Here is a 53430-nt window from a genome sequence, read left to right on the forward strand (position 1 = left end):
AATCATATCAGTTCCAGAGAGGGAACAGGAATCTATGCACCAAATCAAAATGTGACATCATAGTAACTGAAACCATCCACCCATGGAGGCACTCAGTTAGAATGACTGATAAAAGTCTGAGAAGCTAAATTTACCTGTAAAGAGGTAATTTGTTTACACACAGGGGTAGATCATTTGTTGAACAATAAACTTATTGAGTTAATAATTGAAGAAGCCCTATTAAGCAATTCTTTATTAATAAACCTTGATGCTATGATTTATTTGTTCAAGTGTAGATTCTGAAACATCAGCATAATTACATCAAACTGACCATTGTAAAGATAATGGTGGCTGTCCTCAGGGGCCATACAAGTGCAGCTATCAGAGTCCCTTTATTCAAGCTCGGCAGGAACAAAGTAAACACTGAGAGAAACAACTTTTACATGCTTATAATACACCATAAACACGTCTTTGATGCACTCATTGATCTGCACATGATTTCAATTTTTTTTTAGTTAATGTGTTTTCTTGTATCATTCTCATATCTCTTCCCTTGCCTCATTTTCTACGTGGTTTACATCTGCACTCATGGCAGAAGCTCAATTTCCACACCAGGACCCACCCATCCATCCATCCATCATCTGCCGCTTATCCGGGGGTCGGGTCGCGGGGGCAGCAGCTTGAGCAGAGAAACCCAGACGTCCCTGTCCCCGGCCACTTCCTCCAGCTCTTCCGGGGGGACCCCGAGGCGTTCCCAGGCCAGCCGAGAGACATAGTCTCTCCAACGTGTCCTGGGTCTTAGGACCACACACCGGGACCATTAAAATTAAAATCTAATCCACTTGTCTGACTATGCATTTACCCATCTGTCGATAGTTTGTCAAGCCAACATTTTATTTACATCACCCATCTCCTTCAAAAGCAGTTTCATTTACCTTTTCCACTTTCCCTCTTATGCGTCTTCTTCATATGCCGATGTGGCCTTTGGCCTTCTTCATCAGTGTGTGCTGCACCAACAATCCTGCATGTTGGCATTATTTATCTGTAAACTGAAGAATCCTATTCAAAGTATTAAATGTTGTGTGGTCGTACAGTTTGCAAGTTTTTCAGCACAAACTTTGAAGATATAGTCAACAGTACAATGCTAGCAGAAAGTTTTCAGATCTTCCAGAGTCTGGTTTTCCACAATCTGTGTCAGAATCATCTTTAAATGAATACAGACTTTGATTCTCATTATTAACCATTTAAACTCAATATGAGACAATGACAAAGCAAAAAAAACAAACAAACAAGTGTTTTGTACATTACATTTTTTTTTAAAAAGATAAATCATCATAGTTCCATTCTACTTTATACTTGGTCTAAAGCACATTACTGAATTATTTCATTAAGATCCTACAAGCTTGGAATACCTCTTTTAAAATATTTTTCACAATTTCCTCTAACAGAAACCTTCAGGCTCGACCAGGGTGAGGGGGCTCACCAGGGCACCAGCAACTTGAGAGAGGCTCTTATAGATTCAGGTCCATGCTCTGGCTGGATCACAGCTGGATTTTCAGTTCACATCAAGCCAACCCTACATTTTCTTAGGGGTATAAATCAGGTTATTGTCTTGTTGAATGAAACCCTGAGAACTCTGGAAAAGCTTTGCAGAAAAAAATTGCCTTATATCTTTCAGCAGCCATCTTTCCATCTATTTTGAATAGCCCGACTTCTTTATTGAGACATGGCTTCAGTCTGGCTGCTTTACTATAAAGACCTGATCAGTCGAATACCGCAATGACAGTTCTTGTTCGGTCCATGGATTCGTCCATCGACACGAAAGAACTCTCATTGTCATTCATAGTTACCACTTAGACAAAAAAATGCCCAAGGCCCTTTGTCCTACAGTTTGGCTGCTTTGTGGATCACCAAGAGGCATTATTATTATCATTATTATCATTATCATTTTCTAAATGCAAACATTATGCTGTGTTTTTTGGAAATGTCATACAGAGCTTGTCTCTAGATTCATGATTATCAGTTGGTCTTCAGTTTCATTACTGGCCGTGTTGCTGTGAAAGTGTTGCTTGTTTTGTATAAATGAAGATGACAAAAAGAAAGAGACGTGTGGGACATGTAAAGTTAGCAGTTTGTTTTCCGTCACCACAGCCACTCCCACTTTCGTGAACTCATTCACTGTGCTTTGCATCTGATACTACATCCCTTGGCAGCTCAGAGGTGTTTTAGCGGCGGATCAACTTCGACCATCCATGCTGCCTCTATGCTGTGTACCACATGAAACGGATACCCAAAGGAGGTGCACTGGTCCTGACTCGTCTTGCCAGATACGGTGCTGATTCGTCATGAACTTCCAAGATAGACAGACGTTCACCAATGCTCCAAATGTGTCTGAAAGCAAAGCGTCAACTTGGGGACTTGATGAATAAGGTCCTTTTGAGAATGAAGATGATTACCATGCTCTCTGAGACTTTCTATGTTGCAAATGTTTACTTGTGTCCAAACCAAGATCTGTGCCTTTTGTCATAATTTTGTCTTGTAGGTCTATGAATAACTCTCTCAACCTCAAGGTGGGGTTTTATCTCCATCATGCCCACCGTCTCACACTAATTTGTGAAACTGTGGTGAAACTTAATCAAATTACCCATGATATTGTACAAAAAACAAGTTATTTTGAAAATGAATTATGTGTTACACAGTTATTTATTTTCACCTGCACTTTGACTTTGTTTAAGCATCAGCTTGGTTAGACTTAGATTAAAAACATCTTGGTGATGCTAAGGCAGTGGAAACACACATACAAAGTAACTACAACAGAAATACATTGCTTTCACAGTGGCACTGGAAGATTTAGAATGAGATCAACTTTGATAGACTGCGATAACTTATATTGACTGGTGTGTGCTTTTCTTAATTTTGTTCAAACAATTCCATCAGGTACAAGTGGACTCCTGTCAAATTTTGCTGCACGTAGAATGTGTTTGTCTATTATCTACCAATCTGCTTAAAAAATGATGACTTCTGTGACATTTAAGTCCTAAAATCACCAAAGGTGAACATGCCTCTGCAGGATTTGTGCAGAACTTCTTGTGTGCATGTATGAAACTCCAATGTAACCTCCTCGGTGTATAATTGAATCTGTATGACTAATGAGATTAGGAGAATCCAATTTTGAAATCAGATGCCCCTCACTCTTAGTTAAGGAGAAGCTGAGTTAATGCAATGGAGCTACTGCTTCATTGAGGAGGGTCGAATGGGTGATAATGGGTGTAACCATTTTGTCTGGGAACCGGGGGTGTTTAAAGCAAGTGATGTCGTCCCACTCATGGACTCAGCTGCATACAAGTCACAGTCTTCAGCCACCTCAACCTAAACCCTGTTGCTGCTCTCAGTGTTTTTAATTCCACACTTTCCACAAACCTGCTCTTTTTAAAAAAACATCCCTTTGTCACACATGCGCTTTCCTGTCTACCATAGAGACCACCCTCTGCTCAATCCTGCGCCCCCACTCCTCCTCCTCCACCACAAGGGACTGAGGAGGTTTTCAGCACTTGCCACGGCAGCTCGCAATGGACAGCAGCACAAAGACTCAGTGATCCCGTGTATCGCCCAGACACTTGACAGAAACCCCAACTGACAGCCAATCTCAGCGTTCAGTAGGTTCACACAGAAAGAGGGTGGAAGAGTAAGTCAAGAAAAGGAAAGAGGAGGTGCTTTGTGGACTATTCCTAACATAAATAAGCTTTCAAACCTGTAAGCCAAAACAGGCTTTTTAAAAACATATTCAGTTGCTCGAAAACAGAATCAGCACAATGGAAGAAGACATGGATGAGGGGCAGACCCAGAAAGGTAAGAAAGTATTTCTCCGCATGTTTGGCTTCATTTATTTAATCTTTAAGTCAATTTGAGGTCTTTTGTCATTGTTAACTGTGTATCTGCACAAATGTTAGCTATTTCACCTCTGAATAGGAGAGCAGCTGTTTTTGGTAATTCCTTTGTCCATTGAGTTTAGCACGCCACTGAAAAGAGCACGTCTGTTTGTGCTGTTTGGGTTGTCAGAGGGGTGTGAACTGCTTCAGCGATGGCTGGACTGCCTTTGTTTGCCTGATAAGGTTTTCATGCTTGTCATGAAGGCTGAGAGAGAAACATGAAGAGAGAACTAAACCAAGCTTCTACACTCGTTATCCATCAGCTCCCAGATCCTGTTATTTGTATCCAAACACCCAGATGATGTATGTCAAGGCAATGCTTTGTGACATTCACTGTGGATTTGATGCAGGAGCAGGTTTTCTTTTGGTGGTTTAAAATGGGACAGCGTTTGCTTTGTGCAAGATGGAATAGCTATTTAGATACTTCACATCCCCCCTACCACTCTATTTTTTCTTGCATGAATGATTCAGTATATGGTCAGGCATCTCTAAAAGAAGGGATAGCGAGCTCTTTTTTTTTCAATGGACAGCAGCATGGGAAAAAAAAGGGCATTATAATTGATCTACAAATATCATGAACAAAGGAGGGCAGGATACTGCTGTCATGTCAAAAAGAAAACCTTTGTTTCTCCCTCTCTTGTCCCCGTCTCCCCTCAGATTTACTTCATGTGACAGGCATGGTTTCATGTGTTTGTGTTTGTGTTTCCCTCTTCTCCCTCCTTCCTGCATCTGAGCGCCACTCAGACTTACGCTGAAGCAGTTGCCATGGAACTGGCCAAGTGTAGACATCATCTACTCTCTGTTCTCACTCCTGCCAATGACATTTCAGTAAGACAAGAATAGTTTGCTGTGTCTGAGTGTGGGAAGGGAAGAGATGAAAACTGCTGCAGAGAAAGACCAGTAAGTTAAGAAAAAAGAGTGACCGCTTCATGGGAACATAGGAAGCATAACTGGGAAGAACATAGAGACAGAATAATGCACTACTTCATGCAATGCTGCAGAATGAACAGATACGATATGACACAGATGATATAAAATCTGTTAGAATTGGCAGCAAACACAAATGTAAACCTAAATGGAGGATGCAGCAGTGAGTCTCATGCATGCATATCTACATGCCCTGACCATTCTTATATTGCATAACCCAGAATTTGCTCAGTTCGCCCATTTCAGATCTACTAAACACTGCTTTTTCTGCCTCCAGGGTCACATGCCTTGGTGAATCACTGCTCCCATGTCAAAACAAAGACTTGATTTATGCTTCATTAGTCACTTTAAAAGCACATTGTCCTTCCTTAGTTGTTAATTTTTCTTTCAACATCAGATTGACATACTGCAGTAACGTAGATGCTAATGTGTGAAATATTTGTTTTGTCTGTGGTCCAAACCAAGAGGCAAGTGAAAAAGTCTGTGCTTTGATTAATTTCAGCTAAAAGCAAAAAGCAATATCACTTTAGATTTAATTTCTATTTTCTATGAAATTCTATCATCGCTTGCAAAAGTGAATGACCCGTGCAAGCATCTGTTAAAAAAAGATCAAGTCAGAACCTGAGATTGCATTCAAACAGGCACAGCAGCTAAAGACACATTTCTTCATCAGTGTTCTAAGGGCTTTAAAGTGGATGTCCCAAAAGCTTGTTTTACAAGTGTGTGAGAAAGCAACCATTTTTAAATGTGTATGATCTTCATATTCAATAACATCTGTATTTTTTCACACTCATGACATTCTTAAAGGACGATTTCTATATCCTTCACCTAAAACACATGCTGTAGACCTCGCCCAAGCTAAAAACAAACTGTAATTTAGTAGGTACTTCCACCTCTGAGTGGTTGCAGGTGTCACTGAGTGCACTCACAGCATGCTGATACCCCTCTCTCTTCCTCTTCTGAGGCTGCAGATCTCAGATTATGAGTCAGATACACCAGGTGGGCACTGCTCACCTCCGCTGCTAGCCAAATGTAGGACCACACTCTACATACAATAGTAGCCAAACATAACAGTGGGTCAAACCATCACCCTATGGTTGAACAAAGGTTTCCGCTGAAGTGAAAACAAGGTAGAAATATATTTTTTTAATTTTTTGGAAAAGAAAGTTTGCAAATGAGCAAATGATGGGTAACACTATTAATGAATCAACCAAAAAAACATTGTGGATATAATTCACACTCAGTGTGCTAATTGCTACTCAATGGAAAAACTGAGAAAGGCACACCTGTTAGCACTTCCTGAGCCAAGAATCTGCTCTGCAAGGCGCAGCCTGTCCTTCTGTTTGATAGGTTTGATCAGGCTTCTAACTTGGCAAGCAGTTACATGTTGAGCATCTCATTGATATTTTTATCAGTCTGCAAATAGAGTTTCTGTCAAACAGAATGAGCGCAACAAACACAACATACAACTGTAAGATATTCTTTAATGTTGTTGTATTTTCTCATGGTTCACCGAGTTTCATTCACTTTGAATTCATAGTTCCCATGTTAAATGTCAACCTTGCATTGAGATTAAGCGATGCTGAACTCAGTCGAAGCTGCTTTTAATATTAGACGCTGTGGTCAGACAAGTGTTTTACGAGCATTAGGTATAGCAATGATTGTTTTTGAGGATGCTAGTAAATTATGAAGCATTGTAATGAAGTTTTTTATTAATATCAAAGGCTGGTCATTTTATCTTAAAGAGCTGCAAACCTCCAGAGTTGCATTAGTTTAAACCTCAGAGTTTGTGTCCAGTGTTGGCCTGAAGGCTGCTGTGTATCTACTCTACAATGATATCTTGAAGTCAGACACCGGCAGTACTCAGCAGCCTCTGATCATGCTTTAATTTTTGTCTCTTGCACACAACCCACCCACCCCCTTTCTCTTATTGTCCAGAAACCCAACCTCTTCCAACCCAGAAGAAGTCAGGGGAGTTCCACCAATTGTTCCTTTGATTTTTTTTGGAGGTGTCAATGGAAATGTTCAGAGGGGTTTCGTGTTATTCTTGAATGCATGACTTCACAAGTGCCTGACAAGTGTTCAAGACACAATCATGCACCTGGAGAGCATTCGTGATGAGACCCAAAGCTTATTCTGAGCATATCTACAGGTTTTAAGATGCAAAATGTAAAGATGACAGCAATTTTCCATTATTCTATCTATAATGATGCCCTCATACAGTGTATGTCGAGTGTGTTTTGTGACCCATTGTTTGGGAGCTGTGACTTAAATCCCCACATTCTTTTGTGCAAGTCGTTTAAGCTCATTTCACCCTTGAACAGAGAATTACTGGCACTGTTAAAATGCAAAAAAAAAAAACAAACACAACATTCCTTGTGTTTTCTGTCAGGTTTTTGACATTTGCCCCTCAATTCCTGGAGCGAACTGGGGCAAAAGACACATTCCCTGCTCTGCAGTCACTCAGTCCTGCTCAGATGCTTCCACCTCTCCATGAAACAGAAAGAAAGCAAGGAAATCAGCGTCCGAGCCTTTGGACCTGGTCTGCAACGTCCTCTTTGCCCTGGGGGGTTATGTGTGTAATGTGTCTCATTCACTATTGTCCCACTGAGTTTGTTGACATACAGTAAGTGGGTCACGGCTCCGAAGTACCCAGTCTATTCTCAGATTTCGCACAGTGGTTGACATGGCAACCAAACTGGTTGATTAAACATGCGCAGAGGAGATGGGTGAGCTGAGGGGAAAAAAAAGGGAAAAAAAAGCTACAGGGGAAGGAGGGTGCATTAAAAGGAACAAGGAAAGCATCGAGATGAGTATACGCCCATTACCCTCAAACTGACACAGACTCCCCATCCCCCAACTCAGACCTCTCCTTCTCTCTTGCTCTGAACAGACCCACTGCCACCCCACCCCCATGTAAAACTCCTCTTCTAACAAGCAGTAATGACTGCTCGTTGTATGCGGAAAAACTACATCTGATTGGGTGCTTTGTGGTGTGAGCAAAGTCAACATACATCAAACATTACCTGGATCATTACTCATGTCACCTCCTTTAATTAATATTCTAATGAATTTCTTCCTCTGTTAAACAGCAAATGTTCAAAAATCAATTTATAAAGAAAAATTTGGGATGCACCAAAAATCCTTATTCAATAGCAAACTGTCATAGTTTTTATAGACGCAAATCTGTTCTTCCATAGAAATTAGAATTAGAAGATAATGCCATTTCCATGGGACCGCCATTTGCTTTAACAGAAGGGAAAGTTTGGCTCTTGCCTTGATATCAGTGTATTCTTACTTAAGAAGGAAATATTTTTTAGAATTGAGACATAAAACAGGCAGATTGAAAAAGGTGACATCCTTTTTGGGCCTTCCAGGAAGCTGGGTATTTACAGCTTGTGTTATTTGTGGCATAAACATGATAATTTCAAGTGCCGTGTCGCGAATACTCAATTAAGCAGCTTGGACTCATGAAAACTGCAAATGAATAACACGCCAAGTCATGTTCTGCGTTTCGCTTGTCTTCTCATGTAGCCTTGATGAACAACACTTTACTGACCTTTAAACCTGACACTAATCATTTTGTTCGTCTCTTAATGCCATAAAATGACACGCTAAATGCTTAAAAAATGTAGATGTGACACTCAAAATGTGCTTGAAGTGGTGTGCGACACATACAGCATGCCACAATGTGACATTGGATTAGGAGCTCAGTTCAGGCTTCAAAAATGATTGGAAGGCAACAAAGTTTTCCCCTTTTACGTGCATTTTAAACCTAGAGGCGTATTAACTGGCACTGACATCGCAGATACAAATTCAACTGAATGAACACGATGCTACAAGTTAAAATCTAATTGATGGCTTTGCTGTTGAAACTTGAAACAAACAAATCAAATTAATATTCATATTCATATTTAATTATGGAAATCAATTAAATTATGTAAGAAAAAAGAGGTTAAATTCCTGCACCCGACTACACTTATGAGAGCTGTTAAAAATGTTTTAATTATATTATAATTAATGAGCGAAATTGATTAATTATATATATATATATATATATATATATATATATATATATAATTAATCAATTTCAATGCAAATATGCATCAAGCAATTCAAAAACTGTAGTAAAGTCAAAATGCTTTAATAACACCATAGTTCTGTTACCCTTAACTTAGACGAGCAATGCTGAATTTACTGACGCCATGAAAAAGCAGCAGGTCCCTAATTAATTAACCCCAACTGTCCTCCGGAGCCATATTTCCTCAGATGGACATCATTTAGCACTAAGTATTATTTAAACCTAACCTAAACCCTCATGTGCACGTTGATGGCGTCAGTGAGAACGTGAGTGTTCCTTTTGCCTGTCGGATATGACTCTGACAGATGGACGAGAAGTAGGAGGTGGGAGGGGTCCTGGGAGGGGGTCATCCTTTCTCTTTGTATTAGAGAGATGCCTTCTGTTGACTGGACTGCAGCGTTTCGGATCACGTAGGCTCCCCCCCCCAGTCTTTGTTTGAATTTGAATGTAATTAATCCTTGTGTTGCCAAATTTTCAGTTTTAGCTCATGAAATGTCTTTAATTAACATTTGAAGTAAATTCTCTATTATTTCAGAACATGAACATGTAATTATATCTTATCATTTAAATATAATTCAGTTAATTTATATAGCGCCTAATTGCAACAAATGTCATCTCAAGGCATTTCACAAATACATACATATATATATATAATTTAGAAGATTTTTAAGATCATGCTTTGGTGACAGCGTATTTATAAAAACCTACAGTTTTAGTGAAAAATTAGCCCATTCTTAGGGGGAACTAAGCAGCTTACAACAACCAACTAAAATAGGCTCAAGTAAGAGCACACCAAAGCTCTTTCTCACTGCTGCTCCACTGTAAATCACCTCAGTTGGAAGATATTCATAACCTGATTGTCTGTGAGTACTTCAAAAGACAAGTTGTCCACCTACACCTGGCAGGAACAATTCAAATAGCCACGACCCCTCATCAAGCAAGGGATCTTTTTTATATATATATCTTACAAGTAATGTTAAGCTATGCAAAATCATGAATAATGAATGCCAGAGGCTTGTGTGCTGTTGTACTGTGCCACTTCTAAATAATGGATCAAGCACCCAGGAGCTTACAAAGCCAGCAAGAATAACTGCTGGCCTTTTTATTCATTTTTTTAACCAGCTCAAAATTGCAGTCGGTCAAGCACAATATAAATTTACAAAGACTATATGGGTTGTTAACTCATATCGTATATACTCCAACTGAACATAGCTAAGTTGTTAATGTATTTGTTTCACAATAACCTAAAGGAAAACATTCGACAAAGAACAGCTGAATAACGAGAGCATATCTCTCTAAACATGACTCATGTCAGCACTCACCAGGACTTCAGTTATTGAAGCCATTTCAACGGGCAATTATTCTTTCCTCTGCTCTTTTCATTGAACCAGAGGAGTTTCTCTTCCTCAAAATTAAGAGCAGACCATCAATAAAACATTATCTGTGTTACATCCGCTTACCAGTGCTCTCCTTGAGCCCTGCAACTTCATTCTGCTATAGAAACAACACTTCCTCTCAGTCAAGTCATATGGAAGACGTTATTTTATCTTTGCCTAAAACAACTGCACTAATGCAAACTAGCAACTAATAACTGACTTGTCTTTATATCAGGAAAAAGTAAGATTTAAAAAAATTTAGGATCTAGATTTGGACTCGGTTTAAATATAAAGATAAAGCTAATGGAGAATATTACCATAAATTGTGTTTCTGCTCCATCAGTGCTGCATGCAAATCGATAAAATCTTCTAAATATTTACTTGTCTTTGTTGGACCTCAGATGACCGACAGGTGATTGTGACGCACAGCACGGAGGGTAAATGTGACTGGCCCCTATCTCTCGTGCTCATCTTGATAGTAAAGACCACTGAATCAATAAACCCTGTCACTGCCTGCGTCCTGATACGATAAGGCAACTTGAGATAATGACGGAAGAGGTGGTGACAGAATCACTTTTTACTTCGGAGGATATTCAAGCAAAAACAGAGGAGGCTACATTATGAAGGTGTTTTGATGTAGAAAGTCTTCATATTAATGAGACAATGTATTACCATCTCGGATGACCCTATTAAGCAACAGATTTATGATTTAGAGGGCATATCAGACATCACAATACTCTGAATAACTTTGAAAAATGAACTTGTGGCAAATACTTAATCTTGTGCCTTGACGGTAAGATAAAGAAAAGGACATCCACACTGTAAAGCAGCCAGTAATGTGTGCCTGCTTGTATCTGATTGACCAAAGCAGCAAAAAAAAGAAATTGTAGCAGGTGAGAATGCATTTCATCTAAAATGGATGCTCAACAAAGACTTAAATATACACCTAATTCATGATTGCACTACCTTGCAATCTGTAGAAATCCATCTATGTGTAAAAGCACCAAATTCAGGAAAGGAAGCTGTCAAAAACTATTAAAGGAATAAAGTCGAGCTGAACATAGGAATCATAAATAATAATATGGTTCATTAAATGTGTTTAATAGGGACCTACTAGACATGAAAACCTACTGCAGGCTTTCAGAATCACATAAACTGAAGCGTGGCAGCCAGATGGCACACCTGATGTGAGGTGATGTGTCTCTGCCCAGGAGGTTCAGTGAGGGTGTTGGAGAAATTCAAAGACAGTAAAGGACTGCTGCAGACAGATGACATCACAGTCCTGAGACCCTAGTGTGGAAAATAATGATGTACTATATACTTCAGAGCAAGTCTATTGACGGAAACACAGAAAATATCCTCTCTAAACTATCAACTGTCACAAATTTTGGACGAAATTCAAACTATGACAAGCTGGCAGAGTCCAAACTCAGTGGCTAAAACCTAGTGACACGAGTGTGTCAAAAGGCAGCTTTTATCTAACTCGTGTCCATTTCAACTGAGATATTGATTCTCTACAAAGCCGTCATGGGTCATTCAAGTGTGAAAAGCGACATAAGTTACTGGGGAAAAAAAGCAAATTCTCAGTTAACTTAGTTAACGTTTCTCCAGAGAAAATTGTTAAAAATTAAGCACTGGATTACATCATCAAGGATGTAGATGATGAAGCCTGTGCGAGGGTTGGAGCTGCACCAAGTGTCTGAGTGCTCGGCACAGCCCAGCAGGCGGACCAGCTACTTGGTATTCAACTCAGGTCTGGATGAGAGTAAAAAGGAGAGAGTTGAGGAGGACAAAGATAGTGCTGTGACTCCTGCTTTGCAACACAAGATGATAACTGTAAAATAATCATGCTAAAAACATCAAAATCTTTTTTTTCTCTTTAAATCAGTGCTACAACTGACAAGGAAAACTGATTCATATCAGAACAAAGACAGCAGTGCGAATGCAGATGAATTTAATCACGGATGATCACCGTGTAACTGATCGAGAGGAATTCATCCTCTTTCTATGAACATGTAATCATATTTTTACATTTCACCTGCATGTATTGATTTGGGTGTAGATGAGGAGTTACCACATGATTCCTAATGGTCTGGGTTTGTGAAGAATGTGTCTGAGTGGTTAATATGCTGCAGTGCACTGCAAGACAGGACCATGTCTGCTCTTGCACAGGAAATTAACTTGGTTTCTCTTGTTGTTACTCTGAGAAATGAGAAAAGATTGACTTGGCCCAAAACGCACAATCTTGAAGGTAGAGATTCATAAATCTAAGCAATTCATGCACACTCACACATGACTATTTACAGACTCAGCTACTCTTGGAGCAGTCTGTACGACAGGAGATTGAAGTTGGAACCGAGCAGTCATTAGTCACCTTAAGGTCCCCCCGGAGCAGGAGGCTGGGCAAAAGAAACAACAGGGTTAAAGGTCAGGCTCTCTACGTAAAGCATAGGGCGAAATGTTCATGCTGAATAAAATGTCAGAATAATCTGCGGGGCTGAACAACTGACAGTACAAATATGGTGCTTGAGTCTTTAAAATAAAGAGAAAGTTAATGCCAGCTGACGGCAGCAGTGGACGTAGTCCTTAAACATGTCATCTTTAAGTTTTTAAAACCTGAGAAATGGGGTTGGAGGAAATCAGGTGTATTTTAGTCAAATTGTTGTGTTTTACTCCGTCATGCATGCATAGTTTCCTCCCGACCATGCTTTGAATGATGTAAACTCTCAAAAAGTAAACAATAGCAGAGTGTATGGCATGCTGATACGTTTGCCCATTGGCAATGTTTTCTGAATGATTTAAAATTCTGCAAAGTCTCATCTCACACTGTGAAAATGCTGCTTGTTTCCATCTTTGTTGATTAACTCGTTGACCTATGTGTGTTTAGGATGCCTCGAATGCTGCATCAAATGCCTGGGTGGGATCCCATACCCTTCCCTCATAGCCACCATCTTGCTGTATGCGGGCGTGGCCTTGTTCTGCGGTTGCGGACATGAAGCACTGTCTGGCACTGTCACCATCCTCCAGAACTACTTTGAGGTGGTGAGGAGCCCTGTGGATGCACTAGATGTCTTCACAATGTGAGTTTGAAAGGTTCAGACTGCTTCAAGGGCCGATTTGTTGTTGAAGAAGACACCATTAGATAATTACATGTTTTTCTTCTGGTCTGGGTACCTTTGCATGCCAACTTGACTTAAAGTCTTGAAAACATTCGAAGAACAAGTTAAACTTCTGGCTGTGGATGTTTTTCAGTGGTTTTCTATTCATTCTGCAGGATTGATATTATCAAGTACGTGATCTATGGCATTGCTTCAGCTTTCTTCGTCTATGGCATCCTGCTGATGGTGGAGGGATTCTTCACCAGTGGAGCCATTAAAGACCTGTATGGAGACTTCAAGATCACCACCTGTGGACGCTGTGTCAGCGCTTGGGTAGGACCATCACTTTGCTCACAATTCACTGTGAAATGTGGCTTAAATTTGGGTCAGGTTATTTTTACTAGTTAGTTAAGGGTATTCTAACATGCACTTTTCAAGAATGATGGTATAATTGCACATGGCAGGTCAATGTCAAGAGTTTTCATGGTTGGGTTGAGCAGTCAAAGGTTTTGGCTGACTCCAATAATATCTGTTCTTAATAAAGATCAAATTAAAAGATTTTAACAATCTTATAAGCATATTTATAATTTTTAATTTATAATTTATAAGCATATCAAAATATATGATTGAACCATTTCTAAATTACCACTGGCATCCTTTTGCGTTTAAAAATATCACACAATAACGTGTCAGTAGTTGGTGCAGCAAATATCTTGCACAATAATGAATATTATTTCTGTGAAATCTGTTAACCAATTAAGACCTAATCCAACAAAGGAGTACATCTGTACCCGTTTCTAGAGGGTGCCTCAAGACTTAATGGATCAGTCTGTATGTGTTTAAGTAGATTATGTTAACAATAAAATCTTAATGTCACAACATAAATGCTCTATGAAACAAAGAAAAACCTGTATCATTGCACTGCTTAAAAGCAAGGTGATCTTATATGAATATAACTTCTTAGGTAATCTAAAGCTGCACGTGGTGACAATGGAAATGAGCTTTGGCTTCAATGATCTTGTCAAAACCAAAAGGCATCTAGTTGTCAGAAATGGCCGAGTAGGCGGAGGGGCTTTGGAACACCTCATAACCCAGGGGATTACAGCAGTCAGTTTGCATTTTTCAAGATGAATGTGTCTTCCCACAATGCTCTGAAACAAAACAGCTTACATATTCTACTGCAGTAGTAAAGCTCCAATGGGACAAAAAAAGTAAATGTCATGTTTGTAAAACTATAACACGAAAATTAGTGGCCAGTTTTACATTGATTGTTTAAACAACACACGATCAGCTGTCCACTGCTTCTCTTTCAGTTCATCATGCTGACTTACATCTTCATGCTGGCTTGGCTCGGAGTGACTGCTTTCACCTCCATCCCAGTCTTTATATATTTCAACATCTGGAATATTTGCCAGAATGCCACTGTGCTGGAGGGGGCCACACTCTGCCTGGACCCACGCCAGTATGGTAAGAATGGCTATTGTGCATTGCTACTTCCCACTGCTCTAGATATGCTCAGATATGACAACTGAAGTTCTCTAACATTTTGACTACAATGTGAACTGTCAATCCTTTCACAACTCACCAGGGAAAAATATGAAATCCCTTACTATAGCAACTTATTTGTTTCTAAAATTAAGATAAAGATTTTTACAGATCATCTACCAAATGATGTTTGACAGTAAGTAGTACTCTCTATTTAAAATCCAACACATCAAAATGAATGTCGCTTTCAATCTCTTTAATGAATCAGAGTAATATCACATTAGCTTTGAATGAAGTCCAATCATATCAGTTTATATGCCTGACCCATTAGCGCCACTTCTTTCAGACCATTAGACGCTGGAAGTCACTGTTGCTGCCTCTGTGTGAATTTCTTCTGCCTCCACAACATTAAAGCCCTATTTGTTGCCTGTGTGCAGAGTAAAAGTGTATATAATGGTATGTTGATATGCTGTCTTTGCCATGTACTCTTGACACTTATTTCAGGTATTGTGCCAATTGCTGAGGCCAAAACTGTGTGTGCCGGATCAGAGAAATTCTACAAGATGTGTGAATCGGATGAGGTTTGTTAAAAATCCCATTTTAGGATCAAACTATGTCAGTAATCCCCATGTATTCGATCTACTATTTTTGCATTACACATTCATTCCGGTGTAAGTGGTATAAACAGTAAACGTCTTTTTTTGCCATCTTAGAGTTTAGTAAGAGCATGTTTTTGTTACTTAAGGTACCACATACAGTATGCCTGAGAAAATTAAGCATCGGAAATCTGAATTTATAAATTCAATAAAGGCAAAAATCCCTCACTTTGCTTTTTTTTCGCTTTTTAAAGGAACTGCAACATATTTTTCAAATGATTATTCTAAATGTTTGACAAAGAGCACAGGACTTTTACTCCACATATTCAACAAAAGTGAAAGTATTGTTGCATTTCAGCACAGAACTCATCTTAAACTCCATCTCCAGGTAGGATTTTGAATAGGATAGATGTCCAATAAATCCTGTAGATTAATATGTACTATGATTTGTTTTTGCACAGCTGGACATGACGTTCCATCTGTTCATCTGTGCTCTCGCTGGTGCAGGAGCTGCTGTAATTGCTATGGTAAACAACCAATAAGACACTGAAAACATAACTCAACACATTACATATGGAACACTTTAGACACAGAAATGATGTCTCTACTGGCTCAAGCGGTATCTCATTTTCTTTTAACAGAACAGAATTTGCTTTGGTAAATGGCAGGTAACTGCAGAGAAATACAGAATCAGAGAAACTAGTGGCATTTTGTTGTGTCTGCTTGTGTTTGGCAGTGAGAGGATAGCTGTGGATAAGAGAGAAAGCATTTTAGCGCAGTGAAAAAGACAGGGTTTGTCTCCCTCCTTTCAGAGGCGGCGGGCATGTCATGCCGTCGTCATGGAAACAGTGGAGAAGAAAGACACGGAGATTGTTGCAAACGTCTGATTTGTGAGAAGCCATTTTCTGAGAAACAGAAAGTGGATGCTGGTAAAGAGATGATGGTGCAAATTGTGGCAGAAACGTGAACCACAACAGATACTCTTTAATGAGCCACAGAGTAAAGTCCTAAAAATACTGAGTGCAAACAGTGCTAAAAATATCTTAAAGCATGTTAAAAAAAAGATGCATGTTTAAATTTGGCTGCTTGCACTGCAGAGTGAAAAAGCAGCACAGCTGTGGAACTGTCATTCCTGGTGAAAAGAGAAGCTGTGTTACATACTTCAGTCATTAAAACACAATACTTTCATTATAATCTCAGCTGCCATGGTAACACAAGTCCAAAACTACGCTTAGCATTATGCTGCCACCTGGTGGACCACTGCTGTGCAAGTCGCATTTACACTAAACTGAAATACAAAGTTTGTGTTGTGAGTTTGCATGCTCATACAGTAAGAAAACTGAGAAATCATTACTATTCTCTTTGTTGTAACAACCCTAACCCATGTGAACATTTTCCTCACAGATCCACTACTTGATGGTGCTGTCTGCCAACTGGGCCTATGTGAAAGATGCCTGCCGGATGCAGAAGTACGAGGACATCAAGTCAAAGGAGGAGCAGGAGCTTCATGACATCCACTCCACTCGCTCCAAGGAGCGTCTCAACGCCTACACATAAAGAGCAGCAGCGTGAGGTCTGGCCCTGCCACTCCGGCCTCTCTCCCTCTGTATCTCCTCTTGCTTTCTTATCTGTCTCTCTCTACCATCCCCTCCCGAGGGGGGGACGGGTGGCGACCAGGGACCTCGCCACTGCTGATGTCACTGGTGCGTCATATGACAATGTGGTCTGGGGGGTGTGTCACACAAACCTCCTCAGTCACAATCAGCATTTCAAATGAAAAAAGCCCCTTTACCTCTCTCATGGATGATGTTCTGATTACCATTATGGCAGTTGTATTATTCTTGAAAACGAGTCGTTTAGTGCTGATAGTAGTTTTAGTGTAGTTTGTAGAATCAGAGGTAGCAGTAGTATTTCTGCTTTTTTTTTTTCAAATCATTTGAGTATAATTCTTTTCTTTTTCTTATTTGATGAAAAGTGTAATTTTGCTCTTATGCATAATTTATTTTTTGCCGATTTCTGAGGGGGTCAACAGGGGCTTCAAAGGGTTTTCAAGCACATTTGTCATGTAGTGTGTCTGGGGATTCCATGTTCAAGAGCTATGTACTGTATGTGAATGAGTGGTTCGTTTTTAAAATATTTTAAATCTCACAACTATGAAGAATTGTAAACCCTTACCATACTAGTATTTCCAGGGATCAAGTCCACTTTCACATGAAAACAATGTAATCTGTTTTTCTATTTCAGGTTATATAACAGCAAAAAACATGATATTAGATACCAAAAGAAGTATTGCTAAACGTGCCAATCCTGTTAAACAGGAAACACCGATTTATGATAGATTTCAGATAGGATTAGCAAACTAGAGATAAATTGTGGGTTATTTTATGATAATCTTGCCATTCAAGTGTATTTTGGGACTTTGAATGATTCTATCATCTTTAAATCACAAAGCACATGCTTTCATAAGCCCTTTTTAATTTCTTGAAAGTGGAACTTTATAAATACTAAGCTCTTGTTTATGCAGAACTCTGCACTGTATATACTGATATAGCAAAGCAAACATATACCTTTCGCACTAACATTTAAGGACAATTGTTTTGAGAATAAGAAGAAATGGGTCCAATCAGTTTCAAATGAAAAAAAAAAAGCCTGACGATAAAAAGTCGTAGGTGTAATGGCACTCCTTGGTGAAATTATGAGATTTGATAAACGTGTGCGTCGCAGTATTTTTTTTTGTTCATGACAGTAACAGTTGTCTACATGTTCTGATGCCATAGAGCTACAAAGGAAGCCTGTCACTTCATTGCCTGGTGTTTTTTTTTTGTTTGTTTTTAAATCAATATTTGTCAAAGCTAGTTTCTTGCACTTATTTGACCATTTCTGTGCTCTCTCTAAATGTAAGCGCATTGGTGTTCAACTCAAAGTTGGATAACTGTACTGTTAGTAAAGACTGTGAATTTAGATGTTTTTTGTGGCATGGATATGCATCAGTATAGTCTTATTGACTCAAAAGTTACTTTCTTCCACTTCTTTATTTTGACACTTCTGACTGTCTTGCTGGACCAACCCTTTGTTTTTATGTGCAGTACTAAACCTCCCCACGCTTACTGCGTTATGCTACCGATATTAGAGACTGTAGTCTTTGAGTTGTGTCCATTTAGTTTGTGATGAGCTTTCAACCATGTCTTAAAGCTGATACTTGTTACCAACAGTACTTGCTCTGTAATGATCAGAAAAAAAGCTTTCAGCTCTCTCCTTGTATTCGTCTTTTGTACTTTCACTACGGATGCTTAGTAGCAAGCTTTAAATCAAATCTGTTTTGTACATTCATGTGCCAACAGCTTGAAGTGGCTTATTTGACCTGTATGATCAAATTTGCTTGCATAAATAAAATTCACTTGTGTACTTGTTAATGAATGCAACAGGTTGCTTGTTTCTAGGCTAGCAATCCTTCTGGTGGGATTACTGGCATCCAAATTAGCCAAAAAATCAATGACTGGGGAGTTCTAAAATGGATTTGTTAGGATTTAAATGCAAAAAGGTAAAATACTTTTAAACGTTCAAATGGATGTTTTATTAAGAGTAACAACCACTCGGGAACTAAATGTCCCCACTAGATGTCTCCCTTACCTGAGTCTCAGCAAATAGAAGCTGTTGACAGACTGATGTCAGGGAATGGTTGTAATTTTGTACAAAAGGGTAAGGAGAACTAGATGCTGTAAAATACGAACCAACTTTAAAAAGAAAATCTATTCAAAATGGAATATAAACCGAGAAAGAGGTCATAAGTTATGATATCAACACATAGGACTGATTGAAATAAGAGAAAATAAATAAATTTGTGTACAGAACGTATGAAAAGTTTAGAAAACTGTGAATCTTTCAGTGGCAGGCAGGTTGAATTTGGCCCCCAGTCTGAAGCCAATGATCTGCAGGTAATAAATCATTTCCAAGATTACAGTTTACACTGTGGTGCCAGACAGATCCCCCCTCACACTTCTTAAATATGCCCTCCAGCCCAGTAATGCATTTGCATTTGAAGAATTCTTGAGGGTGAGAAGCTTGCATCAGATTGTATGTCTTCTTATTTCAAAAGAAGGCTCAACAGTGGACCAAACCCCAACAGCCTAGTGTCTGGAAAAAACAGGAGGACATAACGTAGCACACCCGGTCTCAGCCACACAGTGGGATTTAAAAAGCTGTGTGTGATAGCATGAAAATCTAAGAAAAAACTCGAGTCATATCTAAAAAGAAAGCGCAGCTGGCTGGTGTGAGGGGATACCTCTCCATTATAAACTAATTAACGACATGTCAAAAAGAAAAAGATGAAGATGGAAAAAAATGATCCACTGTGGTGAGCAGTTGAAAGAAGAAGCGCCATGTCGAAAAGACCGTTGTCTCCCGCTGGTGAGCTTCCATGACCCTTTCGAACCCAAGAAATCCTTCACTAATCCCCCCTCCCTCTCCACCCCCACCCCTCCACGGTCCATCTGACAGGTCACCTGTACTGAGGATAGATCCTCAGCTTGTGTACCGTAGTCCCTTATGGACTTTCAAAGTTCTTTTTACTATTCTCACGCTTCATTACTTTTCTGGGAAGAACTATTCTGAGTCCGGATGTCTTTTTTCCTGATATCTCTTCAATGTGAGCTTTGTGGGTGCAGTGGATGACACCATGCGTCGACTTCTCTGTGTGCATGTACTCCTATGCTGCCTCAGCATGGCTGTTCCCTTTTGTCCATCCCAGTGTACCTGTGTTTTTCATGGGCGTACTGATGGAACAGGAACCAGGTAATGTACATTTCATTTGTGCTTGCATAACCTGCTTATTTAAATTGTAAATGAAGCTTTCCGCATTAGATTTTTCTTTCCTCTGGTGTCAATTACAGAATAGTAAATAAACATCACAGCAGTGTACTCTTACAATACAGTAATTTTGTAGAAACGTGAGGATTTACAGACAACCGTGACCCGTTTGAATGAGCAAATCATTAAATATGGATCAGGTCAGATTGCCTGGTATGCAATTCGACTCACATTAACAAAATGTGAAGAGAGCAATATTTTCCATGTAATGTTATTGTCAATTTTTAGTGTTGAGTAATTACACACATCCTCATTGATGTATGTAAGGAATGTGACCTAGATTGCATGAGTCACTGTTAAAGTGCTGGTCCACCACATCCTAAATGTAGAGATACTGAAAACAAAAAGTGAAAATGATTAGCTTGAACTATTTTATATCAATTATTCTAAAACACCACAGTGCAATTTCTACATGCTCTTATTTGTATTGGCTTAATGTTGTTATGTTTATGGCCTAGTGCCAATCCCTTTGTAACTGAGGAAGACCTACTTCGCCTCGACATGATTAGTCCTATTAGTGCTGAACCCTGTTCTTCGATGCATCTGAAGACAACAGAGAGAAGTCCGATGTGTGATAATAACTTGGTTAAATCTGCAAATAAGTGAAAGTATTGCAGTAGTAACACCAATGAAGATTAAATAGGGGACACAAATCCCTGATAAAGAGGTTTATTTCACTCTTTTAATGAGTGGTTATAATTATTAACAAATTAACTTGCCAATATTTTCCACCCTCTCTACCAGTTCACATGATCACTCACTATTCATGATGGCAGTGATTATCTCTGACCTTGGTATTTAGGAAATGCCGTTTAGTTGGCTAGAGACATGTCAGAAAAAGCATTGCTTATCACAACAGTCCATCTCTATGGATGGATGATGCTTCGATGGATGAACAAAGGTATAGAAGGATATCCTTTGCTTCTCATTGGCCAATTAATGATTCTTCAAAATGCTCATGGAATGGTACTTTCTCATTAAATCTTTATAAAAATCTTTAACTTCTTTATCTTTGACTTTCAGATCTGTGCTCTGCAATGACCCAGACATGTCTGACATCCCTGTCAATGTCCCTGTGGACACGATAAAACTTCGTGTGGAGAAAACTGCAGTGCGGCGAATCCCAACAGAAGCCTTTTACTACCTAGTGGACCTACGATACCTGTGGATTACCTACAATTCCGTAACCTCAGTAGATACAGGAAGTTTCTACAACCTAAAAGTGCTCCATGAGCTTAGACTTGATGGAAATATGATTTCTGTTTTCCCTTGGGAGTCTCTGAAAGAGATGCCCAGGCTGAAGACACTGGATCTCCATAACAACAGGCTCACTATTGTTCCCACTGAGGCGATCCCCAATCTCCTCAACATAACCTACTTGGATCTATCCAGCAACAAATTAACTACCCTGCCCTCTGATCTCATGGATATATGGCCACCTTTTAATGGACTAACTGTCTCTTCTAATGCCTCTCAGAAAATCATCTTAGGTAAGAGGAAAATGTTCTTTCTGGCCAGGTTTTACAGGATAGGGCCAGGGCAGGACACTTTTGGGGTTACTTGTAATTACCTCAGGAATTTCTGGCTGAGTTGTAGTGACTGCCAGGGCACAGTCAATAAGGTTGGTCTTATCGTGCAATGCAGACTTGTTATTTGTTGTTATCATCCTGATTATGTAGATGAATGATGTGATGAAACAACAATTTACCTTCGTTAGTTACTTAATTTTGGACCATTTCAAACACCAACAATCACAATCTTAGTTCTGGGAATAGAATAATAGTGCTTAATCTTTCTGGTCATTTGACAAACTTTGTATCTTTTACCACGAATGATGTTTGGACAGCCGTACTGTATCTGGTGGTAAACTCAGAGGCATTTAATGCTTTTTGTGATTTTTATCTAAATAGCTGCCAATTCAAACTAGAAAGAGAAGACTTGTAAGCACTTCTAAAGATATGACAATCAATGGCAACAGCTGGAACTGTCTTAAGGTAAAGCTCTATTTGGGAGTCCTCAGCAGTATCTGTGCAGTCTCTAGGCGAGGTAAAAATTTAGAGTCAGACAGACCTACACACAGAGGGAAACCAATTCAATGACCTCAACTCTGCATTACATATGTTCTATATCGTAAAGGTGCCACTTTACAATCAGTTAATTTCTGTCAGAATCACAATATTTGATGGACCGATAACCATGACAGATAATTTTTTTCACCCAATTTGATTAATTGGAACTATGTGCACACCCAGTTAATGAAATCCGTGTTAGAGGTTTGAATTGTACATCACATGGAGTGTAATTAATCACATATGTAACAAACAATGTGGAAATACAGGCAATGATGAAATTACTTCAGAAAGTGTCACACAGTACAGCCACTCAGACTAAATGATCATATTGATGATTCCACTGCACTGGTGCATACTCAGGCTACAGACACACCTACTCTGAGTACATAACTGAGGCATGAGACCTGGTTTTTCCTGTAAAAGTATTAAACTATTCAGCAAAACCTGCATCTAACCAAGTCTGGTTCAAAATATATTTGTGTTTTAAAAACCTGAAATCTCTTCTTTAGCTGGACCCATACTAAACTGCTAGATGCCACATTAGCATTTCAATCAGTAGTTGAAAAAATAGTAAAACTTTTCTAAAAATGTTTTTTTTGATTGCTCATAAATGATCGAATCTGAATCATAACAGTGTAGCATGGAGAGTTTGAGGGATATTATCAACAGGTGGTATATGGCAAGCTATCTTATATGCACCAAAAGAGCTGGCGGTGTGCTTTGGTATTCCTGAGGGAGATGCTGGATTAGACAGCAGGGGGAAAAAAATACCAATGCAACAGAGTAATTCTTTAGTATATCCTGAAATATCTTCCTGTTCAAAAATTGAATAAGCTTGCTTAGTTTTACTACTTTGAATCATGTCAGGACTATCTTATCTCTAAAAAGATGTATCAACGCAGAAAATACAAAAACAAATAAAAATTGTAATTCTATGGATCACACATGGATTACAAGGTGTTTGCGGCTGGTGATCTAATGATGTTAAGGTGGACAGCAAGCTAATGGAAACTGTGTTACCACAAACTGCAGGGGGGCCAGAGGCAGCTAAGGTGCTTTGCCACTGTTAAGACAAACTAATCTTGTTGAGGGGCTTAGCAATGAACTGGTACACGTACATGTGTCTACCTACTGTGTGCATCAGGTGTTGACAGCATGCTATCAAGGAAGTTCCTTAATTTCCTTTGGTCTTTTGGCGTAATCATCCTGAATAGGATGTGGATTTTTAAACCATTATGAGGAAAATTAAGCAAATCAGAGCTAAGAGGCTGATTACAAATAGCTTAATGTCTGAACCATGATTTTATTTGATCATACCCATTGATTGCAGTAGATACTGACTTAATTTGGTGTAGATAACTGCCTTTGTTTTACAAAAGCCACACATTTTCTAAGAGTTATAAAGTCACTAACATGACTTCATAGTACAATAATCATTTAAGATTTTTGAAAAGCACTTGAAAACCACATGACGTGATCATGAACTCCTTTCGCATCTCTTGCCCCTGCATTGCTAATATGCTGTATTATTAGTAGTAATTTTTTATCACCGTGCATAATAGAAAGTAATATAGCATTTAGCGACATGGTGTTACAACCATTAATCAGATTCACTCTCATCTTTTTATTTTCAGGCCTCCAGGACAATCCCTGGTTCTGTGACTGTAAAATATCCAAGCTCATTGAAATTTCCAAAATGGCTGACACACCAGTAGTTTTGATGGATCTCTTCTTGACCTGTGTTGCACCAGAGAATCTGGCAGGTGTCCTTTTTCAGCGCGCTGAGCTTGAAAATTGTGTAAAACCATCAGTGATGACATCTGCAACCAAGATAACATCTTCTTTGGGAAGTAATGTTCTCCTGCGATGTGATGCCTCTGGCTCTCCGACACCAAAACTTTATTGGACCAACTCAGATGGCTCACCTGTCAATAACGCAGGTATAATTAGATGACTATATGATTTTACAATTTTCAAAGACATAATTAATGCTGTTTCAGTTGATATAGATGTATGACATGACAAGCTAAATACTGTGTGTTTGAAGAATTTTGTTGCCTGATGAAGATGTTTTGAAATCATAATTAATATTGACTTTTTACTCTTCCTGACTTTGTACTCTTGCAATTTAGTCCAGGAGTCACCGGGGGAAGGCATCAACTGGTCTATCATGAGCTTGCATGGAATAGAGTTCAAAGATGCTGGGAACTATAGCTGCAAAGCTAAGAATGTTGCTGGCACGGCAGAAGCCACAATTTCTGTCTCAGTTGCTGGAACCATTAGCAGCACCACCATCCCTCCACTACAGCCTGGAATCGGAGCTGGACCAACCGTCCAAAACATGACACTTACTCCGCCAACGGACGTTTCGAACTCACCAATTACAATGTCCACAGTCGTCCCAAGACCATCAACAACACTTTCTGGTGTCCAAAGGAAGCCCAAAACGACCCCCGGCAATGGCTCACAGAAAGGCTCACTCAAGCAGACAAAAAATCAACAGGGAGATAATGGGCGAAAACTTGCAGCAGATGAAAAGAGCAAGAAAAGTGATGCATCACAGTCCATTAAAGACCTGAAAATTGTCGAGGAAACCACTGACAGTGCAGTGTTGCTTTGGACTGCAGGTGGAAAACCAAACAATGCCCCGCTTACAGTTGTATATTCACCCTATGGTGAGGATGATAGTAAAAGGACAGTGGAGACGAACGCTGGCAGTGGGAAGGTGCTCCTAGATGGACTGTCACCTGGGATGAGGTACTCAGTTTGCCTGGTAGCTAAAGGTAGCGCTGCTGGTAAAGATCCTTGCATTGACTTTTACACTCTGGACAACATAGAGGATGGTGGGCAGAACCAGTTTTTCATTATCATAAGCAGCATTGCCTGCGTTTTGGTTTTACCTCTTATTGTTTTGCTGATCTATAAGATTCTTGCTCTTTATTGCAAGGGAGACAACACCGCTTTGGATGAGGAGGAGTTAGAAAAAGAAAGCTATGTCAAGTTTGAGACTATTTCAATGAAACAAAGAGCTTTGAATGTACATCCATCTGAGCTCTGGGCAAGACGGCCAACCCATGATTCAGAGCGACTGCTGCTTTGTTCCCGGTCAAGCATAGACTCCCAAATGACCTATAAGAGTGACGGCTCCCGGTTTGAATATCTCTGCTGAAGTCAAAGTCAATGGCCAATACCTTAGCACAATTTTAGCTAGAAAGCTACAAAATATTCTTTGCCTTTCTGGACACAAAAAAACAACTGTGAAATTATATGTAAGTATAAATGTGTCCTTTTTTCACATCAGTGGGTTGTAAAAGGCTGTGTGTGATGTGCTGACGGTTATATCAGAATTTTGAAAAGTGTAATTAAATTACTCCGAGATGGTTGAAAAGAAAGTTTCAAAAATCAAGCTGCACTGATATTTTCATTTATGTCCTGATTTTAAGCCTTATATTTCATACAGGAATTTAAATGGCTGTCACTGTGGGGCTTAATTAAAAGCGGTCCCGTACAAAGAGCATAACATTTGTCTGTGTATGGTGTTTTATGTCATTTTCAATGCCAAAGTTGCAAAGTGTCAGGTATGAATATTGTGGTGATCTCAGAAAAGACCCATAATACTCCCCATCTCCTCTACAGTATCATAGTGGCTTCAAGGATCAAGCCAGCTATTGCCTTACTCAACACAAAAGTACTGTCAGTGTGTTTGATAGAATACCGTCTGTGATTTCTTGATAAATATTGCCACTTTATATGATTATCTGTATATAAGTATCTGTAAACTGATGTGTATACTTTGGTTTTTAATAAACTGAAACTAATAAAGTACATGTGTGATGTGGACATCATCTGAGGATATTGGTGCACGGTTGTAAGATTGTTTTTTTCTCATTTTCACATTTTACAAGATGTTTTTAAATGGGGAATTACTGGTGTAAGGTGGATGAGGAAAATGTATCAATAAGTCCCAATTCACAGGGCAGCTCAACATGCTTTACTTGAAGAAACAAAATAAATAAAAAACAATGCATCAAAAACAAAATGTACAAGAAAAAAAGTCTTTCAGACAAAACAAAGCAAATGGTTCATTACAGTAAAAATGATTAAAGTCAATCAATCAAATGCAGTGGCAAACAGGAAATGTCCAAGATTGAATTTATAAGAGTTGCTGCAGAGTTGTTGCATTTTTGCATGAAACAACTTAAATGAACGATCCGAATAACTCAATAGTAGTATTTTAAAACCAAATCTGGTGAACAGGAAGCCAGTGTAGAGAACTTAAAACCGGAGTGATGGGACCCGCTGTTCTGGTCTCAGTGAACGGTCAAGCTGCAGCTGAGTGATCAGCCTTTTAGGCAGACCCGTACAGAGGTCAAAGGTCAGTGCATCACAGTGATGCACTATCTAACATTTTTGATGATATGCTGACTTTATAACCGACAATATGATTGTTGAAATTCACATCCATGTCCATAATGACGCCTGTATTTCTTGGCTTGGTTTGTGGTGCAGATACATGAAGTTCAGTGCAAATGTTTTCATGCTCCTAATGGCTCCAAATTTATTTACCTGTGTTTTTATCTTACCTGTGTTTTATCCTTGTTTTTACTCAGGGAAATTCTGGGAATACATAAAAAACAAAAAGTCACAAAGATTTTGAATAAACCTGTTTGTTTAACTCAAAATACAAAAATATGGTATTTATACGAAACATTTCAGTGAATACCATCAAATTCCCTGACAGTTTCTTAAATTTCTGAAAAATTTACTGAACTGAAAAACTGAAAAACTACACAATATGGACCAAGAGTACGATACTTACACATTTGGTTCTTTTGCGTGACAGCTTAACTCGGCTTGGTTTTTAATGGCGAGTGGTACTTGGTACAAGATACTTTTCTTGGTACTAGCTCGGGTAATGATCTAAGCAAGCTGAGCCATGAATTAGAGGTGACATGAACACAGATCACTGATTGGTCAGAGAGAAACCTCACATGACTAAACTAAAGTTCTGCAACAGCTTTGAAGCCTACAAAAGCAGCAGCTCTTGCTCTGCGAGGAAAGAGGTTTAATCGCAAATCTGTGCACAGCTACAAATGTTTAGGTGTAGATTGAAAGTTTCACACAGTATTGTGATGAGCAGCTGAGCTCACTGATGTTTTGGAGATGTCTGTCTGCAGCGGACATCAAAGTAGAGACAAATCAAGTCAAGTTATACCATGTAATGGAAAAATGGCTAAGTATATAGAATACAAAACTTGTTTCTGATAATACAGGATAGCTTATTAATATTTATGAGAGCAAAAGTGTAAAAAAAAAAACATTTAATAAGACATCAGATGCTCTGTTAGTTATCAACCTGACCAGGAGTGCTCATCCAGAAAAATCAATGAGTCACAGTTGATATATTCTCTGAGGACATGAACACTGCAGTAAATCCAGATGAAATGATGGGTGGGAAATCTTTCCCTGGAATACTCCTGTGACAGCAGCAGTATGAGCTTGGAGCAGTGTTATCTTATCTTATCTCTTTGTGCTGGTGAGACTACATGAAAGGGCTATCTTGTCGGTGTATGATTATACGAATGAGTAAAATAGTCAGTGGTGAACCCAGAGGCAGTTAGTGGTACCTAAACCCACAATATTCTGTACCAGCAGTAGAGTTCAAACGTTCCACTGTGGATGACCACTGGGTCACTGCTACACAAACGTGCCACTGGCTGCCTCTAATCTTTGAAAGAGCAGCCACTTGTACAACAGAGCTCATGGTGAGTTTTCTCTTTTGTTTCACTCTTCTGTAGCCATGCAGGGTAGCAGTGAGACTCCAGCATCAACTTGCCACCATCTCTGCAGACACAGCATCCTCAGCAACTCCATCTTTACCTTGCACAGAAGATTCGCTGTCAGGACAGTTTCCGAGTGAATGCACAGGCTCCTGTCACACATCTTCGATCTCTATAAGCTCAAGTTTCACGGGAGCACCAGAGGGTCCTCCCAAAACAGACTTACAGAGCTCAAAATACAGCAAAATAACTCACCCACGTCCTATTTTTATACATGTACTTACTGACTGCCTTTGCAAACTTTAAAACTTTAAATTATTGGACAGGACAGTCCAGGTCAACATATATTTTGTGAGATCTTTCTTGAGTGAGTCCTCCTTTCCCATTCCCACGCTTCCTGTGGGTGTGGATAACTCTCCCGGTAACATTTAAATATGTTGCCGTGCTCAATATGGGCGAATGGTCATGTGGTATGATGACAAAGCCCTTGTTGTTGGTCTACTTTGGACCACTTCAGTTACAGTTGTTGTAGTTTTACCAACAACAGGTTCCTAACTTCTCTTCTTTTCTTCTCTCTTTTAGCATAAAATAAATTGAACAATGGATTTACACAGGTGGTAGACTGTGGCAAATCAATGGACAGATACTGAAATCTAATATTCTTCAAAGCAAGGACATGTCACTTTGTTAGACGTCTGTTGTCTGGACTTATGTCTCCTCAACCCTTGTCATTTGAGGTTAGAGGACTAATGCGCAAGTAAAGTAGGCTAAGAAAATAATTAAGAAAGAGGAGATTAAACAACTAAATGCTTCCTCGTGTGTTCTCACCTCCTCTGACCCACAAAACAGTTCAAGTTCAATTAACAAATGAATACAGAAATATATAATGTGAGCAACTTATCTTAATGCAGCAGCATCTGACCTCTGAGGACAATTGAAAATGAAACGGCTTCCCCATTTTTGAGGTTTTTGCTCTTGACAATTATGGCGAGGCACTATTCATACCAGTTCAGAGGACAAGTGGTCTCAAAAAAGTCACTGCAGAATAATCAGTCAATTTTAGAAGAAATGAATACTCCCTCACGATGGTTTGTGGTTGATTTATTTTTTCTAGAGTAAAATAAATAATGTCTAGTCGTATAAGGAAGACGTCTTCTAAAGCAGTGGTTTGTAAATACTCACTGACGGTTTATAACTTCCATCGTCAGCAAAGTCATTCTTAAACCTCCAATTCATTAACCATAGAATATGTTACACTCACTGAAATCATAACATATGAGGGGGGGCATTCATTAACATTTTCATTGTTATCTGTCAGGGGTGAAATGTGGGGAAAGGTCAGTGCCCGTCTGTGTGGCACAACATTATTCTAGAGACAAGGCAACTTTGTCAGCAGTGTAAATCTTCTGCTCCTATACAGGGTTACTGGTGACGCTAATCCTGACAATATCCCAGTCATGGAGGGTATGAATAGAGGTTGTAATTCCTGGTCTCTGTTAGTTGTTGTCCTGAGTAAGAAGAGGGCAAACAATTTACGGATTATCTGCTCCACTTCTTTATAAATGACTCATTCTACTGATTACCTCTGGGAGCCAGATGAACTTTAACAGTCTGACACACTGACTTCTCATTCACCCACAGAAAACAAAACAGAGTATCTGCTATGTATATGGCTGCTGGGGAATTACATATTGTACTGTAAGCATGTCGAAATGACTAGTTTTATGGAATGAAAAACAAAACATTCACTTTGTTTCTTAATTAATCAATTAATCAGTTTGGTGGGATTCTCACAGCGTTCCATGTAACGGTTTATCTCATTGTCTCTTTTTCCCAGCCGGAAAAACTGTCCCAAACTGAGAACATCCATCTATATTCACAAAGGACATAGGTCAGTGGGTGGGGATTAAGGGTAATATGTTGTTGGGACGTTCAGACCAGCCTCAGTTTTTGCATATTCCTCATTCTGCTTGAGAAAAAACTGCAGTTTTTGAGGAGATTCTTCACAGATGCTGGACTAGCATGTGCTGAATTTACCACTGGGGTGTCAGGAATTTCAATCTTTGCCTCCAAAACAGACTGGCAGTCTGAGGGCCCAAAGTGGGGAGAGAGCAGCATCCCAGACACTTTTTTGGGGGGGTTGAACACTGCACTGACAGTATCGCCCTCCTCACTCAAGAATCCAGTCTTCTCAGCCGGGCTTTTGCATCCCTTTAGTGTGACAACTCCTGGTATGTGAATCCCCACCGTCTCACTCGGTTTAAGCCTTTGACAAGGATGCCAAGAGTCCAGAAGAAAACTCGATTTAATTTTCGGGAATTCTTGTGTGCCAGCGAAGATAGCGGGAATGCCTGAGACAAAGTGAACGAGCGCAGCAAGGACAAAAAGCAAGATTATGTTGGCTGCAACAATAACAACGGCGTTGATCTATTTTATGGTGCAAAGCACTGGAACTGTGGCGCTCGGTACTACATGTTGGGATGAGCGGATGTCAGGAGCGGGAAGAAACAGCAGCTGTATGGGTGAGTCTGACATCTCTCAGTCCTGGCTGATAAAAACAATTAAGTGTGGTCTTCTTGTTTTTAAAGCGTGCTTGTCACAAGTCTATACAATTCCTCATTGCTTCCATCATTCTTGGAGGAACTGGTCATGATGTTTTAACAGATACTAAAAGGTAAATAAGACAAGAGAGCAGACTTGGGCATCTTTGATAAAAACTAAGAGCAGGTTTGAAACAGAGCAGAAACCACTTTCATGAAAGGTACTCACAGATTTTCATTTAGTAATTCCGCAATAGCTATTCACTCAGTGTGCTGCATAAAAAAAATTTGATAGAAAAGACAGCAAACTGGACTGTGTTGTGTGGGCGTATCTCAGGTTGGGCTCAAGTTTTTAGTGGGATGCCACAGGAACATCACTTGTTTACAGATGGTGAAATCCAAAAGGTTAGCTTCATTTCAACAGTATATACTATCTCTTTACAATAAATTCTAATAATATATTAAAAAAACTAGTCAATGATCTCTGCCCACCATAGAGAGGTCTTAGATACAGTTCATTACCCTCAATTCCTGTTTTAGTTTCTTATGGTAAAAAAGGGATATTTACAAATGCAGGTCCTGAAACCTGGAATTTTAGATAAAAGACACTAATAGTACAAAATAGGACATTCAAGAAATTACATTATAGCAACCTGAAGTCAAACAAGGTGTGGCTGCTATAGTAAGGACAACATTCCAACACAACATGCCTTATAGAAGTCGACTTTACCTAATCACAACCCATAACCCAAAGCTGGTACACATTCTTAGTTGTGTTAATTAAATATGAGCAAATTGTCCTTAACTCCTTCAAATTTGTGCAATTTTCACCTAAAACGCCTGAAAAGGGCATACTCAAAGTAAATTTAAAGCTGCTGGTCTGACCGAAATTTCGAAAGTTTGCAGCAGCGGACTATGTGTCTGACAAACTATTTTACTGGAGTACATTAAGTGGACCCTTGCCAATGTAACAGGACCATTTTTGTTGGAGTTGTATCTGTTCTTAGAATACTGTGAGGCTTCACAGGTGAATTGATGGTGATGATTGTATCCTGAAATGGCAAATCTCAAGAGCTTTATAACATGTAGGCACATAGAAAGGGGAGCTGAGTTTTTAACTTTAAGGTGTTAAATGCATTTAGTAGAAGGGGAAGGAAAATATTTTGTATGGCAGAGTCAACAGCATAATTTTCAACTTTTTTCCTCATACGAATGTCAGTTTTTGTATTTTGTAGACGTCTCAGTGAATTAAATACACAATCTTTACAAAACCACAACCTAATTCAACAAGATTGCAAACGCAATCCTGTTAAGCAATAACTAAGTATATTACAAACAAAATCTCTAAAGAAATCCTGCCTCATGTTAAACAGTTTATTGACATATTGCCCAACCTTTACTAACTCTGTCTGTTGTGGGTTTCATAATTACTCTGTGGCTCTGCATATTTAGGCAGTTGATTATTTCAATTTGTCACAGTATAATACTGCATGACCCACTCAATGGGCTTATAATTCAAAATGACCACTTAAACTGCCCAAACAAATTTAGTCACAATTCAAAAACAAAATGTTTTCATTTGCCACAATTACATCCGAGTAGCTGAACTGAGTCAAGAAGCATGTTGACCGACCGGCGAACTTGTCAATCAATGATTCATCAGAATGCATCACTGAAATTCATAGCCAGAAGCCATTTTTAGGGCTCTCAGGCCAGACATTTTATTATGTTGTTTGTCTGGTGTTACTCACTGTTTTTGCCATTCCACAGAGTTAAGAGCAATGTCTCCTGTTGCACATGATGGTGTTATTACCACAGCAGACCCAAGGACTTTCTGTCATGAGTAACTTGGAGGACGAGCACATTTTCACGAGTTTCACGAGTTTATTTTCAGCTAAAGTTTAATGGGATCTGTAGCTAACAGCATACATGTTGGCATGCGAGTTCTTGTTTCATTTACAAATGTAGAAAAGCCACATTGCTGCTGCTCATGACTGTTTAACTGAATCTACACATAGTGTGCTGTTGTGATATTAAACCAAAAGCATTGAGTGAAAATAAACTGCTACAGCCTTTTACTTCATTCATTGCTGAGTATTGCCAGAGTGAAAGAACAGCACTAAAGCTATTTGTTGCTAAGGGATGACGCTTTATCCAGAAGCAGCTATGGCTGCCACAAATTTCACCCCATTACAGCGGTGAATAGGCATTTTAATAAGACAATTTGACAAATTTAACAATAAGTGCAGTGACACAAAGCAAGATAGGGCAGCTATTGAAATGTTAAATGCTGCCATAGCTACCCTGGGATCTGTTTAGTTAAGCTGACAGCATTCACTTTGAAAGTGTTTTTCACATGCATTAAAAGTCCACACCTATGAACTTACTGCACAGGTACAGGGCTCAAACATTAAAATGAATTAAGATGCTTCAGTAAGCAGCCAGTTCTGTCAGTTATAGCATAGACGTGAGTACTTAGTTCTTCTAAAATAATCTCAGATGTTAAAGCTTTGTAAATTTCCTCTAAATTCATGTCGCCCAAAGCTCATTCACGAGTTTTGGCAATTTTGTGACAAAAGTCCTAAAGTGTTTGCCAAATTAGTTCAATACTCACAGTGCCAAAAGCAAGTACTGCAGAGCCATTAGACTGCTGATTGAGTCCACACAGAGCAAATTAGGCTTTAAAATGACTCGCATTGCATGTTTTAAAAGCTTCAAAATGAAATGTAAAAGAACGATTAAAGTTGTGTGTGGTTAATTTCATTAAGCTTCACAGCCTTTCCTGATATTCGGCCATGGCAAATCCATCCATCGGATGGGCATCGACGGGAAGAATCACAGAAGGCTTGTGGCAGGTGTGGGAAGCTCCATCCTGCTCGACTTTCATTTCAAAGAAGAGAGAGTTTACTGGGCTGACAAACGCACAGGGGTCATCTACAAAGCATCTGTGAAAGGAGCACACAAACAGGTGATTATATAACTGCTCCAAAGTTGCTGAGAACTCAATGGGTGCAAATAGATTCCAGTCCGTTGCAAGTATTTCATGTTTTCTAATTTTAATGCAGTTAATGCGCACACTGATCAGCCACAAAATAAAACCATCTGACTAATATTGTGTAGGTCACCTTCCTGAAGCATAAGTTTAACCAATGAGGGCATTGATGCAGTTCTCATGAGGGCGTGCCGCGTTGTTTGGCTCTGAGAAGTCACGGCAGATCCTTTGAGTCGTGTGGCTGAGGAATGAGACCTCCGCGGGTTGGTTGGGCTCCCATCGCATCCTGAGTGACCACACTAGATCCTGCCGTGTTGCTTAAGTTGTTCTTGAGCAGACTTTTGTGGCAGTGCTTGTTTTCTTATTGGGGGAGGTAGCTGGGAATGCTGTTGCCATGGACGGGGCATGCTTGGTCTGCAACAATGTTTAAGTTGTCAAAGCAACCTCTACACAAATGCCACAATGCAAAAGAACACTGCATCGCAATGAGATAATCAATGTTATTCACTTCCCCAGCAAGTAATTTCAGTGTGGTAGCTGGTCAGTGCAGCAGTTTGGGCATACATCAAATATTTAGTTTATTTCTATTTTATTGTGATCGAGGTTCTTCTGGAGCTTCCGATAAAAATAATTTAACATGAATGTTTGTTTTCCAGAAACTATATTCATTTGACAAACACATCTCAGGCCTTGCAGTGGACTGGATTTGGAACAGTGTTTATTGGACGAGTGAAGAAAAGGGAGAAATAAAAAAAATGGATATATATGGGAAAAATGAGAGGACACTCTTAAGACACATAAACCAACCAAGCTCTATAAACATTGAACCCTTAAACAGGTAATCTATTCCATTTTACAGCTAGACAGATGTCATGTCCTCATGTCAATTTTTTTTTTAAATCTTACACAGGTTGATATTATATGCAAATGATTTTAAAATGACATGATAACAGGGTAAAAGGTTGTTAAACTGATGTTTACACTTGGTGTAGTTTTGTTTGCGTGTAACTCTTATAGAAAACTCTCCCACTGACACTAACACTTCAATGCATTCTGCTTCGCTGGATACACAACGGTGAACAAGTCAATTCTGTCCATACTAAATCAAAAGTATATCTAAAAATACTCGTCTTTATCCTTAACTACACTGAAATCAATTCAGTTATGAGACTCTAGATTTGGGGTCTTGTTAGGTGTCATATGAGAACATTTTTCATCACCAAGGGGGGGGACATAAAGTGTTATTTTATAACAGATAGAGTGAAAAACATGTGAGAATAAAATGCAAAGCTGTCAGTTTTAAAAACATTTATTTTGCAGATATTTGTTTTGGCTGTCTGGTGGGATGACTTCAAGCATCCAACGTTCTGATGTCACGGGGCAGATGATAATTACACTAATCAAGGTTGAGGAGCAAATCAAAGCGCTGTCGATTGACCGAGAATTAAAAAGGCTTTTCTGGGCTCAATTTGGTCTGCAAGGAGACAGCGCCATTGCCTCTTGCGATTACAACGGGAATATTCTACATATCATGGATCAGCCACTTCGGTGAGCAAGCTTTCGTATACCGATTAGTCATCCTTTTACCTTTAACTCCCACAAACAAATAAGCACTTCTGGGAATGAAGCTAAACACTTTAGTGTGAAAGATGCCAACATTAACACTGTTGCTATATAAATCAAAATGTAATATTCAACTTTAATTTTATTCAGATCTCAGTCACTTGGAATCTCATTTTTCCTGGAGCACCTATACTACACCGACGCTGTGTCTCTAGTTATAAAACAAATAAACAAGTACACTGGTGGGGAGCCAGTGGAAGTCAACATCAAACAAATGGCAAGGCCGCCTGTCGATATCAAGGTGGTACATCCTCTCAACCAACCAATGGCTGACTCTTCATCACCATTTCAAGGTAGACTACAACACAACTTTATTAGAATTTCTCTTTAGTTTTTGTTTACTTTTTGTAAGATAAATCGGTAGTGTTCCAACAGTAGACTCCACTGCTAATCTTTTCAAACAGGCTGTGATGAACAGAGTGGGAACTGTGTGAACGTGTGTTCCAGTCAAGCAGAACAAGGAGTTTGCCAGTGCAGGGAAGGGTTTGCTCTAAGTAAGCATGGCACTCATTGTGAAGGTTGGTGCAGCATCTTTAAATTAAACGATTACAGCACGAAGAACATGTTTATTCTGTCCGTTAACAAGTTAGGATCTTATCAAAGAGAACAAACCAAGCCACAACACTGACGGTATATGACCAGTGCTGAGATATCAGCCACAAATATGAAACTCCTCTGGCTGACAATATTTTACCCCCCCACTTAGAAATATTACAACATCGTATTTGTCTGTGTGAGGTACAGATGTGAATGAATGCGCCCACTGGAACCACGGCTGCTCTCTTGGTTGTGAAAACATCCCAGGCTCCTATTTCTGCACCTGCCCCAAAGGATATGCCCTGTTGCCAGACAGGAAGACATGCAGAGGTAAAGTATCAACCTTATTCTTGTAATACCGTATCATATCATATAGCCATTATTTAATTTATTTTTGTTAGTAATATGAGCATGAATAACACATGGAACACAGAAAATCAACTAATGACATTATGCACTAAACACAAACTATTAACGGTTATATTTACAAGGATTGAAAGTGCCTTCTGTTTGCTAATCACTATACAATGAGAAAGGACAGTTACCACTAAAACAAGTTTTATTTAAAATGTTATTTTGATCAACAGAGAGACTGTTGCTTTGGTTTTTAGATAAGATCCTGTGTGGTGCTATTAAAGATGGTATTTGTCTACCAGACTCTACTTTGACCTTAGAGAACTTATAAAAAGGCTGGGTCACAGGCGTCCAGACAGACTAGACATATGGGAGCTGCCAATTGTGTGTTAGGTTACTTGTGTCAAAACACTAACACTTTGTCACACTCCTGAAAGCTTAACAACAATTCCACTGTGAGGTTGTGTCAGGTCGATCGAAGCAGGGGCAGAATGTACCAGCAAAGGCAAAGTTATTTCTCATAACCTCCTTTTTGTAATTAGACTTATCTATTCATTTGCTGACCTACGTTGGAACCCACATTTGTGATAAATATAACCAAATGTTATATTAAAACATACAGTATGTTGTTTGCCACTTGTATCCCTGAACATGGTCATTCCTATTTGTTATAATGCAGGTTTGTTGTCCATTACAACAACAGTTGAGAATATAACTCAGACAATCAGATTTGCTGGCACAAACATATGTATGGCAGTCACAGGAGATTACATTGAAAAGGTGAACAAACTACAGATTCTGTACAAGTTCTGTAATATTTTGGTGTCCAATCGCACCATTCCCAGCCCTCTTTTGGTATGGTGTATTGTTACAGTGTTTTTGCCATCTAGTGTCTATACAGCGATTCACCTCATGAGCATTTGATTCAGAGCCCTACTGATATAACATTTTTCATTTATTTTCTTTATTAGGGGGAAATCTTTACTGAGTTGGGAATTCAAGTAACTTAATCAATATTCTTTTTGTTTCCAAGCAACATATTTTACAAACTAGTAATCAACTCCTTATGAAGACACTGCTTCCTCTGCACCACCGTCATGCTCAGCAGTGCTGCACACAGAGCTGAGAGTCTGTCTGCTGGACAAACTATGTGATTAAACCAGTAGTGAAATACTCCAAGCATGATTTTCTGTATTCTGTGCAAAAAAATGCTTTAAAATGATCAGCTAATATTAAACGGATACTGTATTTAAACAGATACCGGTACCGTGTATCTGTGATAGGCCTGTGTTAGCTGATACAATTGGCCAACTGCTGCATAGTCCAGCTCTAATCCTAATCTCTTCCCTTATAATCTCGCTGCTTTGAAGCCAAGACAATAGAAAAGGTTCACAGACACAATGAGATTAGTTGATGAGGTGACATTTGCAGTAGGGAACATATCTCGTCAGCAGCTTTGTGCACCTAAGCTATTTAGCAGATAACCTTTGCCAAGGTCCAGCAGAAAAGAAGCATATGACCAAGTAACAAGCAAGACAATGGAGATGACAGCAGAGATTACTATAAATGGGTGTTTTATGGACTGTTTTTGACTGAATAAAAAATTATACTACAGCAGTTTTAGCATCTTATGAGGGCATTATGATGACTTTCTAAGTTAAAACGGAGTGTGTTGTTGTTACCGCGTTATCACTGATAATGATTAAAATAGAGTAAACTGTTGTCAACATGTCTCAAATGAAAAAGTTAAATTATCATTTTAGCAGAGACATATTAGCTCACACCAGAAGGCAAAAAACGTAACTTTACATGAGAATCATGCCCAGCCTCTGTATTCTGGCCAACATTCACTTCTACAGCACATACCATTCACCTGTGAGCAAACATTACATCACTCTCACTGTGGGAGCTTCTCATCACACTTTCAACTATTTCATTGGGATTAGGCCTGATTTCATAAAAGGATTTTACCAGAACAGGGCCTAAGAGGCTTGTTGTTCATCCAGATCATCTACACCAGCTAGACCCTAAAATAACCTGGAAAAGTCTTGATCATGTCGCATCACTTTCACTAACGAACACAGGTATAATATGACATTAATTTACCTAACCCTAACCTTTTCAAGTTCCTCTAATATTTCAGGTTTCAAAATAGCTTCATTCCAGTTTAGCATATTTCATCCATTCATGATATAAGACCTTTACAGTCTAAAGGTGTACTTGTTTATCCATTTTTCTTTTTTTATAGAAATCATACCATGTGAAGGCAACATGACAAAATGTGGCCATGGATGCCTGGCAATGGAAAATGGTGCAGTGTGTGTCTGCCCTGAGGGATCCATTCTAGAGGAGGATGGACAAGCATGTACTGGTATGGATGCTAAGACAGTATTCAGGCCTCTTTCATAAGGCAAAAATCTGCCAGTTTTTAAAAAAAATGTCATTTTTATTCATTACAAATATGCAGTTGATGTAATTCTAATATAACCTGAAGTGTTGCTCGAAAAGGTTTCAGTTTTAATAAATAATTATTTCTTTTGTATATACTGCATCTTATTGTATAGCGAATATAAATCACTCACTGGCAGAGGATATGTCTAGGTATGCATAAGTGATACCCAGATGTAAAGAAAACTATTATGAGGTTTGCCAACGACATCACCTTCGTCCAAGAGAGTATAAAATATAATGAGGCTTTGTATAAGTAGGAAAATCAATTATTTTTTTTTGCAGCTGGTGGACAAATAACCTGTTCCTCTGGGTCGGTATAATCAAAGAGCTGATGATCGATTTTAGAGGAAAAGGGACAAAGATATACACTCCTGTCCACATGAGTGGAGCTGAGGTGGAGGAGGTTTCTGGGGAAAAATATCACAGAAAAAGTGTCGTGTTTATCCCACAATTATATTAAAGATTTAGGGAAATCCTGAAACAATTGGGCTCCCAGAAGGAACCGTAGAACAGCTAAGGGGAGAAATTGATTGGCACCATACCTGAACGCATCAAGAAGTGAAATGGCCCAAAACAGGAAGGAACTGCTTAGAACATTACTGGTACCAGTATAGCAAACATCGGTGTTATCTATGAAGTGTCTGCTCAGAGCCCAAAGGACAGAAAAAGACAAAATCCACCCCAGCAATCTGTTCACGCTGCTGGCATCTGGCAGCAACACAGAAACACTGACTGCTATACCAGCAGACAGAAGAGCAGTTTTTTTTTCAGGCCCAAAGTCGACTCACAACAATAATTTTTCTTGACTTAACTTGAAGATCATTTGTAGATGATGGTCTGTGAGTGTCATCCTAGGAAATAATAGCAGCACAGCAACACAGCAAGCATGAAGGTTTGAATTACGGTACTGACCGTTTTCATTGTGACAGTGTCTGGAAACAATTTAGGTTATTTAACCACTGAGGGTTTGTTGTAAATGGTAAATGGACTTGTACTTGTATAGCGCTTTTCTAGTCTAACTGACCACTCAAAGCGCTTCACTACATGCCGCATTCACCCAACTCACACACATTCATACAGCACGTCTTAAGATACTTAACTACGTGCTTTTTTCTAATCATTCATACACATTCATACCCCAGGGATACACTGGGAGGCAACGTAGGGTTCAGTGTCTTGCCCAAGGACTCTTCGACAGGGGAAGCCAGAGTCGAACCACCGACCTTCCGATTGATGGGCAACTGCTCTTCCTCCTGAGCTACAGCCGTTGTGTGTGCAGTGTTAAGAGAAAAAAAGAGGAGACATGGTATCCAGAAAGACTGATTGAGTTTGTGTGTTAGAAACATCTGAATTATAATGAAATTTGAAATAAAGCTGTGTTGCATGTTTGCCTGCAGAAACACAGATTTGTTTTGTTGCAGGGTGCTCATCAGCAGACAGAGGCGGCTGCAGTCAGATCTGCACCCCTGTTGCCCCTAGTAGGTGGCAGTGTGGCTGTCTGCCTGGCTACCAGCTTCAGCAAGATGGCAAACGCTGCATTGCAACTGGTAAGTCATACTATAGCAAAGCAGATGGCAGAGACAGATTAACCCACACAGAAAAACTATTTCTAAATGTCTGAATCTCACTGCTTGTCCTCTGCTTTTGGAGCCATTTTAAAAAGTGCAAAACCAAACTCTACTGTGGTCATAAAGTACAATGTTCTTATTCTTCAGGACCTCCAGCCTATCTGCTAGTTGCCAATCTAGTAGATGTGAGAAGAATCAACCCTGATGGCACAGAAGATCAAACCCTGGTGAAGGAGCCAAGAGGAACAATCTTAGCTTTGGACTATGACCCCGTCCAGGATTATGTAAAACCTCTTTCATCTTTTATTGCAGTTATGCTTCATATCTGTAAAGCTGATATACTGATGGTCTACTAAGGTCTCGCACTGCAGACAGATTAGAACAAGATTTTGGTGCAAGTATGTAGTGACATCTAGTGGTCCTTTATGGTTTCATCCGTTTTAATAATGATGTGTATATTCTACTGCCAGAGCACTTTATAAAACATCTACAGTTCTTTATATTTTTCATTTAATTCATCTTGTATGCATTTTAAGGTGTACTTTGCTAGTACAAGCCAAAAGACGATCGAGCGTGTTGATTTGAACGGTGGCTCAAGAGATGTTCTCGTCTCCGGCGATTTGGACTCTCCAGAAGGACTGACAATTGACTGGGTCCACCGCAGAATGTACTGGACAGATAAAAGGTGTGTGATGTTTGCAGGACAGTAAAGGTCGAGGATTGTTGCTGAAAAGACATTTTCATTTCTAAATCAAATACTTGCGTCAGTACTTTTTTTCTTTTTCATGGTTAAAGTTACAAAAATCAGAACAATAAAAACACTGAACTGATACTTTACTGAGTCCAATCATGGAGATGAGTTTTGAAAGTACCATCTTAGGAATTGTTCCAATTCTTTATGACAGTTGATGTAGTTTATTTTCTGTGTCTGTAAATATAGATGTACATATACACAGTATGTTTTTATTCTTTCAGCAAGTCAACAGTTGACTGCAGTACTCTGTCTGGATTGTACAAAGAAACAGTTGTGAGAGATGGACTACAGAAACCAAGAGGAATTGCAGTTCATCCTTTGGCAAAGTGAGTATATTTGGATTTTTTTTCTACGAATAAAAACACAACACAAACTAGAAGTTTACATACTGAAATGAAATGAGTAAAACAACCACAGCAAATGTGCTATGTATGTATCAGCTAGATTGATGCATGACATATTTTCTTTATGAAACAGGACAAAGCCCAGTGTCTCAGCAGTAATGCCGTCTGTTATTGACACTTGAAAGTTACACTTTTAGTTGCTTGAACATTGCCTCATTGCATTCAAATCTAAAATAAATACTATCAACAAGTTTCCCTTTCTAAACAAAGCTATCTTTAAAAAGTACAGCAATAAATCCTGTTTTTTTAACTGTTAACTGTTTAACTGTTGCTATTTAGTCACAAAACACACTTCAGTTAATTTCACACTAAATGATATAAAACTGATATCTGTGTTTTTTCTTTTTAAATTTTTGAGGAAGTTATTCTGGACTGACGTAGGGACCCAGCCTGTAGTGGAATGTGCCTCTTTAGAAGGGAGAGACCGCGCTGTCGTTGCTAGCACCAACCTTGTGTCACCCACCGGCCTGACCATCGATTTCACAGAGGATCGACTTTTCTGGTGTGACCAAAAGAGGGGGCTGGTTGAAACTGCTGCCTTGGATGGTTCAGATCGACGGGTCCTCTTAGAGAACCAAGTAGGTGAGAAACATACTCATGCAAACATATAGAGGTGCACTGAACTAAAATGGAAAAATATCATAGTACTGTTTTCTATATTACTGTAGTTTATTAAGCAAAAAAAAAACTCATTAAGAATGATAAATACAATGATCAAATTTCTCATTTAGTCCAGTTATCTTGTCTTTTCTCAGTTATCATTCACTGTCAAAACAGATGAAAAATAGCTTGTCTCCTTGAATTTACACGAACACGAGCACTCACCTGGAATCATTTGGTTAACTCAGGCCTTCTTGTTTTCTATTTGGATCGTCCTAGGTCGTCCTTTTGACCTTGCAGTGTTTGAAGACAGGCTTTGGATCTCAGATTGGGAGCACCAGCAACTGAGGAGTGTACACAAGCGGACCGGGAAGAAACTGCAGCGGATCCACGGCAGCATGGTCCAGCCTGCATCCATTGTGGTGGTACATCCCCTAGCTAAACCAGGTACAGAGGGACAAAAATGACATTAAGATAAATGAATACACTTTAATGAAACCGATTGGCGTGTCAGGCTATTTTAATATTGCTCAACATTTCAGTAGTAGACATTTCAAGCCACAACACTTAATAAAATGCAAAAACTTTCCAATTTAGTACTGTTATATCTAGTGTGTTCCATATGTTGTTCAAAGACAAGTCAGATACCTTATGCACCCATCTTTTAGGAAAATCTCGTCTTTGTAACACTGCTCTACAGGGGCAAATGTCTGCCTTCACCTGAATGGAGGCTGTGCTCAGGTGTGTGAAAGCAAAGTGGGACTCGTCCACTGCTCCTGTCTGCCACGCCACATCCTGTCCGCTGATGGAAAAAGTTGCTTGCCTGCCCATGGTTCAAATGCAACAACAGGTAATATATCCTACTTCAGGTGCAGACCTCTGTATGAACTTTGAAGATAAAAAATAAATAATCACAAATGCTTCTCTTCACCATCTGGGATTGTACAGAATCTGGAGAAAGTGAAGCTTCTGATTCAATATCTTTCAAAAACAAAACATTTAATGATGAGAGCACGTCACTGGCAACACCTAGATCTACAACTCATAAGGAGAAGGCAGATTTCCACTCAGCTGGAGGTGAGCCAGCTCTCTACACAGACCAGATGATTTCAGGTAACAGTGCACTTTTAAAAGCAACTGATTTGCAGCTCTTACCATTCAATATTTTTGCCTAACTAAATATAGTTTGTGCACGTTCCCTGTTTTGTCAGACCAGAATGAGTGTTACTCACTCCGCTGTGATGTGAAAGCACAGTGTCTGCTGGATGGTGGCAACCCGAAATGTTTATGTCTGGAAGGTTTTACAGGTGATGGACAGATTTGTGTTGGTGAGTATTCCTGTTATTGTGCGGTAAAAGTGCTTTAAGGAGATTAACTAACATAACCTGAAGAGAGGGGTAAGGGTTAAGGGTTCACATTTAATGCAGAGGACCTTTTCACCTAATCTATTGTAGCAAAGGTTCAGCCTTCTCCTCCCTGGAGTCTCGCTCCAGCAGCATTTGCTCCAATAAGACTGTAGAGGCAGCCCAGTCTTACAGTGACTAAAATACATGTAGCATTTGTTGTGCTTGATTTCTGCAGCCACAGATCTAGCAAACATGCAGCTGAGAATTTTCAGAACAGATTCAATAAGGTTTTCAATTTTGAAAAAGAAAGAATCAGTTCTGAACAGTGTCTGAGAATACTTAGCAGTGAATAACAAAAAGAGCATTTAAGCTAGTCTGAAAGTTGTGGTCTGAATCTGAGGATCATTTGTATGAAAAATGTGCCTGGTTCTTTAGATAACATTTCATAGCTGCAGAGTTGATCTGAAAGTGTAAATTTATGTGACATTTAAGCCAGAATATCAAAAAAGAAAAGGCTAGAAAAAAAAAGCAACTAATCCAATAAATATCTGTCGTTATTTGATGAATTTGACTGTAGAGCAAGAAGCACTATATAGGTACATAAAATATAGTTTGTAAATAAAACATTAAAAATGTGATGTAAAAAGATACTTTTTTCATAATGTTACTAAACCGAGTTTCTAAAATATGTTGACACACAAACGTGGCGAAAATGAATGGATGGATGGACAAACGCATGGTTTTCCAATTTCTACAAAAAGTTTAGGAGCCTAAGTGATCTGCTCTTTTAACTTTGTTCCAGATATTGATGAATGTAAACTGGGGATGCACAACTGTGATAAACATGCAGAGTGTCAGAACACTGCAGGGAAGTATCTGTGCAAGTGTCTGACAGGATACTACGGCAATGGGCAGACATGTCAAGGTGCATCTTCATCATTGTCATTACCATGTTTTTTATTTTCCACACTTTCAAAATGGAGTTGTCTTCTGTTTTATGGCTAACACCACCGTGATACTGTACCATAATTCTCCACCGATCCAGGTGTTAATAGCTTATCTGTGATGTCAGATGATCCCTTTCATCATGGATGAATATTACAGGTTTTCGGCGTGTCACCTAAAAAAGCAGCGAACCGATCAACACACTTTGGTTAAAGGGAATGGAATAGTGCCATACTGTCTGTAATTGTCTAATTAAATTAAATTGTCCTCTCAAGAGCTGGAGACCAAATCACCATGGGTGACGCCGAGAGGCCCTGTTGATGTAACCACCTGGCACCCCAACAGCAACTCTGTCGAAAAGTGTCCCTCCAGCCATGAGGCCTACTGTCTGTACCAGGGGGTCTGCTTCTACTTTCCTGAAATGGAGTCATATGCTTGCAAGTAAATAAACACTGTCAATTTCAAAGCCATTTAAAATATGCAATGATTTAAGATATTTAAGAGATCTGTTGGGGGAAAATTTCTGTTAATAAAAAGCAGTGCACAGGAAACTTTAGACTCAACATCACTAATATTCTTGTGCCAGCCGACAAGCAGCAGATGTCACTATTGTTCCACGATCAAAGCCTTTGACACATGAATAAGTAGCTGTGAGTGAGGAGATTCATATTTAGCACAAACGGTATACATCATATCTTTAATCACAATGTTTTGTTCTTTAATGAAGGCACACTGTCAAAGTTTGGGCAAACCTGGACAATTTGCGACCTTTGTCATAAAGTGTTTCAAACTGGACGGCTTATCACATACCCTGAGATTATGTTTAATGTAGTTCATGCAGCACTTCTGACAAAATAACTTTCTTTTTGGATTTATTAAGTTAAAAAAATAGTAAATACAACATCAAGACGTTCTAATAACCCATCAGATGACTCAGGCAGGAAGAGCAAGGCTTGCCTCAGGCAGGGGAGAACAGCTGACTCTGACGGGATAAACCATCAGTTGCCGGTGAGAGCACTTTGAAGAAACTCCTAAGCCCAACCAATATGTCATCTCTGGAAGAAGGCAGAGTTTGAGCATTTTTAATGGCCTCACCCACATCCCCAAGTGAAGTCTGTGTGGCAGTTAAAAAGCTTTTCCAAACAAGGTGACAGTCGTGGATGAGATTCACCCACAGATGCGGGGGATTCTGGATATTATTGAGCTGGCATGGGTGACTTCTTCAGTGTCAAGAGGAGTTTGAGAGGCTGCAACGCTACAACAGCAGACTGGGATAGTTTGTCAGTGAGGGTCATTCCTGAAGCTTTTACTGTCCTGCTGATGAAGTCATCTTCCTCTCAGCTCTGTCACTGACTGTATATTATTTGCATTAACAATTTAATGACATCTACCAGAATCTATGCATCTCTTTGCATTATATTTCTCATGCCACTTTATCAAATCTTTTCCCTTAAAAAATGGTCATATTTTAGTCATACAAGATGGATTTAGTAGTATGGATTTAGAAGTAATTGCATGCCTTTTCTTCACGTGAGTGTGTATAAATGATTAGAATTTAACCTAAATATCTTAAGTTAGACTAAACTTGAGCCCAAGCAAAAACAAACACAAAAAAGATCTCCTTATTTCGTTCTGTGTATCAAATACCAAATAATTTAATTTATCTTTGACATGTTGCAGTTGTGTATCAGGATACATGGGAGAGCGCTGTCAGTTCAGTGACCTGGAATGGTTGGAGCTTCAGCAGGCTGAGAAGGAGAAGAGAAGGAATGTGGTCATTGCAGCCTGCATGGTGGGGTTCATTTCCCTGCTTTCTATCACAGCCTGTATCACCTACTGTTTCAGGTGAGAAGGAATGGAGAAAAAGGATGGGAAATGTGGGATGTGGCACACAAAGATGATTAATTGGAAGAAAATTTGACATGACGAAAAAGAAAAAAAAAAGGGAAAGAAAATAGGGCTAGAAGCAAGAGAAATTAAGTGAAACGCATCTAGGAAGACAAGCGGTAAATCAATCTGAGCAGGAAAATCATGATTCGTCTGCAGTGAGCGGCTGAAGAAATGTTCCAGTGGAAGAAAGCAATTATGAAATACTTTTTTCAACACTACAAATTTATTTTGGAAAGTTAAGGATATTAGGGAAAATGGTAAAAAAGTAAAAGCTCATTTGATTCAGGTTTTATTGAAATGGTGAATATGAGAGTCATGTCATAGCCTTAAGGGGGATGTAGGGGCTTTTCCACCCTAACAGTTAAAAAAATCTGGGAGAAGCTCAGTTATGTGCCCCCCAACATATTGGATGTGTGCGCCGCAGTAAAGATGTATATTACAAGTATTCTTAGGTGTAGTTTCTGTATACTCGGAGCGCAACCAGCCAGAGAGGACCAGCTCCAGTTGTGAATGAGCTGATGGCATTTAAAGGTGTCTATCAAACTCAAAGTGGCATGAGCCGTGTAATGGAGGTGTCTCAGTATGACAGCAGGAGGTCGGGGAGCAGATCACAAGTGGAACAAATGACGGCACGCAACTCTGGTTAGCTGAGTGAAGAGCATACATAAACCACATACTGTGACGCCTCCTCCCTTTCATTTTCACCTGTGATGTCTCTAAGTAGCTGATTTGTGTTACAGTTTCACAGGCTTATGGACAAGGCTGCTGGCATTCTCCAGCCTTTTGACTCACAAAGCAAACCCCTCCCCTCAGCCTACTACATCCTAGCATTTACACTCCTGGTTCCCCTGTGGAAGTGGCACGCTTTCAATTACATGGTTGGTTTAGCTTGTTCTACAGCAATTACACATAAAAATAGGTCATTTCTCAGCTACAAAATGGAGCTGGTGAGGTATGACCACCGTGGAAATGCTACATGGTCGCCAATAGCTCTGTCTCAAATTGCCTTCTGCACTTGACTGAAAGTGGACTTGTGCACTGTTTAAGTTTGCTGGTTTAGTTTCCTCTGCAAGAGATGGACACTGAAGAGGAGTTGGGGAGCAAGAAAAACTAACTTGGCCATTGAGTTTGATGCGGGGAAAAAATTATAATGAGCAGACAATAATACCATGCTGTGAAGGATTCTAACTAAATTTCTTGACTTGAATTTCTCTGAATGTTATCCTCAACATGATACACAAGATCAACTTGAGTGGGTTTTCATTTATTCTGCAGAGCTAGAAGAATCTTCCACAAACAGCCCTCAGTGGATAACGTGAGCGAGATCAGCGTCACAGATGAGAGCATGTTGGAGACGACCACTACCTCTGCTCCAGGAGTAAGGCCACTATACCAGCACTCAGCCATTTATACATAACGAAGAAAGGGAATTCTTATTCTTCTTGTTAAGTGTAGCTTTTTATCAGTGCAAAGCATGTGTTGCACTCAAATCAGTATGAAGTCAGGTTAAGCCAAATTCAGTGATCAATATCTATATCTGAGTACATAAACAGTAACTCTTGTGTTATTTTGATCCAAAACTTCACTAACTGAGGACATCATTTCAATAATCAATGAAGTGAAAATTCTAAGAATATTTATGGAAACTCATCAGCCTGTTAACAAATTGTTGTACGAATCTGCAGTTCTACACAGCGGCAGAAAATGGCGTGGAGGTAAAGGTCGTTCCACCAATGGGCTGTCCAAGGAGAGACGTCTGTCCATCCTGCTCTTCAGAGACGGGTAACACAAATGAACCTTAACTTCATCCTAAATCTGACTACGACTAAAATTAATCTGTTCATATCATGCCACCTGTCAATTTAACACATTTATTTTGTCAGACGCCAACCCCACGTCTCAGGAGTCAGGAACGCTGTCCAAACACAATAGAGGGTATGAATGTTCCATGGTGTCTGCTGTTGCCATGGAGACCACCCAATCTAATGTCCATCCCTCAAGCTCAAATACTGGGAATGGTACGTCTTTCAAGTCACCCAGTCCGGAGTCACGTCTTTCCTAGCTTAACAGGAAGACTCTCACAGTGCTATAACCTTCAACATCAAGCTTCTGTAAATACCGACGTTTGTTGGGAAAAAAGGACGGTTTTTTTCTGTTTGTGTGGCCGTCTTGTTGGTCTTCTTTTAAGGAAAATATATTCAACATGCAGGCTTTAGAGCTTTGTAAAAACTGCTAACGATAGCTCTCTTATAAAACTAAATTCAAATTGCATTGTACCAATACAAGTATCCCTCTTGACCTGAGTTTAAGAGAGCTAAAACTATGTTTTAGAAAATCCTTTTTACAAAATACAGCACTGAGATAAACTCCTCTATCGTGTAATTTGTGTGGTAATTACTGGGGGAATAAAGGTACACAAACATCATAGTTTGGTATGTTAGCTACCTTGGTTATGGACTCTTGGTCATATGCTTTTGACAAAGGAGAAACAAAAGGCATATAATTTATTTTTAATGATTCATCATTTACCCAAAGAATGAAAGTCTAAATGGCCCTAATTATTACACAATCAGTTGAGTCAATTAACTGCGGCCCACACTCTTTACACTGCGATAAAGAAAGACTGATTTTTTTACTCAAGTATAGAATGAAATAAAAATGGTCTTATAGAGCTAGTGTCTATAACCTTAAAGCCAGCAATGCAGTTTCAGCTAATAAACCGTATAAGTCAGTCAACACTAAGGACATGTGTGGGAATACAATGACAGCTCCACTAGGAGGACAGTAAAGTGACTCATAAAATTAAGAAGTCGCAGGTTTTGGCTATAAAAGCACAATGTTTTCCAAAATTTCTAAGCTACTCCTGCTACCTTAACAAGCTTGAGCTGATGAACAAAAACATGTCACATGTAATGTAAAAGTAATGTCTGAACATTACAGGCGGAACGCAGTGTCGGTAGATAGAAAAATGTTCAAATGCACACATACTGTACACAAAATGAACTGAAATAGTACTGTCACTGCCTGCTTTTGGAGTGAAACGTGCATGAAAAACCTGTCATGCACGCCATCAAGTCCTTACAAGTCAACTTATATGAACAGAACTAAATGTCCGTTTCTGTTCATTTTTAGCCTGTTCCAGGACCTGCATTTGAATTCTTCTTTTTCTTTTCTTTTTTTTAGTAACAGTAATTTGGTCACTTAGAAAATATTTTAACTTCTCAAGTTGTTCTGGATTTCTCTTTGTTCAAAACAGAAACTAAATTTTAAAATGAATAAAAGCATAAAGTTGACCTTTAATATCACCAGATTTCAGCTTGTACTGAATGTATAACGAGAGCAGCCACCTAAGAAGAAATCAGACAAGAATGTCATATCTTATCTTTTAAATATTAGGTGAAATGAGCCAATATTAAACGTCTGTGTGAGGTAAACACGGCCCAATCGTCCACACTGAACAGCATCAGCTCTGGAATTTTGGTTGTACCAGTCCTGACATTTTTCTACTGTAAATTCTGGTTTAATTTTGAATCCATTGTTCCATCGGTGATGGCAAACCTTCCTGGTTCAAATACAGTAAATCAGGCCCAAGCTATAATACTACCACCACCATGTTTTCAAAGTTGGGGGGTTCTTCTGCTAGAATGTATGGTTTTCCTTTCTCTCATCTGTCAACAAAGCGTTTCTGGAGCAGCCTTCTGGCTTTTCTGGCTTGGCAGGCAGTCGTGATCTTTTAGCAGAGCAGTACAGTCTCACTTGTTAATATTAATTAGCCTTTAGTTGCTTCAAAGATAGCTTGGGTATTTACCTCACTAACTGTTAGCACGTCTTGCTTTTGGAGACATGTTTGTTAACCACTTCTGGGAAAGAGTAACAATGGTCTTAAATTCCCTCCTTTTATACACATTGTGACTCTCGACTGGTGGAGTCAAAACTCCTAATATAAGGATTTATGACCTTTTCCAGTCTGACAAGCATCTATAACTCCCTTTCTGGCGTCATAATTCACTCTCCCTGGAATATTCTGTGAAGTTCAGACTTTAAAATATCCCTGTACAGAGAGCACCCACTCACACCTAACTCTCATTCCCCAAGAGTAGGATTTAGCCAAGCATAACAAATCCCATGGTAGTGCATTGTTAGATTAACCTGAGCTATAACATGTTTACAAAGTTTACGCTTTATTTATTTTCATATGCATCTCTATCATCTGTCAGTTCTACTTGAGTAGATGTATGTTTTGAGAAGGACGATGGAGAAAAAGTGTAACAGGTTGGGATTGATGACAATAGACTGTATTTACAAAGGGAAAGTATTCTGCTTTTGATTTCCATTTAATTTCTTTTTGCAGTAAAAGCGCTTAGAAGTAAAATATGGTACTATAAATCTGGACTAAGAATATGGAAAATCCCTGAAAGATCCTGCTTTTTAAATAATAGTCTACTCTACTCGGATTATGCTTAGTTTTCGGCACCTATGGACTAGAACTGGAATTAGAAATGGATGAAGTTTGACATTATTTTCATCAATAAATTCTAGATACAAAACAAAAATGCTTCTCTTCTTGATTTCATTCACCATCAACCAGTTTTCTTGGAAACAACATTTTTTAAAAAGGAAGTAAGATGTATTTAAGTATCTACCATAATTGTTCTTTTAGTTTTCCAAAACACACATTTCTCTAATTACGTCATTTTCATAGAACTGAACGATTTTGTCCCTTCAAATTCCATTTCAGTCTTGTTGCACCCCATCACACTTCTCTTTGAAGCTTGTCTGTGCTCCATTGACGATGCTTTTCTATCCTCCACCAAATCTAACGCTCTAGTGATGTTAGCACCAGTGACACCACCCTTCACCGCCACTCCATTTCTCTGCTTCTACCTCCATCTCTAACTGCGACTCTCTCTCAGGCTTGACTAGGAGTTATTAATAGGACCCACAGCCTCTTTGTTTCGAGGCAATTGCAGAAAACAAAGCACTTTAACTCAAAAACCATCAGGGGCCACATCGATATTGATTTTTTTGGTAAGACACACTTATATATATATATTGGGCTCCATTAGAGCTAACAGATAGGTTAGGGCCCCACTCTAAACAGAAGCAGATCTGCCCTCACATATAGATGGAATTTGACCTAGTGTTGATTTATCTTGTATTACTGCTCAATTGGGGCAACAGGGGGCAATAGAGTGACTGAAACTGTAAGTACCAAAGGTCTTGAGGAACCTCACTTTTCTACTTGACAGAGGTGCCAATGGTTTAAATACTGTCAAAAATACCTCCTTAATATTTCAAACAAATAAATCTAAAAAGCAATCATGTCCTTAAAGTTATGCAGTTACTCCAGTCGAGTTATATTCCACAAGTTTTTCCTTCTAGTCAATATAAATGTTGACAGCATAGCTTGCTTGCTGAGTCCTTAAAGCTGATGTATATTTGCCTTTGAAGGCTACTCTTCCCCAAAGCATCGTCCGGCCACTTAGACAGCATCTGCTTTGTGATACAGGACCCTTTTATAAGCTAGTGTAGCAAATGATCTGCTTTTCTAATGCTTTGTCAGCTAACTTCTAATTTATCCTTCCTTTTTTTTCATAAATCACTTCTGTTGTACAAATGGGTTTACATAAACTTTTTTAAAATCATTTTGACTTGACTATGATACAATGGAAACATTTGATTATCTGATCATATAAACAAAACACGTTTTCTTCCATCTCTTGAAAAGTTACATCGAAACATATGAAATTTTCTGCCCCTCATTGACAATATGATAACAGGCGTTTCATTTATTTTTCTTAATGAATAGATCAACCTTGCCATCATGAAGACGGTCAGTACGCATATTTCAAGTCTTTATCTCATCTGCTGTGGACATTTTAATTCTTCAGCTGTCTCTAGGTGTTGAATTAAATAGGGTATCAGGTTAGAGCTTGAATATGTTAGATCTGATTTAATATTAAAGTTAGATAAAGAAAAATACGAAGAAACGATAAAGAAATAAGAGAAGATTGGTCAACAGCAATACAAGTTTACTGATATTGATTTCAACCCTTCTACTCCTCCTAATTTTGTATATTTGTGCCAGATGGGTCTAGTTTTGTCTTGTCGCTCACGTCTACAGTCCAGCCCAGAGGACAGCTGATGAGGGCTAGAGAAGGAATTAGAAACCCACTCAAAGGCTTTGCTGTGATCCTTCAGGTCAGCTTTGGTCCCTCCAGCTCTTGAGCAGGACAGAATAACACTTGTTTTCTGAGGATTTGGGTAGAATTAAAATCAAAAGAGGAGATGGGTCTAATCACGCATGCATTGGACACATGAGCCAGAATCTATGGGTGCACACTAAGGGAGGGAGGGTCCCAAAGCTGGAGAGCTCCATGGGTAGATTCAGCCCCTGAGGGACAGTTGATAGCATTTGAGTGCAGTGATTCAGAGGCTGAAATATGCATTTCCTGACAACCAATCCCAACTTGATTTACATCCATGAATGTTAGTAATACTGCAACATAAACTCACAGCTCTTACAGCATTGGTTTTCAAATGGTCCCTTCAGACAAAAGGTGTATTAAGATATAATTCTCAAGTATATATTTTAAGATATATTAATTGTTGTAGTTATCAATTGCCAAGTACAATAGTATGCATAATGTTTATTCTGGATGAAGGATCTGGATCAAAGAGGTGTCACGTGACACAGGCATGAATCTTTGTTATTTATTTTACCTCTATGGTAAAAGCTATCATCCTAAAAATATGGAAGACCTTGTTAAGAGAGCAGACACTCACTTACACAACAAAGCAAAGTTACACGTTAAAATTATATGACACAATTTTTGTAAGTGTACTTCACCAGATATGCATCAATAAAATGGAAACTTAGAGCACTCGAGTGTTGATTTGTGACACCCATTTTGTTACACTGTTTTGAGCTTTGAGGTTGGACTGCCAATCTTCCACAAGATGGCGACAGTGTATAACTATACTGGGCCAAGTAAGGGAAGAAAAAATCTTTCAATAGAGCCAATTTAATACAGCTGCTGGGTAAATAGCTATTAGGTAACTACCTGTCTTGCAGGACATATGCTTTATATAAACTTTCAGTAAGATCATCTCTGACAGGAATGAACTTTCTGGACTGACAAAACTGTGATGGCTGCATTACATCAATCAGTTCACACTTGGATTTACTTAGGTCAGATGAGGAATTTGTAAGGGTTAGTAATGCACCTCTTGGCAG

General features: G+C 39.1%; 3 protein-coding genes across 3 annotated transcripts; all 3 read left to right on the forward strand.

The window, feature by feature from the left end:
- Positions 1–3331: 3331 nt before the first annotated feature.
- gpm6aa (glycoprotein M6Aa) lies at positions 3332–18888 on the forward strand. Its single transcript, XM_072395257.1, has 7 exons — positions 3332–3828; positions 13180–13372; positions 13567–13723; positions 14704–14857; positions 15380–15456; positions 15933–15998; positions 16876–18888. Exons 1-7 carry the CDS (start codon positions 3792–3794, stop codon positions 17026–17028), a joined length of 837 nt encoding a protein of 278 aa, XP_072251358.1. The 5' UTR covers positions 3332–3791; the 3' UTR covers positions 17029–18888.
- Positions 18889–20146: 1258 nt separating this feature from the next.
- On the forward strand, positions 20147–25578 carry lrit3a (info leucine-rich repeat, immunoglobulin-like and transmembrane domains 3a). Its single transcript, XM_072396335.1, has 4 exons — positions 20147–20262; positions 21361–21827; positions 24044–24349; positions 24542–25578. The coding sequence occupies exons 1-4, from the start codon at positions 20147–20149 to the stop codon at positions 25576–25578; spliced, it is 1926 nt and encodes a 641-aa protein (XP_072252436.1).
- Positions 25579–30036: 4458 nt separating this feature from the next.
- egf (epidermal growth factor) lies at positions 30037–48427 on the forward strand. Its single transcript, XM_072396336.1, has 23 exons — positions 30037–30711; positions 33498–33697; positions 34378–34559; positions 35042–35269; positions 35435–35637; positions 35749–35862; positions 36089–36211; positions 38484–38606; positions 40108–40233; positions 40402–40538; positions 40791–40939; positions 41230–41334; positions 41771–41994; positions 42292–42459; positions 42713–42862; positions 42961–43125; positions 43224–43340; positions 44161–44283; positions 44579–44744; positions 45984–46148; positions 47469–47571; positions 47879–47975; positions 48077–48427. Exons 1-23 carry the CDS (start codon positions 30585–30587, stop codon positions 48253–48255), a joined length of 3474 nt encoding a protein of 1157 aa, XP_072252437.1. The 5' UTR covers positions 30037–30584; the 3' UTR covers positions 48256–48427.
- The last annotated feature ends 5003 nt before the right edge of the window (positions 48428–53430 follow it).

Source organism: Leuresthes tenuis, unplaced genomic scaffold, assembly GCF_036924035.1.
Source record: "Leuresthes tenuis unplaced genomic scaffold, fLeuTen1.0.hap1 SCAF_11, whole genome shotgun sequence".
Taxonomy (NCBI): Eukaryota; Metazoa; Chordata; class Actinopteri; order Atheriniformes; family Atherinopsidae; genus Leuresthes; species Leuresthes tenuis.

Bases quoted from the DNA above. Each gene is read 5' to 3' on its own strand.
- gpm6aa (XM_072395257.1), top strand. From the start codon at position 3,792: ATGGAAGAAGACATGGATGAGGGGCAGACCCAGAAAG. The intron at 13,724-14,703 runs GTAGGACCATCA...CTTCTCTTTCAG, and splicing joins GACGCTGTGTCAGCGCTTGG to TTCATCATGCTGACTTACAT. The intron at 14,858-15,379 runs GTAAGAATGGCT...CACTTATTTCAG, and splicing joins CCTGGACCCACGCCAGTATG to GTATTGTGCCAATTGCTGAG.
- lrit3a (XM_072396335.1), top strand. From the start codon at position 20,147: ATGCGTCGACTTCTCTGTGTGCATGTACTCCTATGCTGCCTCAGCATG. The intron at 20,263-21,360 runs GTAATGTACATT...TTTGACTTTCAG, and splicing joins ACTGATGGAACAGGAACCAG to ATCTGTGCTCTGCAATGACC. The intron at 21,828-24,043 runs GTAAGAGGAAAA...TTTTATTTTCAG, and splicing joins CTCTCAGAAAATCATCTTAG to GCCTCCAGGACAATCCCTGG.
- egf (XM_072396336.1), top strand. From the start codon at position 30,585: ATGTTGGCTGCAACAATAACAACGGCGTTGATCTATTTTATGGTGCAA. The intron at 42,460-42,712 runs GTACAGAGGGAC...ACTGCTCTACAG, and splicing joins ACATCCCCTAGCTAAACCAG to GGGCAAATGTCTGCCTTCAC. The intron at 43,341-44,160 runs GTGAGTATTCCT...ACTTTGTTCCAG, and splicing joins TGATGGACAGATTTGTGTTG to ATATTGATGAATGTAAACTG.